General features: G+C 39.9%; 1 protein-coding gene and 1 long non-coding RNA gene across 3 annotated transcripts in view; one reads left to right on the forward strand and one right to left on the reverse strand.

The window, feature by feature from the left end:
- The first annotated feature begins 287 nt into the window (after positions 1 to 287).
- On the forward strand, positions 288 to 60,081 carry GLCCI1 (glucocorticoid induced 1). Of its 2 annotated transcripts, none has more exons than XM_086742390.1 (8): positions 288 to 1,213; positions 22,335 to 22,486; positions 31,284 to 31,370; positions 40,020 to 40,136; positions 42,900 to 43,052; positions 49,895 to 50,105; positions 55,898 to 56,018; positions 57,079 to 60,081. In XM_086742390.1, the coding sequence occupies exons 1-8, from the start codon at positions 760 to 762 to the stop codon at positions 57,425 to 57,427; spliced, it is 1,644 nt and encodes a 547-aa protein (XP_086598516.1). In that variant the 5' UTR covers positions 288 to 759; the 3' UTR covers positions 57,428 to 60,081. The 2 variants fall into 2 exon arrangements, with proteins under 2 accessions (XP_086598516.1, XP_086598517.1); XM_086742391.1 differs by having other exon boundaries at positions 40,023 to 40,136.
- A 10,947-nt stretch (positions 60,082 to 71,028) lies between these two features.
- The window catches only part of LOC147601610 (uncharacterized), a 2,145-nt gene continuing 1,443 nt past the window's right edge, over positions 71,029 to 71,730 (reverse strand). The window contains exon 2 of the long non-coding RNA XR_015257853.1: positions 71,029 to 71,730. This exon is cut by the window's right edge and continues 72 nt beyond it. This is a non-coding gene — a long non-coding RNA (uncharacterized LOC147601610).

Consider the following 71,730-nt stretch of genomic DNA (forward strand, 5'->3'; position numbering starts at 1 on the left):
CCCCGCACCGCCTCCCCGCCCCTCCCGCGGCCGCCACATCCCACTTCCCTCAGCCCGCCTCCCCCCGCCGGCGGACCCGCCCCACCACGCCGCCCCGCCCTCTCGCCGCGTGACACCGCCCTCTCATTGGTGGAGAACCGAGAGCGACACGGCCGACGGGCAATGGAGTCTGAGCTGGCGCGGCGGTGGCGCCCAATAGGCGTGCGTGCCCGCCGCCCCTGCCCGTCGCGGCCGGGCGTCGGGGCTGTGCGTTGCCATTCGGAGGCAGGGCGGCGTGGAGAGCGGATGGTGCTGGCCGCAGCTCCCGAGCACTGGCGGGGGCAGGAGCTGGAGCTGGCTGCGAGTGCCTCCCCCCCTCCCCATCCCATCCCCTCCGGCTGCCTGCGCCCTCGTCGCGCCCCACCGCCCTGAGCCGGCAGCGCCGTACGATGTGAGCGGCCGCGGGGCTCGGCAGCGCCCCCGGTGCCCACGACGCTGGGGCGGGCAGCGATGGCCACAGCCTGGCGTGGGAGAAGCCGCCGTCGCCGATAGGAAGCGCCGGGGGCAGCTGGGCAGGCGGCGAGGAGACTCCCTCGGGCCGTAAAGCGCTTGTCCCGCCCCCTCCCTCCTTCTTCTCCCTCCCTTCCTCCTCCACCCCTCTTCCCATCCCCACCCCCCCTTCCCACACCCCCGCCGGCGGCCGGTGCATGCGGGGGGCCGAGTCCGGACCCCCCGTAGCCGCTGGAGCGAGTGACCCTCCGGGTCCTGCGCATCCCAGCCATGTCCTCCTCGTCCAGCTCCTCGCAGACTCCCCCGTCCCACCACCAGCCCCCGCCTCAGAGGATGAGGCGCGGCGCCGCCGGGTCCCCCACTGCCGGCGGCGGCGCGGCCGGGGGCCCCGGTAACGGCGGCGGGGGAGGCGCGGCGGGGACCAGCCGCCTTCTCCAGCCCATTCGAGCGACCGTCCCCTACCAGCTCCTGCGGGGCAACCAGCACAGCCCGACCCGGTCCCCCTCCGCCTCGGTGGGCAGCAATACCGGGCCGGGTGGCGGCGGGGGTCGCGGCGGAGGCAGCCCGCCGCCGCCCAGCGCGACGCCACCGTTGGCGGCGGGAGGCGGCGCGGCGGAGCCGGGCAGGGCGAAGGGCAGGCAGCGGCGCTCGCCGGAGAGCGGCGGCGGCAGCAGGAGGAGCAGCTCACCTGAGAGACGGAGCCCCAGCTCCCCGGTGTACAGAGGTAACGCACCGGGACAAAGCCAGCGTCCCGCTTCCCTGCCCCCCTCCTCCCCCCTGGGGGTGCTGGCGGGGCCGGGGCCGCCCTGCCTTCGGGTACCTCCCTCCCTAGCCCCCCCGGTGCGAGGGGGTGTGCCTTGCCCGACCCCCCGGGCAGCGCAGGTGGGAGGCCGGGGGCGCTGCCGGCTCGGCCCGGCGAGAGCAGCCCCGCTGGAGTCTTAAAGAGCGGCTGGGGGTCGAGGGTGAGCCCCAACACACCCCCCACCACCACCCCCGAGGGAGCGGGGCAGGTGCCGTACCCGGCTTTGGCCTGCCCGCACAGCAACCGAGTGGCGGAAAGCACCTCGTCCCGCCGAGGGGGGTGAGCCCTTAAATGTCATCATCCTCCTCCTCCGATCTAGCTTGGGAAAAACAGCCCCCTCCTCCCCCCGCCCCGCCGGCCAGCGCCGGTCTCGGGAGGAAGCCGCTTCCCCGGTGGAGCGGAGATGGGGGCGGCCCCCCTGCACCCCTGCGGGTCACAGCCGAGCCCGACCCAGCCCCTCCGCGGAGGGGAGCGGCTCCCGGGGCACCGCTCCCGCCCTCCCGCAGGGGCTGTGGAAGCGGAAGGGTGCGATGGAGGGACGAGCGTAAAGTCAAAGCCTCTCCCCTGCCCACAGGTGTAATTATTTAGTACGGGTTGTTAATGGCTTAGATTTGTATCTGGGGTGTCACAGCCCAGCTCTGAGTGCGAAGAAACTTGCATTTCTGTAACAGGTTAAAATATGTTACGTTTCCAAGAGCAGACTCCAAAACAAAAAGGAAATTCCCATATTGAGACGCTTAAAAACAAACAACGCAGTCTCCTTGTGATATTTAATACTGAATCCTTGAGACTGTAAAAAAAAAAAAAAACCAACAAAACAACCAAAAAACACCACAAGCAAACATAACGTTGCCAAAATAGGCCTGTAAAGTTCAAAATGTAAAATTGATTCCCAGCAAGTCCAACTTAAATTGCGTCAGGTTGTCTGTTAAATTATTGAATGTGTTAAAGTGGCAGTGGCCATCTTACCTCCCCCTTCCCCCGTCACTTTAGCAGTTGAATGAGTCGGACTAAATGCACTTTTTATGCATAGCTATCAGGTGTCACACCTCGTCTCTTTTTCTGGGAACGTTTTGTGTGGTTCAGTACCCCTCGCTTGTTGTGTCCCTTCCTTAAGTCTTCCTGTGTTTCATTTCTATGGCAAATTGTGGTCTGTGTTGGTTGCCAACGTGTTTTGTAGCAGTGGAATCTGTTACCTTCTCCCCACCCCTCTCCTTTCAGTTTTAATGTGTAGTAAAACCTTACAGTCCATAGTATTTGTAACTTTGGCAAATCCCTGTCATCAGAACGGTCCTAGGACACGGGCAGCGTTTTGCAAATGAGCAAGATGTCACTGCCAGTTACGCATGGCGTTAATTTACCCAATACAGTGCTTATGCAGATGACTAAATTGGCTGAGTTATTATCTGAACAGAGATACTTCATAACTTCTTTCTCAAAAAGATCGTCTGTTTATGCAGAAGCTTTTGCATGGTTGAAAATGGAACTGAGCTTCAGTGGTTTTGCTTCATTCAAGCTTTATTTAAAATTTTAAAGATCAGATTTTTCCCACTGCATGAAATAAGAAACATAGGTTTCTTTTTTTTTTTCCTCCTTCTTTAACCTTTGGAAAATGCTAATGGGAAACTAGACAAAACAAACAAAAATCAGTGCATATGAATAGTGATGGTGCTGGTGATGAATACTGTAAATTATTTAATTATGGGAAGCCTGAGGAAAACATTGTAGTGGTGCAGTGTATAAAGGTCTACACTTAAGGTGTATTGAAGAGGGAGGGACGTGGGCGCTTACCTGCAAGCAAGGAAAAATACTGCAAAGCTGTTAAGTATTTCATTGTTACATAGGGATTTTTTTTGTTGGAGGGGAAACTTTAATTTTAGAAAGTGGTTTCAGTCATCTTCATCTGTGGGCTATTTTAGCCTTAATAAATCAGACTATAAATTAGTACTGAATGACTTTTCCATCATTAAACTTGTTTGAGCTTGCCTCATGGTGAACCACATCGGCAGTGTACATGGCTTAAGTCGATTTAATGAGTCCAACGTATAAAATCATAAATGGTTCGTCAAGAAATGCACCCTGTAATCTGTATGCGCTGCGAGGAATTTGTTCCCCCTCCTCCAGGTCAAGCCAGCTGCTGCTGCAGAAGCTGACATCCTCTAGCAAATCCTGAATGAATGAATGAAAACAACGTGATCGCCCTAATAATGACCACAATTGCACACGTCAACAGCTTTATTTTACTGAAATACAGGCACCATTTTCTAGCAGGCAAGGGTAATAAGATACCCTATTCCTTTGGTCTTGCAAATGAAAAAAGGTTATGAAAAAAAAACAACTCTAGAACCTAGATCTGCTTTTACACAATCTGGAATACAGTTGCATGCCATGGGGCACGATTTTGCCTTTGTTTCCTTGCTTGTTCCCAGCATTTTAATATAAGATGTACAGATACTAAAAACGACGTTTGCGAGTCAGTACGGTGGTGGTAGTGTGTAGGAAATTGATTGCTGAACCGGAGGACTGCTGCAGTAATAATGGAGGACTTGGGGGCGGGAGGGGGGGGGAATGTTTTGAAACATGGACCATCTTGCTGCAGCTTGTTAAACAATGTGCTACTCCAGCTATTTATAGTTGTTATCAGTATGCAAGTCTTGAGAAAGCAACTTGATTAAGTTTTTTATTTGTCAGTTTTTAAAAACCATTTCCCACTGCTGTAAAATGTGAGCTTAGGCTCTAGGTATAATCCTGTTGTTTTTCTCACCAGAGCAGGAGATGTGTTTGTCTTTGGCTCTGCAGTCTGACTTAGATTGTTTCACAAATATGCTCCTCCTGGAGACTGCTTGTGATTCTGATGGATAGATGTTTTTTCTTAAGACACTTGGCCTTTCCCCACCTCCTTTCAGCCGTTTCCAGTATAGATTCCTTGAACTGCCTATCCTACTAAGCCATCTTGTTGTGGATATGTTAGTGATTTACCAGAGATTCTTTTTATAAAGGAGATTTCTGTGAAAACAGTCCAGCTTTGAGCCTCCACAGGTCACAGCAACTACCATTGCAGGCATTGACATCACTACTACATGAATGGAAGCAGCATGCTCTGTTTCTTCTCTCATTATCATCTTTTCTTTCTCTTCTTTCTAGGATGCCATAAATGTTTTTGTTCTTCAGCAAAACCCCACGTGTTTAGAATATTAACAATTTGAAGATATCTTCTTTAAGCAAATTTAGGGATTTGTAGTTCTTGGGAAACAATCGCTGCCAGTATTTGCATTTGGTTAGTATTGATGCTGCATGGATGAGAAATTATGAATGCTATGTACTAATTTCAAGGTGCTAAAAAAGGAAGAAAGAGGGGGAGAAAACTTCTGATATTGTAGGATAAACCTGCACTGTGTGAATCTACTCCTTTCCTTTTTTTTCTTAAACATGTTTATTCCTTATGTAAATATGTTTTTATAGCCTGTATTCATGTTTCAGAGAGTTGGCAATGTTAAAAGTGTCTGGCTGAATGTAACAACACATGGTTTTCTTGGAGGGAATAGATCTGATACATCTCTGATCGCATAAATGTAACCTCAACGGAATGTGAAGTGGCGTGGTTTATGACAAAGGACATTTCAATAATAATGCAAAAAGAATGATTTGAACTGGTCAAACAAAACATATTACTTGCTTCTGAACACTTAAGTTTTACAGAAGATAAGCAAGTTGTTTTCTTTCTTGCTTCACCTGGGTAAAATCAGTAGTTTCTGTTATGTAAAGTAGCTTGTATAAATATAAGAGTAGATTTCCTGTTTAGTTTGTTTTTTTCACATGATGTGTAATGTTTTGTATACAAGCAGAGTGTAAATGACTTCTGTATGATTCAAGCTCAATATTGCTTTCATCAAATGCTTAGATTTGTTTAGTGTTAACTCTGGTGGTACTGTAATATTATGCTTTATATTTTTGAAACTTACATAGTTTATAATATAAACCTTTGCCTCTGAAACTTGGGATGGAAAAAGATTAGTTTTAAGGACATCTGAAAAATATTGTTATCAGTTTAGCTCTTCAGGGTTCCAAATATATTTTACTTCCCAAAATAACTCTTGAAGTGTCTCCAACATTAGTAAGAGAAAGGAATTGAAAAAGATGCAAAACAACTGCATAACCCAGTTCTGAGTAATAAGTGTGTATATCTGTTGTTACGCTGGTAGATAAAAGGCTGGTGGAGTCAGACAGACAATATTGCTGATCTCTAGACTTGTAAGGGATATCAGTGTTTAAAAAACCTAAAATCCAGACTTCAAAAGGCAGAACTATTTTAATATCCTGGATTCAAGCCATCCAATATTTTGGCATCATAAGCATTTATACCAGAGATCAAGAAGATCTCTACTTTATTTCTAACAAATGTAGGTAAGGAAGTAATTTTTGTGACACTTCCTATTTCCTGATGCCTGAATAATAGCAGTATTCCCATAATTGTACGGCCAAAACGGTTTTGCTCCAGCTTTGTCCCTCTTTCTTCCCAAAATAGCTTTCATTGGAATATAATATGGTGAAATGAAAGACACTGGCTAAATCTGAACCAGTTGTCTTGAACTCAAAGGCTTTAGTTACATGTTTTAACATTATAACTTTAAATGAGAGTAGTATATTAGATGTACTTAATAAATACATTTCATATGACAAATTAGTTTAGCTTTTTTCAGGTGTTAACTGCAGGAAGGAAAAATAGAAAGGTGTTTTCTCTATTGAACTTGAGTGATACTGTAGCAAGGCATTAGCTATTAAGAAGGCACCTCCCTGCCCCATGGAAAAAAAGTTATAAAGTATATGTATTCATCTATTTTTAAATCACTACTTGACCTTTAATTCTTATTCTTTGGATGTAAGCAAGCATTAGCGTGTTACATATGGCCAAACTGGAGTTACTTGCCAACATCTATGCATAGTAAAACAGTGGCTAATACTGAAATTTGGTTTCTGAAAGTCATGGTTCCTGTTTTTTATTATTTTCTTTCCCATGGTGGTGGGGTAAATGGAGGTTCTTAAAATACATCTTAAAGTGTGGGGAGTGTAGATCAAGGGAATGCATTGCAGAATCTTAGAAAAAGTGTTTGCCAAGTGTAGACTGACACATAATAAGTTGTTGAGCTTTGCTATATTGCTGAAATTCACAGTAGAAAGCTATTACTTTTAAAATGGGGCTTATGCTATTACTCCAGAGATTGTAATAAAAAAAAAAACCCAAAAGATAACTGATGCAGTAATCCTGAAATTTCAGTTCAACCTGGATTGGAAGCAATAGTAACAATGCAAAACCTATTGGAAATAAAGTATATGCTCCTCAATGTTTCAGTTTAAGTGAATGTTTGAAATAATTTTTTAATGGGGCTCATCAGTTGAGTAATTAGTATTAGTATGAGTATTAGTTGGCAATAGTTTTGTGGGTTTTTTCCACAGTGAAAAGTGAGAGTTCTTATTTAAATCAGTTGGCAATATCTTGAGTAGAGAAAAGTGTTGCCAACACTTGACACCAATGGTTGGTTCTCCATGGGCTTAGCATATGTTCAAGCAAAGTTGTTAATATAGTAGGGTTTAAACATCAACTAGCATTTTTTTGAAAAGTATCTTATACTGATGAAAAAAAGTACCCTGTAGTAGCTGGAAAATTTTACTCAAGACTTGAGATAGTTAACTGTGTTAACGATCATCATCTTGCTTTAATGTTAATATTTAAATGCATTGAGTTCTCTCTTTCAACGCTGCCTCTCTTGTAAACTTGTAGTGCTTAAACAACGGCTTAAGGCATTTTCAGGCAAGTAAAATAATACTTGTTATTTCAAACTCATTACTTAAACCTTCTTACTTAAACCTTATTGTTAGAAGGGATACATCCACAGCAACTTGTCCTGAGATTATCCCCTTTTCCTTTGTGCCACCATTTTTATGGTGTGGGCAATTGCAAAGTGAAGAGAATTGGAGATTAGATTGAAGGAAAATGAGTGTTTATACTTAATAATCTAATTCTTAGATTTTGAGTGTGTATTTACTTCTTCCCGAACGTTAGATTGTTCTTCAGTTAAGCTTTAATTTTTCCTCTCCTCCTGATTTGACTCTGAAGTTCACCACCACTAATTTGTATTATTTGTATTGTATTGTATTTTTGAATCAGGAATTAAATCCTAAAGCTTGAAAATAGCTGATGGATACTGAAAGGGATCACAGTTTGAGACTTCTGCAGCATGGATGCCACACAAAGTATCATGATACAGTGTGTGATATCAATCCTTTTGAATGGTGAGTCAGTCTGTTATTTTTCTGAAGCTAGGATCTCGTCCATGGAAGCACTCACCCGTGGCTGAGATTGAAATACATGCTCTCTTGCGAACCCTTTCCTGCTCTCCCAGCTGTGTGAATATGGATTTAGGACCAGAGCTGTACCCTTACACAATCGCCTTGAACTTTCTGGTGATGACTTTGCTAAGACTGTCTTCTGATGTTAGTAAGACTGAAGAGGACATGTAGCTACTGGAAGTCTATCTTGGGGAGGGAAACGCAGATAGGCCACGTCATGCCATGCTGCTGTTCCTGCTGTATCCTACTAAGCTATTGACTATTGACCTGTTAAAAACAGATTAGCTTTCTGTGATGGGGGGGGGGGGGGGGAACCCCAGAAGGTATGGGTGTCTAGACTCAAGCAGTAACTGTTTTCTGCACAATTTGTACATGGAGATTAGCTTCACAAGTTGGTGTTGAGTCAATGGAAGACAATTTTAATAGAAAGTTTTCATTTTTTTGTAGCAGTAGATCTCTTAATTAGCTTCCCATATTAGGTATTGCTGCTTTGGAGACAATATATACTTCCCAGTATGTAATAAATTGTTACGAGCTTGGCTTCCCGCTGGCTGAAAAAGGAGAAACATAACCCCCATTTTTAAAAGGGGAAACAAGGAAGACCTGGGGAACTACAGGCCAGTCAGTCGCACCTCTGTCTGACAACGTCATGGAGTAGATTCTCCTGGAAACCATGCTAACGCACATGGAAAATAAGGAGGTGATTGGTGACAGACAACATGATTTCACTAAGGGCAAATCATGCCTGACCAATTTGATGGCCTTCTGTGATGGAGGTACAGCACTGGTGGACAAGGGATGACCAACTGACATAATCTACCTGGATTTGTGCAAAGCATTTGACACTATTCTCCATGACATCCTTGTTTCTAAACTGCAGAGACATGGATTTGATGGATGAACCACTTGGTGGATAAGGAATTGGCTGGATGACCACACTCAGAGTTGAGGTCAATGGCTTGATGTACAAGTGGGAACTGGCAACAAGTGGCATTCTTTGGGAGTCATTATTGGGAGTGGTGCTGTTCAACATCTTTGTTGGCGATGTGGACAGTGGAATAGAGTGCAGCCTCAGCAAGTTTGCTGACGACACGAAGCTGTGTGTTGCAGTCAACACGCTGGAGGGAAGGGATGCCATCCAGAGTGACCATGACAGGCTGGAGAGGTGGGCCTGTGCAAACCTCATGAAGTTCAACAAAGCCAAGTGCAGGGTCCCGCATATGGGTCAGGGCAATCCAAAGCATAAATACAGGCTGTGTGGAGAATGGATTGAGAGCAGTCCTGAGGAGAAGGACTTGGGGGTACTGGTGTACAAGAAGCTAAGCATGAGCTGGCAGTGTGCGCTTGCAGCCCAGAAAGCCAACCGCATCCTGGGCTGCTTCAAAAGAAGTGTGGCCAGGTTGAGGGAGGTGATTCTGCCCCTCTACTCTGCTCTCGTGAGACCTCACCTGAAGTACTGTGTCCAGCTCCAGAGCCACCAATATAAGAAGTGTGTGGACCTGTTGGATGGAGCCCAGAGGAGGGTCACAAAGATGTTCAGAGGGCTGGAGCACCTCTTCTGATGAAGAGAGAGAGTAGGGGCTGTTCAGCCTGGAGAGAAGGCTCTGGGGAGACCTCATACCAGCCTTACGGTACCTCAACAGGGCCTACAGGAAAGGCGGAGAGAAACTCTTTAGCAGGGCCTGTTGCAATAGGACAAGGGGCAATGGTTTCAAGATAGGAGGTAGATTCAGACTAGACATAAAGAAAAACAAAATATATTGAGAGTGGTAAAGAAGATGGAGCATCTTCTTTACATTGGAACAGGTTGCGCAGAGAGGTGGTGGATGCCCCATCCCTGGAAACATTGAGGGCCAGGTTGGATGGGGCTCTGAGTAACCTGATCTAGTTGAAGATGTCCCTGCCTCTTGCAGGGAGGTTGGACTGGGTGACCTTTAAAGGTCCCTTCCAACACAAACTATTTTATGATTTTTGAAACTTTAATGCAAGATACTATATTGATTAGACCTTTTTATTTAGTGTTTCGTGTGCCCTAACAGTAAGTGATGACACAGATGTTGATGTTATAAGGATTTAACTTTCATTGCTGCTAGTGCTAAATTGAGTAGTAGCTCTTTGCAATGGATGTTACTCTCTGGATCAAATACAAATGAGTGATTAACAACACAGGTTCTTATATGCCATTTATTTTGCACAACCTGAAACTAGTTTTACCCACACTACATATTTTGTTTCCTCTTTAGGAAGAATGTGTCTCATATTTTGCTCATTAGAGTGGTGACTCAGAACAGTATGATAGTTCCATCATGGTTTTGAATAATCTAAAATCCACTGTAGAATATTTTCTTCTCACTCTGCCTTGAGATAGTCTAAACTGGAATTTTAAGGTATGTGTCCCATTCCTTGAACAGTGCAAGTCAGCTGTTTGAAAAAGGTTAGCTTCATCCTCCTTTCCTACACTCTCACTACCAGTCATTAAGCAAAGAGATAAGTTGTAGACAAACTTTGAATTTCAGGGGTTAACACTCATGTCTGACTGGCTTGACTGGTCATTGCAAGATCACTGGCCACAAACTTGAAGCTCCTTTCTGTAGGTATATGAATTTTAATATTGTTTTAGTAGGTATAAGTCTGTCTTTTGGAAATGTTTTCTGTAACAGTAACCACTCTGTTGTGAACCGTTTAAATGTGTGGCAAAATGGGTGTTGTTATCGTGTGTGCCTTTTAATCTCTGGTGGTTTGGTGTATAGTGCCTGTTCTGGAGTCGTGATAGAAATACTTTGTGAAGGCTGGCTAGCTGAATTACCTGTACATCTACATTTTTTAAAATGACTTAATGGTTAGAAAAAACTAAACATTTTAATATATGTGCAGTACTAAAAAAAAGATCACGTCAGCATTTGGAAAACAAACTGTGATTTGGAAATAATGTTTTCTTATCAGAAAATGAATTCTGGTTATTCAATGCTCAATCACTAGCTAATTCTGTTAATCCTAATCTGCAGAAAGTAGCCCATAAATACAAAGCCCAGTTCTTCAAAGTATGACATGCAGTCAGCCATTGGCTTTTTGGGACCAGATCACCTAAGTGCAGATATATATGCCTGGGTTTGTGAACATACGATATCCGAGGATAACAGTGCAGTTGCTTTCATTAGGTAAAGCGCTGTACCCATGCTGGGTCAGAAAAGTTGATGGATAAGCCTTGGAAATTTTGCACCATCTTCCCAGAACTCAGGCCACTGACACAGCGTGGAGGAGCTGGTGAGTGGCTCTACAAGACCTGTGGGTCTCTGTAGGTATTCAGTGTGGTCTCGCTACCGCTCCTTCTGCACAGCACGACAGAGCCCAGTAGGACTGGAAGATGCTGATGATTATAGCAGGTATCAATGTGGTGCAGTCTGTGCTTTGGAAGGGTTTGGTGACTGCGGTTCTCACACACAAAGTCAGCTTAAATTCAGCGCTGTGTGTCAGCTAATCAGTCTTACTGGAGTCTGGAGCGCTGGAAAGTACATTGCAACATCCCAGTGGCTTTGTGGTGTTGACTCTGTGCAGTTAGGTGTTATACTTCCATATTCAGCATGTCATATATAATTCAAAACCTTTCTGTTATACCTGATATCTTAATTTTCTGTTACTCAAAGTAATGGAGAGTCGACTTGCTCACTAAAAATTAAACCGAGATTTATGCTGAGTATCCCAGAACAGACTTTGAACAGTGTGACTCTAAAAATATCAGCTAACTGCTGAAGAATGCAGAACAAGACTTAGGTTTACACAGTAGTTGGGAAGCTGCCAGGTTAAAGGAGAAGCTGTCTTCACAGAAGTAAATTTTGGTTAAGGTCTTTAAATTTTCATTCTTAACTGGTAGCTGTGTTTGCTTAATTGTGGCAATTGACAGTGGAATACCCTTATGCATCCTTTCTTTCATACTCTGAGTTCTCTGCTATTCCACCTTCACTATACCTGATACTCTGCCCTGAGTAATCCATCTTTGCAGTGTTTTCTTCCCCCACGAAGAAACCATAAAATACATTTTAAATACTTCATGTTCTTTTCAAGAGGAGCACAAAAAAGTCGTAATCTGGTAGAGAAAAATCTCTCATGGGCAAAAATGTAATTAAATGGAAGTTGAAAAGTAATGTGTATTTGAGAAATGTCCGTACAAGGAAATGACTGGAGACACATATTCAATTTAGGAGGTTGTGCACACTGAAGATCCGGATAATACTTGGTCATTACTGTAGAAAGAGAGATTTGTGCTTTCAAACCAAGTTGTGTGTTGAAGAGTGCAGTCCATATATTGTTTAAATTTTTGTTTAAAATTTCTCAAATTTTTCTGAAACTGCTGTATACATCTACCTTAATTTCTTCCAAAAAAGGAACTATTGAGAACCTGTTAAGATTATTTGAGTCTTACAGTTTTATTTAGTTGTATGTGTAACCTTTGATACAAAGTTGGAGAATGCAGAGAGATCTTTTGATTGCAAGAGTTATAGTAGAAACTCAGTTTGGCTGCACTGAAGATAGGAATTACCTAGTCTGGCAACTTTAAAATCTGGGAGAAGCAGAAGAAATGGATCTGTTGACATTGTATATACAATAAATGTTAGATGTTTTCTGCAGTTAGGCCTCTTTTAATCATGCAAATTTACATGCATATACAGCAAACAAAAAAATCCTACATAGAGGTATGTTCTAAAATTTATAAATCTGGAGTAAAGTTTCAGATTTCAGAAGGAAATAGTTTGAAAATTTGGCTAAACAGGATTGCTCTGACTTGAATATGGAGAGAATCTGTTTTAATGAAAAATGTTAACATTATTGGGATCTTTCAGACATCAGAAAAACTCAAGCATGTGATCTGATTGCATGGATGCTTATCTCAAAAAGGCTGCTAGGAATAAGCAGAGAGCCCGCAAGAAACAGCGGGAGGAACTGAGAAAAGAATGTCACATTATCAGTCAGAAAGTGAATCTTAGCTGAGAATTGTTAAAACCCAAACAGACTTGGACGTTGTGTGCTTTAAGACAGATGATAGAAATGTGCAAATAGAAAAATCAGGAAAAAGTAGTTGTAGCCATTTGGTACCAAGAAAAAAGAGATTAAGGATGATCTGAGATTGATTTGCTGGAATGTATGGTTTCCAAATCAGCTCCAACGAATTGTAGCAAAAATCTGAGAGGAATTAGCACAGGCATTTGTTCAATGCTTGCTGCTCACCAGGACAAAGTATAAGTAATCAACTTGCAATAAGGACACTTATTTTTAACCCAGGAAGATACCAAAAAAAACCAAAAAAGAAATTTTAAGGGAGAGGGTGATATGGAATTAGGATATACTGAGACTATAATAAATAGAGTTTGCAGACTTTAGTAAAGTCACTTCAGTGATCTCCGTTGCAGGATTCTAGAAAAGCCCACTCAGAAGTTCACGCTTACCTTCAACTTTCTAAGGCAGTCTTCTGACTAGGAGGTGACACCATTTAGAGAATGGATACCCGAGTATAGCAGAGATGATGCTGCTGATGGTTTTACAATATGAAAAATTTCGAGTCCAGTTCTAAAATGTGCAGATCTGTTGGTGTAACTTCAGCTATAGGTGAAACTTCAGAAGAAATTCTAAGAGATGGTGGAAAGCAGCAAGAAATGCTAAAGTGCAAAATGAGCTTTCCAGATTGTGTTGTGCTAACCTGGTGGTTTTGATAAGAGAACTGATTTTCTAGACGGGAAGTAGATCTTATCTGCTTAGGCAAATTTTAAAATGAGGGTGATGAAACTGTTGATGAATTTCAAGAGATTTAATTAGTACACAGGAAGACTATGCAACAAGAGTTGAAGGACCTTGGGACTTGAAATAATAATTTTTGAAAGTGACATTTAAAAGTAAAAATTGGAGATTTATGTATGTGAGGTTGTACTTGAGCAGAATATCTTTTCTTGTAAGTGGGGACATGTAATTTGAAAATGCTGGCAGATGGAGTTGGGTGATGGTGAGATCTCTAAACTGCCAACATGAAGTGACTGAAAAAGTACTGGACACAGATCAGGTCTTGCAGAAATGAGCTGCACAGGGGCTTGCTGAGACATCATCTGGGATACTGCGCACGGTTTTGGTGCTCCGCAATTTAGGAAAGGTAAAATCAAACTGGAGTAGACTCAGAGAAGGACTACTAGGTTAGGAGTTTAACCATGTGATGATAAAAAAAAAAAATGGACTGAATAAAAATACAATTGCTTTATCTGAATCCAAGTGAGCGAGGAAGGGGATGGAGAAGTGGGAAGGAAGAACTCTGTTAGTGCTAGGACACAAATGGGTGGATTGGTTTGACAACATAAGTGTTTGTGTAAACTTATAAGAAGGCCTGAAACAGTCAGGGGGGAAAAAAAAAGTATCTTCATGGAACACTTTTCCAGTAGGAATTGTGGGGGCAAAATATCCAGGTGCTGTAACACTGAGTTTGTAATCTGTTTTTTAGTGATTCTATGTGTTATGTCAGTGGTAGTTGAGAACTGGGCTCCTGATTTAGGAAGTTGTTTCTAGTCCTTTGTTTCTATGACTTAACTGATAATGATGAGATCATTTATTTAATCAGCAAGGTTGGGCAGCCTCATTTAAGCAATCAATTTTAATCTGGTTTTGCGTTTCCATTTTTCAGTATTTTTTTCAGAAAAAAATATTTCTTGTTTAGTATAATTAGCTCTAGCTAGGAGAATTCTTTCTATCTGTAATCATTGGTGATTGTTATGATGGCATTGTATAGCCTACTGTGCATTGATTACAGTTCTTTGTGTATTTTGATTGTGAAAATTGTGAATCAGGCCTTCTGATTTTTAAGGTTTTCTTTTACTCTCAGTTATGTCCAATTGCATTTTGATAGACAGTGGAATTAGATTAAAGGTGTACAAACCCCTCACTTTTCTAAGTTTTGTTAAATTGTAAGTATTATCATTATAACAAAAAGAATCCCTTCAGAATCATCAAGTTTATTCAGCAAAGATGGTGTTATCTTTGGTTACTGAATTAATTGCACATGTTTATAATTTCCTTCAAGATTTTAATTATTAATATACTGGAAGAAAATAAAACAAGCCAGCTTTAGTGCTCTTTTTGGTTCTCAGTTCATTTCTCAATATTGGGGTAAATTTATCATTCAGCAGATCTAAATTAATGAACTAAAATGAAGAAAGTTCTCTGTACCTGCAGAAGTGCAGAGCAGTTAATGGTTCATTGTGTTTCGATGGCCTCTTTTTCCCAAGAACTTAGCTGCTGAGCTGCAATCAATTTTGTTTTAACTTTTAAAAGTAGGAACATTTCAGTAAATAATACTAAATTTAGGTATTTGTTTAGCATTTAAGTTTGAAGTGATAACCTGACAAAGAAAAATATATTCTAAAAATGTGAAATACATAAAAATCTGTAAGGTTTGGAATTAATATTTTACCTGCCTGGTGTCCTGTTAGAGTGCGAATGTGTAGGTTACATCTGTTGAACAAAGCAGGCTTTTGTGATATGAAATGCTTAGTCTTTTGTATACAGGTCCTATACATGCGAGGAGTAATCTTTGTTAGAAGAACAGCTTAGCTTTAGAGGGCTGAAACTTTCTTCCTTATAGTTTATTTACTTTTCTTACTGAGTTGAGAGCATTCTTTCTATGCTTGATCTCTAAGGATAATGTTGATTTTAAACAGGGGAGTTTTCCTGTGAACAAAATCTGACTTCTGAAAGATGTATGTAGTCACATTTTACTGTGTTGAGTAGTTGAGTGGAGTAGAGGAATAGGGACATGAAGCAGAGACCATATTTCAACATATGTGCATAGACAACCAAGATTTTGAGAGTCAACTGGAGATCCGGTGACATTCATATGCCTACAGACTCATCCGTCTGTCCCTCTTCCACTGGGTATCTATAACCTAACTCTGAGCACTGTGCCTTCTTGTGCAGTTAGGTGGGTAGAGCTCTACGTCCTTGAAGGGTCATGCATAAAGCCTCCTTGATGGAAGGAAATGCCTTGGTCTACCTGTTAGATTCAGTGACTAATCAGAAGACCTCTTCCCTTTTGGAGTGGCTTAGTCTTTTTTTTTTTTTTTTTTTTTTTTTTTTTTTTTTTTTCCTCGTTTCTTCTCCTGAAGAGTCTTGGATGTAAAAGCACATTCATGAACCTGGATCTCTGCAAAGATCGCAGATCTTATGGACTGCTCTCTGCTTGTTCAGTTTGGTTGCTGGAGCCTTGGTTAGATTATGGTGCTGTTCTGTGCCTTTTTTTGGTCAGTTCAATATTATGGATGAGAAGAAATTCTGTCAGCCTATTTAGAGTAGTTCCTTCAGAATGTCATCCTCTTTCAGTTTTAGTTGTCCTCTGTCTCAATTTCTAAAACCAGAAACTTGGGAATAATTTCTGAAGTTGATACAACTGAATCAAAATCAATGTGGTGCATTTAGCTTTTTTTGAGCTAAATGTACAGTGTTTTTAGAGATGGATCAGAAGGTAGCTTAAAATGACCACCTCTTATTATATCCTCTTAGAAATATCCCTTAGGTAGCAAAGCACTGTACTGCATTTTAAATGTTTGAAAAAGCTAGTATTTTGTTTTGTTTTAAGTAATTAAATAGATTAAGCTATTTAATTTGAGATTACAGAAGGAAGACTGCAATAACTTCATATTTTTTTCCATTCAATTACATATTAAGGTGTAGTGTTTTTCAAGTTGCTATTTAAAATCCTAGTTTTGGTTATTTTGTATGAACAGTACATGGCAAACAGTGTGCTCTTTGTTGTTCTGCACCACTCTGAACCGTTAATGCAGTCATTCAGCCAGTTCACAGATTGAGTCAGAAACAGGTCTGTCAGTCACTGGCAACTGGGAAATGTCTTTTGAGCCGATAGATCTATCCTGTGGAGTAAAACTTCTAGGGGACCCCAAATCCCTCGTTAATCCTTTTCTTGAGAGATTTTGGCTCCAGTTACAAGAGAAAAGCCTTCTTGAAAATGAAGATTGAATTTTTTTTTTGAGTGGCCTCTAAATCCCCATTATTCAATCTTTTTCCTTGCAATATCATAGAGACAAATTCTGCAAATAAACATGCACCGGTTTGTCCATCCGTCTATGTAATTGGAGCAGAAAAGACCAATCAAATATACATTCAGGAATCTGTACAGTATCACTGTACACTTACTTCAGGAGTAAACAAAAAGGCAAAAAAAAACGCTTGACCAGACTCTTCAGAGAATGTTCCTTCTTTTGTCTTTGAAGGTTTACTTCTGTAGTACTCAAGGAATCATTGTCTGGAGGAAGCAACAGCAGAGGTGTCCCTTTTTGTGCTTGTAGAAGGTGTAACCAAAGAGGGGACTTTTGAGTAGACGTGTGGGGCACTCAACAGCAGCCACTGCTGTGGTAACCACGACCCAAGTGTTGGGCCATCATTCTTTGTAGTCACTGTGGGTCACAATTCCTTAATATTTAGCTTTTCGTTTCTAGTTTATGATTTCCCATGCTGCGTTCCCACATACTTAATTATTTAAATGGCATTCTCGCAGGCACTTCTGAATCATTGAGTTTGTAGATTGTTGTGAATTTGTTGTCATCTCTAGTAGGAATGTCCTGGAAATATCCAACACTCCTTCGTAATGTGATGTCTAGTCTCTACATCTCTTTCAAGCCAGACTATTTGAACTCTTACTTTGGGGTTCTTGAAAGGAGTCCTAAGCAGACTTGAATATCCGTCAAAGTGAGTTCTTCCAAGAGTCTTTAGTATATTTAGACAAAATTCTGCTGAAGTTAGTATTAATTTCCTAGGTAAAATCTGAAATTCTTTAGGATCAGATGAGACCTAAGCTTGGGACTCATTTCACTGGTAGCTCTGAAAGTGAACCAGAGGGTTCTGCAGAGTGTTAGCAACTGAACTGAAGAGAAACAACATCTCATGAAGCTATATTGTGGAATTTAGTACTGATATTTCATGGTCTCCTGACTTGGCTGTCTTGGGTAAATAGTTTAAGTTAGAGAGGAACTTTCAAGAAAAGATAGAGATATTATTGCAAGAATGTTGTCTAGCCTTTTGGCCAGAGAGTGTTACAGTTCGCTGACATCAGTAACGAGATGACCATTCTAATACTCCTAGTTTTAGGGAAGAATTAATTTTATTTTTATTTCATGTTTTTCACTTCAGAGGAATCTGTGTCATATGAGAAGTTCTTAGGATAATTTTAGTCTTTATAAGCTGGATATATCCGTGCAAGGATCTGAGTGGAAAAGTTTTGGCCAAATTGGAACTGCATCTGCTAAGTGCTGAAAGAGAGATGGGAAGAAAAGATGCTGACATGAGCTCTGGTGGATTTAGCTGAAACAGTTTTTATAATGCTGCCGACACTAGCTGTCGATCTTGCTCTTCTGCTGCAGGTGATTTTCCTCATTGCACGCATGGCAGAAAGCATTATTTAAGCTAAAATGAACTGTGAACATGGCTTTGAGATTATGTGCAGGTTAGCTGCCTCTATGTTGGATGGGAAGGCAATCTCTTCATTTTAGAGCTGTAGCAGATGGTTTTATTTGAGCCCTATGTCCTTTTTGAAAGAGCTGTCATGTGCTAGTCTCTTACTAAATTACATTTTGCTGGCAGAGAAATGGAAACCTTTTTCAGTCAGTCTAGGTGGTATAACAAGAATTCTTTTGGCTCTCAAATGCAGCATGCAGAACCATCATTTCATGATTTCATGAAGTTTATTTTAGGTGATTCCTACTGGGAGGTAGGATCACGCCGAATTTTACCAGCTGTAGTATTCAGGTGGACCCTTGTGTCATTTTGTGTAACATCATTTATAACTAGAAATGTGTACCAATAGCTCCGAAGTGCATAATGTTAAAACTTGTGGCACATTTTAAGTAAGACATGAGGTATTTTGCCTTCCTATGAGCATACATCTTGCTTTTATAATTTCTAGTAAACTTTTTCGGGTAACATTATGCTTCTGAAGTGCTGTGTTCCTAACTTTACTTGTTCTGGAGCTAGAGCTGAGCTCCTTGCGAGATATGTGACCCATCACTGAGGAAGACAACAGAATCGTTCTGACTTCAGTAAAATGAATTCATACACTTGGATAACACCAGGTGAACTGTAGTCTGAAACTTGGGTAAAATCAGTCTGTAATTTTAGAAATATCTGAATCCTGACAAAGCCATTCTGAATGCTGAAGTCTGTTGACTAACTTCAGGAACTGATGCAGTGCTTCAGATATCAGATGGTACTTGCTGTATTTTCTGGTTTGTTGGTTTGTTTGGTTTTTTTTTTTTTTTTTTCCTCTGTGAGAAAACTGAAACATGAGGTTTCCATCCGGAGAAAGTGATTTGAACTGGAGAAGGATATTCATGATAGTAGCATCAAAATCCCATTGGTAATGAAAGTTTGGGGAGAAATGAAAGTTCCGTAGTAGCTCACTAGAGTAACAAGAAGTTGGGCTTAATAATGAGGAGATAAAAGCAAAATTAAGAAATAAATCCTGAGAGCAGTTTTGATTTTTAGAAAACAATTTAAGCTGATCTGAGCCACTGCTGTTGTGGTCCAGTTCTGCAGCATCCAGTCATCTTTAAGTACATTACTGTACAAGACAATTTGTCAAATGCTAATTTGTGGGAGTTCCTTCAAATTTAATGCTGACAGCTCCCTTCTCCTTTATTTTTTTTTTATAGTCTAAGGATATGTATTATAAGAGAGCTGAAAATGTTACTGAACAGACCTTCTGCAGCCCTGTTGTTCCTTCTGACTCTTCTGTGGTTGTTTATGCCACTGTATTATGCCAGCTCTGCCTGTAATGGGGAAAACCGTGTATTTTTGACTTTTTGGGAGTACATTTTAGTTTTCTTTGTCTTTAACTCAGTGAATCACTTCACTAGGTGGGTTCACAGATCTGTGCATGTCATCTCAAAGTAGATGGAAGGAGCGCAGACAGCAATGGAATGGAGCTGGCATTAAATTAATTTTAACTTGGATTGCTTTATGCAGTTGAGAAGTGATGCTCTGAGTTTGCTTCCTGAAACTCAAAGAAATGCTGAAGGGTAGTAGGGACTTATGAGACTGCATCTTGAGCTTTCCTTCTCCTGAGTTTAGGGTTTGACAACGTCCTGCAGTCGGCTTCCAAGATTACCATGGACAAATACAAATGTAGTAACTTTTGGTGGTGTTTGTTTCCATTCGATTGTAATGGAATTATGTGAGTTATTAATATTGGGATTGCTGTTGCCTTTCCTCTGAGTGTAGAACAAGACACGAACCTTAGTTCATTCTCTATTTTTTATTTGTGTGTTTTGGGCTTGTATTTTCTTGGTTTTTTTTTTTTTTTCAGTAAGACTTTAAACAGTAAGTTTGCAAAGATATGTTTAGTCCTTATTTCCCAGTCTTCAGACACTGTCTTGCTAGTTTGTCTTTGCGTGGCCTCTAACTTATTTGAAAAGGTTTTTTTTAGAACACACTTAACTGCTTACATATAAAACGAATTCCTGCTAGTTTTATGCACATAATATGTATCTAATGAACAGAGCTTTTGGAGACGTTTTCAAAACTCAGGCTACCTGAGAGAGTAGCGTAGTGCCATAGCATGACAGTGAAGGTGGGAAGAATGCTTTGTAGGTATGCACCCTTTAAGTACACTTGTGTTTCATTGCAAAGGTGAATACTGGTTTCATATTTAAAATTTGTCACCTCTATTTTGGATTTCAGGCTTATTTACTTTTGATAGTTCAGAAATCTTTCTCAAAATGCAAATTTGTCACAACTGGAATCCTGTGAGGATAGATCTGTTTGAAATTTTAGGGATTTGATTTATAGATAAGGCAGTCAAAGCAATTACATTATACAAAGGCAGCACGATACACCATCGCACTTCCAATTCACAGCATTATTTAGAACGCTTCACCTAAAATGAGTTGCTAATGAATTGTTTCAGCAACTCAACATTTCTCTGAAGTGATCTGTTTTAACATTATCATGTTCATATCTCAAACTATGAGCATGCTGTATTAGTGCAAGCTGTAGCCTAATTATTGTGCTTAATGCTATATAAAACATTGATGATGGAGTCTGCCTTTTGAGATCCAGGAATTCTAGATGATACATGAAGAGAAAATGCATGGGGAGGTCAGTGGCCACGTTTGGGCTCAGAAGTGTGGTAGCAGGCTTGCTCTCAAGTTTTGAGTGGTGAGTAGGATTTTGGTGGGTTGGATCAGTGTGTAGTGTGTGACCAGCAGGTCGAGGGAGGTGATTCTGCCCCTCCACTCTACTCTGGTGTGACCCCACCTGGAGTACTGTGTCCAGCTCTGGACACCTCAACATAAGAAGGACATGGACCTGTTGGAGTGAGTCCATAGAAGGCCACAGAGATGACCAGAGGGCTGGAGCACTTCTTCTAATGAAGAGAGGCTGAGAGAGTTGGGGCTGTTCAGCCTGGAGCAGAGAAGGCTCCGGGGAGACCTTATTGCAGCCTTCCAGTACTTAAAGGGGGTCTACAAGAAAGACGGGGACAAACTTTTTAGCAGGACCTCTAGCAATAGGACATGGAGTAATGGTTTTAAACTAAAAGAGGGTAGATTTAGAGTAGATGTAAGGGAGATTCTTTTTTTTTACAATGAGAGTTGTGGAACATGAACAGGTTGCCCAGAGAGGTGTGGTAGATCCCCTGTCTCTGGAAACATTCAGGGCCAGGTTGGATGGGGCTCTGAGCACCCTGATCTGGTTGGAGATGTCCCTGCTTCTTGCAGGGGGGTTGGACTGGATGACCTTTAAAGGTCCCTTCCAATGCAAACTATTCTATGATAGCATGTGACTGCCTTGAAATTAATCTCACTTGCAAACTTCTGTTAGCAGAGGTGAGCAAGACAGTCTAGAAAACGAGTATATGAAGTAATTTTGCCTAGAGGACAAAGTGAGATGATCCAGAGAGCATGTTGTAAAACTCTGATGTGGGAAAGAATAATCTAATGAATCACCCTACTCTCTGCTTTCCAAATGAAATGCACGAAAAAAGCATACCATGATCTGGGTGTATGGGGAGAGAAGTACAGGGAGGAGTCAAAGATTGCAGGCGCTATGATAAGTGAAGACAAACATGGTAGCTGCCTTGACCTGAGCTGTGTCAAAGGGAAATACCCAGTCACACGCTTGCAGCTTGCTAAGGCCTGTATTTGGATCTTGTGAATAATATGAAATGACGTACACGAAAGAAAGAAATGGGACATTTATCTCCTGAGGAAACGTAATATTTAGAAAGCTAAGCAAGATGATTTAAAAAAAACCAAAAGAAACAAACGAAAAAAACAAACCAACAAACAAAAGTAACCCAATCCTGATACTATGTTATATTTTCTGTTTCTATATGTCTGGCTTTCCTGAGTTGCATCATCACTGAATTTAAATTTGCTTGATGTTTTTTGTTGATGAAAATGTCTCGCATAAGTAGCCTGGTTCTTTGCAGATATGAACCTTTAAGCATTGTTTTTTGTACCTGTTAAGTTTTCTCTTTTGTATTTTTTTTCTTCATTGTCTGGTGTTATTTGTTTTGATGTGATGGCATTCTTTTCAGCTTGGCATCTAGACAAAGGTTTCTGATGTGTTCTTGCCATTGTGTGTCATAGCTAGCTTTTAACATTTCATATCAAATTTAGCCTGACTTTTTTGTTGATTTTGTTCTGGTTTTCTACAGTGGACAGGCCAAAATCCCAGCAAATCAGAACTTCTGGTACCATAAGGCGAACTTCTTCTTTGGACACAATAACAGGACCTTACCTCACAGGACAGTGGCCACGTGATCCCCACGTACACTACCCTTCATGTATGAAAGATAAATCTACTCAGGTAAAAGCTGTAAAACAAGACAACAGAGATGTTTTCATATAATGGATGTCTTCCTGCTAATACTTTTATCACCTAATCTGGAATCTTAGCTCAACCTAAATCTGAAGAAATGTGGATTCACTTAACTTTGTTATAAATACAAAGCCCTAAAAATAGGGCACGGTAGTGTTTTTTAACCAGTGTTAATTCAGTAATATGGTATGCGACAGTTAATATTTTTAAGCTTTTAGAAAACAGTTGTTAAAAATAATTTTCTGTATGTGGGCAGATCTGTTGAGGCTAAATAAGCAGATTTTAATCTCAGCCTTATATCTGGTTTGTTTTGAAGCTACTATATGCAAAATTGTGCTGAGTGTTATTTAAAAAAAAAAAGATTCCATAATAGGGTTGGCTGACAAACTAAAGATTGTACTAAATTGTGGTAATAAATCTGTGGGTCTCAAAAAGTATATTTGTGTGTGTGCGGGGGAGGAGAAAGAGAGAGATTACTGTTAAGAAGAATTGATTAATTTGTCGCTAGAGGGGAGATCAACAAGAGGAAGCTGAGAGTGACCATGTAATGTGGTCTCGAGATGTTCCCTCTGCTGCTTACTAGCAAGAAAGACGAACAAAAATGCTCTGTAGAAGAGCTGCCTCTTGAAGTGAGACATCAGCATGAGAGCCTTACCACCAGCTCCAAAAGGAAGGCTACTGAGATTATTTATGGCCCGATACCCTTGGATCCTCCTTAGGGCTCTCTCCTTACCAGGAACCTCTGGCAGGTAGGCTGCTGTGGCATTCATACTGCTCCAGTCCTGTTTGGCTAGAAAGCTGAACATTGTTTCTTGCATGATTCCTCCTCATGCTGGAGCTTGTTCCCCATAAAGATGATCACCCATTGAACAGGTTAAAAATATGTAATTTAAAAAAAACCCAAAGGAGTTGCATTATTGGTTTTTTGGTAGTGTTACTAGGGTATGGAGTAAGTCATCTGAGTTTGTGTTCTAAACTAAATTGGAAACTAGATAAAGCAATCTGGTTATATTTTCAGGCCATATAGGGTTGATTGTTAAATCAATTTTCTATCTCTTGTGCCATGATTTCTGGCCCATTGTATCAAGGGTGTCCTGCAAAGAAAAATACTGTTATCCTACCTTTTGCTTATAACTCCGTTAAGAATTGTTTTAAATGGAAGCTCACAATTCCTATGATACCTTTAAAATATCAAGGATCTGACATAACTTCACTTGTAGGTGTGTAGGTTTTGGTTAGTTTCCACTGGCATGCAACATACTTGTCACCCATTCTGCCACCATCACTTAGAGCAAATGCACCAGCTCTTCGGATTGATTCTAGGTTTTAGTCTTTTGTGTGATACTAAATTTCTCAGGACAATTTAGAATATATAAATGATTTTCTGTATCTCTTTAAAATCTGCTGTAACACAATGCAGGAAGTCCTCTGATGGGGGAAGGATAAGCGTGGAATGCTTAGAAAAGAAGAAAGATCTGTGTGTATGATCCAGAAGCCCTATTTAATGAATTTAGGAATTTGATTATTAAAGTTGTTCAAGGAAACTTCTAGAAACTGTGGTGGTACCCTTTAAGAAAATGCTGTCTTTGTGTCCTACTCATTCATTTTGAAACCAGCCAGCCAATTTTAGCAAAAAAGAAGAACAAGCAGTTGTCTTTACTATCACGAAAGATCTACCTAAAAAGTTCTTAATCCTGGATTTACTTCCAAGGTACCTTCCTTCCACAGTACTGTCCCTTGAAAGTTCTTTCTGTTCAGAAACAGAACAGAAATTGAAATTTCCATCAATGAGATTTTCAGTGGCATGCTTTGTAGTTATTGTATTTCTTAACCGCTCTCTCATAAAACATATGTCCATATCAAACTTCGCAAATATCCTTATGAAAAGAAAATTTAGGATATTTAAACATTCACAAACAAACCTTTTCACAAGTTACAGAAAAGAGAAACAAACTTTTTTTATAAATATTTGAGCTCCAAACATTTGGCAGTAAACTTGCTTTCCTAGTGAGCTCAAGTAAGTGTTTAGGTTATTTGACCTGCTGGCTGCCACCCTTTACCTCATTCAGAAACAAACCTCGGGGCGGGGGGGGGGGGGGGGAAGTTTTGCCTTTTCAGCACAGTCAAATGTGACAGAGAGGAAAGGCAGTACTGTTGTCGTTACAAAGTGAAGTATTATTTCAAAGGGATGAGGGCAGGGAAGTTTCATGGTTTTGATCTGTGTGGATATCTGCTAACAAGGAATTGTATGAGCTGTCTTTTTATTCAAATTACACAAAAATCAAGCAATTAGGAGTGTTTAAGTTGAGCTGAAAAACATGTGTTTTGATTACTCAGGCCTATATGAATATGTAAAATGTAACAAGCATAGTGATTGGCACAGGAAATTCCAGATTTTTTAAAACAAAATGCTCACTAGGGAGACTTGTAGATAAACTTGATAATAAAATATTGACTTGAGTTATGCTTTGGTTGTGTGGGGTTTTTTGTTGTTTGACCTCTGTGTAGTTTGAAGTATATCTAATTTCAAGAACTAAGAATGAGTTCCAAGTTGTTGATAGGATGCGTGCATGGCAAATTAAGTTAAATTAAATTTAAACCTTGCTCTTTGCCTGACCAGCAGCACAAATACTTCCACTACTTCCTCTTTATGGCTAAGTAACAGTTTAGCTCTTGGGAGTTCATATAATTTACAGTAGGGAAAAATAATAATGCTTTGTAGTTTAGTGGAGTGGAAGATGGTAATAAACAAAAATAAATAAAAACAAGATAATGAAAATTAATTAACGATTTTTTTTATGAGTGTGTTTCATTGGAGAATCAATTATCTCTTGTTTTACTTCTGAACTCATGAGCAATACTGTTAGTGTAACTTATGTTGTAGGTGGAATAATTATGTCTCTTTCAAGGGTACTTTTTGTCCCTAATTAAACATTAATTTAAAATCCAAATTTTGTGCAGTTTCATGAAGGTGATTATTATAGCTGTTCCAAGAATTTCTTAGAATTCTTGTATTTAAAAAAACAAAACAAAACAAAACAAAAAAGAGTCAGATTCTAGTCTTCACCACGATCAGATGAACCATTAATGCGTTTTTTTTCCAAGTGCTTGTTTGCAGCTTAAGTTCTTTGAACCTATATAGTGCTCATGAAGAAAATGTTTCTTCTTTCTGTAAAATTAAAGCAGAATTTAAAAATAAGAATTCAATAATATTATTTAAATGGAGGAAACAATTTTGTTTGTTTGTTTTAGTTTCTGTTGCATCTTGGAGAATAGTAAGTGTAGTTCATATTTCTGTGTTTCTCCAAGTGTTTTGACTGAAAACACTGAAGAGAAGTGAGGTGGTGATGTTTGCTTTTGGAAAAATATACTATGACACTATGCACTGTGACACACAATTCCACATTTCTAAGAATTCTCCATGCGTTTATGCTCATATATGTATGTGTGCATATGCATACAACTAGCTGATCTTTAAGGAGGAGCAAGTTTTGGATAATCAGAGGTACACTGCTTTATTTAGTAGTGTTTTAATTATTTCAGAAGTGAGGAGATACTTACTATTATAGGAGGTTATTATACGTGGTGATGTACATTGTGATCCTCTTCCCAAGTTCCTCCGCTGTCCTGCTTCCCTCCTCTTTTCAGTAAAATTGGGACTTTTCATTAAGGTCATTTAAAACCCAGTATAATTTCCTTCCCTGTTTTTTTCCATCTCTTTTGGGAGCACTGATGGAGCAATTTTGCATATGTCTCTGTCAGCTGTACGTGTAAGTATTTCCCCCTTCCTAGTGAAAGGAATAATTCAATGTTGAAATGATTATGCCTAACTTCAGAATCCTCAGAAACATTTGGATAATCGTCATAATTTGTTAACATAATTATTTAGCAGTAGCTAATTAAAAGACTTCTAGAAAATTAAGGAGAGATTAGGGTTAAACATAAGATGTTGATGTCATAACAAAGATATTCCCGCTTAAAGTTCATCTATGTAATCTTGCTTGATCTAAAGAATAGAAAGAAAACAACAAATGACCAAGTGGAGTATAATTCAGTGATTTCCTGCACCTCCTCCCCAGCTGACTTCTTAAACTGGATTCCAGTATGCCTGGATATGCCTTTTTCGTTAGATATGTCAATTACATATTGCACAAATGGAAATGAAGAAAGTTTGCAAAATGCCTTTCAGAATTTTTACTTCTCTCTAATCTAAAGAATAACGCAGAGTTAATAAACTGGAATGCTTGGCTAAAATATGTTTTTGTTCTTCTTGTGTGTGGGTTAAGGCTTTAATGTTGTTGCTTCTCATTAGTTACCTGAGTAATGTTTTGTTTTCTTTTGGGTAGAAATTTTGTTGCTTAAAAATTAACATCATAAACTAGGGAGCCCAATTACATCAAGGTTTTTTATTGGTGTATTAGTTATCAAGGCTTTAATGCGATATCTTAATGATGTATTTGGGGGGAAGGGACAAGGAGGGAGATATATGTATCATATAACTGTGAATTTATTGTTTTAACTTTTCTTAACCTGTCTGGTGTTTAAGAGGAGTCGTTGCCTTATAGTCAAATTAACTTCTAACTTCAGGCTGTTTCTTTCTGTAAAATTCCTAGAGGGCCTTTGAATGCTTCAGAAACATCTGAAGACTTACCAGACTTTATCTTCTAGTGCTGTTGTTGTTGTTTCTTTTGAATGTGGAAGTTCTTCAAAAACATTATAGCTTCCCCTAGAAAACCTAGACTTGTGTTCTTAATCTTTGCACCCACCTCCCAGTGTAGTTATTCTGGAATGCAGGCTAGATATAGTAATTAGAGCTGGCAATAATGCGAGATATTTAGAGTAATTCAGTCTTATTTTAGATTTAGGTAGGTTGGTACTCCATGCAGTCATTCTGATCTAAGTGAAGTGGAAAGAATGTAGGTGTATATCCCTGACACGGGTGGAAAAACAAGGCAGAATTACCAAACGTTTTGGAAGAAATGCTGATCTCTACAAGGTTGGGTGAGTTAGAACAATGGTAATTGTGATTTACATTAAGACTGAAGAGAGCAACCAGATGTGGTGTTCTCAGCATGTCCTATCCCATGTGCGTGCTTTAAGCATTGTGTCAAGTGAAACTGGGACCACGAACCTTCACATTTTGAAATATCAGTGATCCTCCTCTTGACGCAGCATGCGTTATTTAATGCTTTCAAGGTTCTCCTCCTAAAATATTTTAAATCTTAGTTTCTGAAGATAGACTTGCAGAAATAATGCTTCAGATTCATGAAGTTCAGTTCATACTTAAATGATGCTATAAATTTGTTTCAGCTCTGAAATATTACCAGTTTCACAGATAGTGCCTATGATCTCTCTTAGTGTGTTTCTGACTTGAGGTGCAGCAACTTTGGTTTTGTTTGTTGTGATTTAGAAATTTTTCCTCAAATACAGTTTTGGGATACTTTTTAATCTTTCATTGTTTTTTTTTAATGTTTAACACGTGGGAAGTACACTTGCAGCTTCAAATGAAGGCTTCTGTGAATAAGCCTGCTTTGTAGAAGTTTAAATAAAGATGAGAAAACAGTTTTCATGAAATGTGGCATATCAAGGGTGCTATACACCCCCATCTTATTTGTGCTCTAAATTACAACATTCAAATGAGATATGAGGTGCTTATACGTGAGCTAGACTTACAAAAGCAGAAATTCCGTTTGTATGTAACAAGTGTGGGGTTCTTTGATTTTTGGTCTCTTTTAAAAAGCTTTTGCTTGAATATAAGGATTTTGGGTTACAAACCTAAAACTTGCCTTCCTGTAATGTGGGTTACAATATATTATGTTGTGGTATTTTTTTAACCTTTTTTCCATTAATATAACATTGCCTGACTTCAGTACTGTGCTAGGAACACTGTATAGTATTTGTAATCTAACACTGCAAATAAAACTGAGGGACAAAAACATTCTGTGCCCTGTATACTGGTACTTGTATGTATATTTTGAAAGGTTGTGACTTAACTCAATATACCAGAGACTGAAACCAACTATAATCCTTGTCTAAAGGGAGATAGTATTTGAGTGGAAGAGAGTGTACAAGCACATTTGAGAAAGTACAAAATTTAGTATTGAGTGAATGAATGCTTTATATTTGTTATTTTTCATTTCTGATTAAATCAACTGCAATATAAGGATTCCCACCTCTCTCTACTAACAATCACCAGTGTTGTTTGAGTTCTTCAGGGTGTTGCTATTAGTTTGTTTTTGTTCTTGCTATCTGGATCAATATCTGTGCTTATTAAAAAATACAGGTGAGCTCTTGCTTTCTATGTAACTTTGTTTTGTTTTGTTTTTTAGCAGTTTACTTCTCTTTGTTGAGAAATTCACTTTGGCTTTTTAGATACTCGATGTCTTTTCTGTTCTGTTTGTTAAGCTGTAGTTGAAAGGCTGTGAGCTTGTAGTGATCCCTGGTACACCCTCCTGCACTACAGAACAGTATTTAAGCACCTGAAATGCCTGTTTCTACTTCGGCCTGGAGTTGTTCTCCAAACTGTGGAGCAGTGTTGTATTCAGAATACACCCTTTGGAAGATACATTTTCCAAATAATTCCCTTTGCGTTGATGTTTCTCTGGTTTTGTATGAGAGTATAGTTCCAGCTGTACTTGGGATATAGTAAAATACTTGAAGAAAAGAGTAATTTAAATTGGAAAGTAAATTGTAATATATTGTGAAAGCCCATGATTTTGAAAAAGGAGCAAATTTCCCTCCCTTCTCCCCTCCCCATTTTCTCTAGTTATTTAGAAATCTAAAAGCCACTTCTGTGTTTAAAAAGAAATTAAAAGCAATACAATGTCTTTCACACAAATTTCGGGGAGGTGGTAAGCACCCAGTCTGCAAGAACAAGTAGTTATTTGGAGGATAGCTCCACTAAAATTCAGAGGGGCTGACTGCACACACAGGTAGCACGTGTGTGGCAGAGAGTGGTGATGAGAGTAATGGGTTGCCTGGCTGAGGGACTCCCATGTTTCCCTCATAGTTTTAAATAGGTGCTTTAACTCTTCACTCTTTTCTTTTTTTTTTTCCTCATAACCACATTATCTTCTGGCTTCTTCCCCAGACCTGCACAAAGAAAGTCGTATAATAAATACACAGAACCCTAACTTTTTATAAATACTTGTTTTTTCTTTCCAGTGAACATGCAGCAAAAAATTTCTTACTGACTTCTTTTATTTTGCTTTCTAATCACCCACGCAGCTTGCTGGGCCTTTGGTAGAAGTATTCATGGTGGTGTAAAAATAATGGAGGAAAAAACCCACCAAAACCATGGAAAGTGCAGGGCTGGCAGAAAACATAAGTGGGATACGTAGGCCTGTGCACACAAAGGGACTTAGCACACTAAATACTAGCACTTAGGAGTTTGGAGCTGGGATGTAGGCCACATAATACTGTAGCTATAAAGGTATAGCCTCTGCTCTGAAACTACAGTTTGGTGCATAATGGTACCAGGCTTGCCCTGTCATGCTTGGCTTGAGTGGCCTGGGCCCGGAGGGCTCCTTCCACCTCCCTTTGCAGGGCAGCAAGGATGATGAGCCATAGACATAGTTTTTGTATGTTCTCGTAGGTGATGCCCAGCCTCCTTCCTGAGCAGAACAGTGTCTGCTACATGTGTGGGTACTACAGAAGTTTCTAGGCCCCAGAGAGGAAGCAAGAGTAAGGAAAGCTGTGAAGGAACTGGGTTTCCGTGCACTCAAAGGAAGTTGTGCAGGGAGGTGGATCCCAGTCCTGCTGGGCTGAGGTCCTCTCTCCCTTGGAGAAGTACTAGCAGTGGTCCCCTCCCTGAAGAACCTCACAGCCAAATTCTCATAATTTTCAGTGGTATAGTTTTATTTCTTGCATTCTTATTTTGAAAGATTCAGCTCGTACTGGTAGGAATTGCCCTTCCCTCTCTTTTTTTTTTTTTTTTTTTTCTTCTTTTCACGAATTCATGTGTGTGCCTGTGCCTGTAGGGTTTTATATAGTTCATATCCCAAACTTGCCCTGGATTTTAGATGTCCCCATTGCTCCTCTGGCAGCCAGTGACTCTCTTGTTCAGAAATGGGTGGATACTCCCAATTTTCATAATAGTCTTGTGCTGAATAAGCATGGGAGTTAGGAGATCTGGCTTCCAGACCCTTCTCAGTCTTTGGGGTTTAACTTTATAGCTCCTACTTCCACTGCTGGTGCAAGCCCAGAAGTTTGGGGAGACAAGGCTGGAAAAGGCTTGCCCTTCACTGTTCTGCTCATGTAGGTTGGTGTCAAAAGCAATAAAAGGTGTATCAAACTCTGTATCAAGTCAGAATTAGCAAGAAGGAATTGAATATCTGGCCCAGTGGTTAAGGAAGACAGATGGGAGAACTGAATCCTGGCTTTTGGTGGCTGAGTTTGTTTGTATGTATTTTTAATCCTGTGGTTTTCTAAACTGTCCACTGAGCAAAAGCTAGAAATGGATGCCAAAGCACAGATGGGAATAGCCAGGTAAGGTTTTTTTTTGTGATTGTCAGGCCTCTGATACCTTCTTCAGTAATATGCGTTGTCCTCATCCTTTGTAAATGTGAGTTTACAAAGCCTTAACTTTCTATATTGTTTTTTTTTATGTATTGAGACTATTACTGCTCCATATCAGATTCTGAAATTTATTCTTCATGTGTAATGCCTGAACTCTGACACTGCGGAAGGAGTAAAGCAATAATTTGTGCCAAAAGGTTTTTCCTACCTGGACAATTCAATAAAGTATATTTTCTTTTATTTTTTTTTTTCTTCTTCTTCCCTTTAGACACCTAGCTGTTGGGCTGAAGAAGGAGCAGAAAAGAGATCACATCAGCGCTCGGCATCGTGGGGAAGTGCTGATCAACTAAAAGAGGTGAGAAGTTTTGCACAGTGAAACCTTTCAAGTCTTGATGTGCCCAAGACGTTTTTAATCTGTATCTGGAGTCCAGGAAACTGCACCCTTTCCCTCCCCTCTGTTGCTTTTGAAACAGGTTTTAACTTCAACGTAAGAGTTGTTTCAAGAGCGGTTGTTATTTTATGCCTGTTGGATTTCCTCCCTTCCTATGACAGTGTTGCCTGTGAAGGAGTGGCCAGAGTGAGTGCTGAGGAATCAGCCTGTTGTTGCTTACTACTTTTTCTGTTCAGAGTTACCTTAGCTAGCTTTTTGTTCTTTAGTGCTGCTCTTCTGAAAGAGGCAAAGTGTAAGTCGTTATATTAGCATATTCTCATTTAGAAATTTTGTTCAAGTTTAAGGGGCGAGATAAAGAAGACATCACTTTCACAAAAGAAAATGGAGGATGAGTGTTGATACAGTAATGGTATGATTACTTGAAATGCTCTTTAATCATATGTGTTTTGCTATAGACTGCGATTGCCACTAGAAGGAACCCACTAAAAGTGGATTTGCATAATGAGAGTAGGTGCAGTGAAATGATCTCCAGCTCAGCTGAAATGACAGTATTTCAGTTTTTGTCCCAGTAAACTACATTCTTCCCTGTTCATGTAATGCTAGCTCTGTGCAGCACTTAATAACTGGACTGCATTCAGCCTTATGCCTCTTTTGGGGAGGGTGCAGCCTCTCTTCAAGAGCTACACCTTTCTTTTTAAAAAGTTAATCTTGCGGTATGTTCTCGTGGGGTGGGACTTCCCGCTGATACTTGGGGCTTTTTACATCGTCTCTCCTGGCTCCCTATTTAATAGGACATTCAAAACTGAGAAGAAATGTATAAGTTGTCTGAGGAGATTATGTTACTGGCAATATATAGTCCTCTTCTAGACAGCCGTTTATAGGAAGAATAGTTGTCAAAAGCAGTGATGTAAGCTTAATTACTTGAATTTTAAAATCAGATTTGTCAAATATGGAATAATCTTGCATTCCAGTGGTGGTGGTAGCCTCATTTTTAAAGATGAGGACCTAGGTCAAAGAGGGTTGTCTATTCCTCTGAAAGCCATCATAGCTGATTTATTAGTACATGAGCCTTCAGTTGCCTGAGTGACTTCATCTGCAGCTGTGAGCAAGCGCTCAGAACCACAAATTAAGTGTGCAGAAATTAGTGCAGAGGAGTTTTGTGTCTGAAAAGTTTTGGCTTAAATGTTACTTAACAGCACAAAGTAATTGTAGGAGGGGCAGGAATAGGATCTGTATTTCCAAGGGTAATGCTTGCTTGCTTTTACTGAGAGACCAGCCTTCATCTCTGGCAGTTCCCTATCAAGTTCTGCAACAAGCAGCTTTTCTTCACCACAAGGCTGTGACTGTCAGTGATAGTGAAACCTTCGGCACATAAGCAAGTCTCTGCCATTTGATAACAGTGATCCATTGTGCTAGGTTGCCTTGCTCTTTATGGACTAAGCACAAGAGAAAGATGAGAAATATGTGGCTGATGGGTTTAATGGTTCCTTTCTGATAGAACACAGTAGTGGAAAAAATGGGGTGTGGAAGGGAATTGTTTCTATCAAAATTCTGCAATGGTGGTTCACCCCAAAACCTGCCCTTGTCTTCTCCAGCTTAGCTCTTTCCCTTTCTCTGTTTTCTTTCTCCAGCTTCTTAGAACACTTTTATTTCCTTTTCTAGTTCCTGGGGTTCAGAGTCCCTGTGTCATTATGTGTGCATTATCCAGCCAATTCTTGTCTATCTTCCCTTCCTTGAGCTCTTGCTCAGTTACCTTCCAGCTCCTTGTCTGTTCTGTCTCTCTGTCATTTGGCTTCTATTTTATCCCTTTCTTTTTCCTGTCTCTCACCTGTAAGTCCTGATTCCAGCTTCTCTGTCCGGCTACTTAATGCCTGTGTGGTGGGTGTTAAGAGTGTGTTCAGTACGCACAGTACCTGTGCATTCAGTTTCTTTGTGCCACAGTAATCAGCAGTTTCTGGAAGGAGAAATTCTCTGGGGCAGCTGTGTTCAAACTGTAAAGCCCAGCAGAGACAGAATTACTAGCAAAGGTAGCTGCCCGTTCAAAACATCTTTCTTGAACATGTACAAACTGAAATTTTTGCTAAAGCTTTGCCAAATGTGAAGGTTTTTCCAAGGGAATAAAGGGGCACTTTGCCAGCATAAAGGACCCCTAGATGTATGCTTGGCTTTTTCTTCCAACAGCTGAGCTTCCCAGGTAAAAAGCTATGATAATCTGTTTTAGCACATAAAATGGTAGAATTATGTCCACCTCCTCTTTCATTTTAATCTCATTCTTAAAACAACTCTAATACTTGTACTGAAATCTCTAATGGGAGGGGAATAAGGCAGCTGAATGTTGCATGGTAGAGGTCAGAGAAAATTTGACAAAACTGTAGGCAGCTGAAGACAAGAGCTTAAATAATGGAAATATGAGTATCACCTCTCCTGGGCAACTGCATTTGTTGAGAGTAACACAGGGAACAGTAGTTCTGCTCAGCATTTTGAATTGTTTCCCATAGCATTTGACAGTAAACAAGTAGATAGCTGTTTACAGTTTCCTTAGCTTGTCTTAGCAGTTTGGATTCATGTTTTCTTGTTCCAGCAATTAATGGAATGATTTCTAGCATGGGTTTATTATGTTGATACTGTAAAGTAACCAAATACTTGTATGCATAGTTTTAATTGATTTTGATAAAAGACGATTGAATGTGCTTTTAAGTTTAAAAAAATTATTTTTTTTCCTTGGTTGATTTGAGAACTACAACAATTAAATGCATTTATTTAACACAACTGGGAGCTCTTTTTAAAAGGTTTAGATTTTAAAAAACCCAAAATGACTATACAGATTTAAGATCCCAAGCAAAAAAATTAATTCTGTATTACCACATTAAAAAAAAAAAATCACTTTGGATAGTTGAAAATTATTTTGCCCTTGAATTGAAGTAGGTGGGTATCAGGATTGAATCTGTCTAGCAGTGAAATAGGCAATGCTTGCTTTCTTGTAGTGAGTCTATTAAAAAATATACAATTCCCCAGCTGTCAATATGAACTTTGTAATGATAGTGTGTTCCTTTTTTATCACCTCCTAGCAAGATTTACCTTATTTATTTATTTATTTATTTATATTCTGAAGGGATCTACTACTTGTTTTTATGAAGTCTTGAATATGAATTGTTGTAAGATAATGTCAGACTACTTTAACATTATTTTAATAGATACATGTCTTGACTGGGAGATAAAGATTACTAGTAGAGTCTTTGTACTGGACACAAACCAAGCAGTGGTTTGAACTGCTGGTATTTTTTCCTCTTTCAATCTGAATAGTTAGTTTGAAATTCTGTTGAAATTGAATAGGGACAATTTTAGTTATACCTTAGCCTGAACTGGAATTTACCCAGGACTGGAAAAACCCAAGGTTTAAAACAAATAGTTTTCAGTTTGTGTAGGATTTTAAAGATGTGATTATTTCAGCTGATTTTTAACTTCCCTTAAGCACTAATATGTGCTGTATCTGTTACACTGACACCAGCAACCTCCTGTTGGAAGGTCCCTTTTGCTCTCACACAATACTTGAAAAGGACTTTGGAATAAAAGAGAATTGAATATGAGAGCTTGCACATTTTATGTGCTTTCATATACCAATCGAAAGATTGCATTCAAAGGTTTAGGGTGAATTTCTGCTGCTTGTTTTATTCTTTGACCTACTGGTTAACTTCTTTATTACCAGATGGTTCATGAATGAGTTAGAGCTTGCTCTCATTAATAAGGAGTCTGTGGCTTGTTCAGCAATAGGAAGTTACTATGTTGTGTAGCCCGATTTGTAGAAATACAACAAATATTAATGAGCATTTGGGCAGGAAACCTGAGACGTGACATGTTCCTTCGTATTAGTAGTCTGCATCTAGATCTCTTAAAATGAAAAATTATCAGGATACTTAGATTATTCCAGTGTTGTAAAGAACTGGCCTAGTTTGCTTATTTCTCAGGTTTGTGCCATTAGATTGCATGCATATTTCAAGGGGTACAGACAAGATTCGTGTTTGTTTCAAGTACACTTAACAGATGTAAAAATATTCAGCAAGCAAAAAATATATTTGTAGAGTTTTTTCATAACTTCTTATTTGTTTAATAATCTTTGGTCATCTTATAGTTGCTGTATGACGGTAAACTGTTAAGGCCAAACTGGAAGTTTGTGTCCTGAATGACCTGATGTAGGTTTATTACTGTTACGATGCACTGATCTTTGTGTTTTATTGGGGTTTTTATGGTGTATGCCCCAGTCACCTTCATGCTCAATACTTGGGCATGTGAGGGAAATGGTGTCCCAAACCCTTTCTGTTCTTCTTAGCTGCCCTGTTAAAATGGTGTGTTTTATTACTGTATTGGTGTGTCGTCCCTGTGCCCCCCCAGCATAGCACATTATTTCTTTTCTGGCTCATCTTCCGAACTGAAATATCTGTATTATTGTCTGGAATGGAGTTCAGTGTCAGAGTGTATATACACCAGTGTAATGACTGGATCTTCAAGTATGGTTTGTTTTGGGGTTTTTTTTTTTTTTTCCTTCTTTTTCCTGATACCAGTCACTTGGCACCATTTTCTTTGCCCAGCAAAGTCCCTAGCCCATCTTAGTTGTGTTGGTTGAGTGCCCAAGAGACAGAATCTACTTCCTCTTTAAGACACTTGGTAAAATGGATGCTATTAAAGCATATATTACAGACTCCTTCCTCACTACACAAATTACAGTAAAAAGATAGTGTTGTAGAAGAAAAAAGTTATTGGGATTTCAGGATTAGCTTTAGCAAGTGGTCAGTTCACCGTGGACTCCCCTGGGTGAAGAGATGGAGCATCATTTAGTTTGGAAGATTCTTCTGTCCATCTACTCGGTGCCACTGGCTGCTTAGCGTGGCTACTCTGAAGCTGGGTTGTCTGTGCTGGCAAGCCTCTGTCTCTTGTGTCTGGAAGATGAGTGAGAAATAGCAGATTACTTTTTATACGCCCATCCTTGCTTTCTCTATTTTTTTTGTCTGATGGTAACTACCACATTATGGAAAGCTAGGGCCCTTCAAATTCAGGGCTAAGGACAGATGATCTGAGAAGACATATCTATTTCTTCACTGCATTGCATATTTGGCTTAAGTTATTCCATCAGCTCCAGATGCACAATCCGATTCTTCAGCAAGTTTTCATCTTTCCCTTTCCTCCCCAGTGACCCAAGAAGCCTTTTTTTTCTGTTGTTGTCAAGAACTTACTGACTGTGAAATTATAAATACTCTCAAGGTAGCTGAGAGAACCTCAGATTCCAGGGTTCCGTGATTCCTTTCAGGTTATCTGGGCTTCAAGCCTAGAGACTTACCAGCCTGTCAGGGCTCTCCCATTTTATACTTTCACTGTCTAAATTTTAGAGTGAGAGGCTGTGTTCTCAAAGACTTGCAAGCTGTTTGTGACAAATCAGTCAGCCTGATCTCTGAGGTGGAATTGCATAGATATTTTTTTTATGAGGAAAGCTCAGAAAGACAGATTTCATTTAAATAAAAAAAGAGGATATTTAACTTTCTAAGTAGGAGGACACACACAGCATCAAGGAGAGGCGGCAAAAATGAAAGATTTATGTACAGCACTTTTCCTGCTTTCTGATTATTCTTGTACCCTGCTATCTCAGTCCACAACTGTCTTCTGGTTTGGGCATCATTTTTTCTTCTGTTTTTAAGTTTTTAGAGGGTAAGATGAAGATTATTTCCCTGTTCTCCAGCATTCTCATGTAAGACACAAGTCTTTTTAGATGTATCTATACTTACCAGGCTGGTTACCTACCTGCTCTTTCATCTCTGGACCTAGGTGTCCTAATTGTCATTGCTCCTACAGAGAGAATAGGGAAGTTCTGGAAACTTTTGTAGAGAGGAAGTATCTCTTCAGACTCCTTCGAAGTTTCTTCCAACATAATGTCTGAGTTGGACCTTTCATCAAGAGATTAGTCTCCCAGTTCTCTGAATTTAGCTCATCTGTGTTAGAAACTCACTTGTATTAGGGCTCTGTCTTACTGATATATTCTACACACAGACCCTTTTGGAAATCTGAAGTGTTTGTCTGTTGTTGGAAGATGAAATTATCCAGCCATTTCTGAGTAGCAGCTCTCTGTATATGGGTAACAACCTGTGGCAAGACTTCATATGAAGCCTTAAAGGTGAATCCTTCTTTTGTGAGTGGTACCAGAAGCATCACAAAGAACAGTCTGCAGCCTGCAGCAAAGCTCCATCGAAACCTCTTCACCAAACGCTGTCATCTCTGACACTGTGAAGAGTGATGTGAAGTGCTTCTCTACCACAGAGTTGCTTTGCAAGAGCACTAGTGATATATTTAACTACTTGGAGTTAACCACAGAGTGTGTGTACTTGTAAGCTGTCACTCAGAAAGAGAGGTTTCTTTCCAGCTGATTAAGTTCTTTGAAATATGGATTCCATGCGCATTCAGTTCTCCTTACTTGCCCTTCAGGTTTTAACAAGTTGTGCCTCTAGCTGAGTTAAAAATGAAATGGGGCAATGCATGCTTAGCCTTATATGCCGGTGTGCTGAGCATGAAGGAAAGTGGAACTTGAGCAGAAAGGAAAAAATTATCCAGTCTTAAGGAAGTGTCTGTATCTGTTGTGTGAATTTGCACGTAGTCTAAACTTCTCAAACAATGCTTATAGAGGTAAATACTCTCTTCCATGTAGAAATTATCCAGAGGGATTAAATAAGTGGAGGAGTTGCCAGATGAAATTTGTTGGTTTCTGTTAAGGAACAGGTCAAATGAGTAATGGCTTTAGTTGCATTTGACCTTTAAAATATGTAACTTTTGATTACACATCATCCCTGACCAATTTGGTGGCCTTCTATGACGGGGTGACAGCATCGGTGGACAAGGGACGAGCAACGGATATCATCTACCTGGACTTGTGCAAAGCTTTTGACACTGTCCCGCACGACATCCTTCTCTCTAAACTAGAGAGACGTGGGTTTGATGGATGGACCACTTGGTGGATAAGGAGTTGGCTGGATGACCGCACTCAGAGAGTGGTGGTCAATGGCTCGATGTCCAAGTGGAGACCAGTCATGAGTGGCGTCCCTCAGGGGGTCCGTGTTGGGCCTGGCCCTGTTCAACATCTTTGTTGGCGACACGGACAGTGGGATAGAGTGCACCCTCAGCAAGTTCACCGATGACACCAAGTTGTGTGGTGCTGTCGACACGCTGGAAGGGAGGGATGCCATCCAGAGGGATCTTGACAGGCTGGAGAGGTGGGCCCGTGCCAGCCTCATGAAGTTCAACCAGGCCAAGTGCAAGGTCCTGCACCTGAGTCATGGCAATCCCAGACACAAATACAGGCTGAGAACAGATTGAGAGCAGCCCTGAGGAGAAGGACTTGGGAGTACCGGTGGACGAGAAGCTCAGCATGAGCAGGCAATGCGCCCTTGCAGCCCAGAAGGCCAACCGCATCCTGGGCTGCATCAAGAGAAGCGTGGCCAGCAGGTCGAGGGAGGTGATTCTGCCCCTCTACTCTGCCCTGGTGAGACCCCACCTGGAGTACTATGTCCAGTTCTGGAGCCCCCAACACAAGAAGGACATGGACCAGTTGGAGAAGGTCCAGAGGAGGGCCACAAAGGTGATAAAAGGGCTGGAGCACCTCTCCTATGAGGACAGGCTGAGAGAGTTGGAGCTGTTCAGCCTGGAGGAGACTCTGGGGAGACCTGATAGTGGTCTTCCAGTACCTCAAGGGGGCCTACAAGAAAGATGGGGAGAAGCTGTTCAGTAGGGCCTGTTGTGATAGGATGAGGGATAATGGTTTTAAAATAGAGGGAGGTAGATTTAGATTAGATATTAGGAAAAAATTTTTTTACGATGCGAGTTGTAGAACACTGGAACAGGTTGTCTAGAGAGGTGATGGATGCCCCATCCCTGGAAATGTTCAAGGCCAGGCTGGATGAGGCTCTGAGTAACCTGATCTAGTCGGGGATGTCCCTGCTCCTTGCAGGGGGGTTGGACTAGATGACCTTTGAAGATCACTTCCAACTCTAACCATTCTGTGATTCTATGATTCTATCTTTTCAGCAGACAGCAAAAAAGATAATTCCATCTGCCTGAAGGAATCTGTGATAATTTAGCCTGCAGGGAAATGCTGTTAAATGTATTAAATGAGTTCTCCAAGATGAGCAATGCATATTGATTGCCAGTTGTTTGTGAAAGCTCTCTGCTTTTATGATGAAGTATAAGTGGAAAACTTTGGTTTGGTTTAAGGTCAAATAAATTTAACTGTAGGCTTCACAGTTTAAACCAATTATAGGCCAGAAATTGTTACAAATTGTCATTATGACTACTTTTGTTTGCATCAGTTATTACAGTGCTTGTTTGTAATGAGGAGGTTTAGTAATTAAACTAAGCTCGCTGTTGTGTTCAGGTTGGCAAATAGGGCAGATACTATGGACAAAGTATCTAATAAGCAGAAAGAAGCTTAAATACTCATGCCTTAAGGGAAGATGATCCCATATGCTTGTAAAATCCTCTAAAGAGGACTTAAAATGTCTGTGATTCACTTTATATGGGAACACTTGAGCATTTCCCCGTTCAGTAACTTATTATCACTTCACCTGAACTTCTTTCCAGCAGATTGCCAAACTGAGGCAGCAGCTTCAGCGCAGTAAGCAGAGCAGTCGTCACAGTAAAGAGAAAGAACGTCAGTCACCTCTCCATGGCAACCATATAGCAATCAGTCAGACTCAGGTAAGTAGAAGGTTGCTTATAATAACAGCCTCCTACCTTGTCTGTTTTGTTTTTTTTTCCTATATGGTACGCTGAAATGCTTAACAACCTGATACCATTGCATCTTCACTGAAATTTATCTAATAGTCATCATACAGTAAAAGAAAGAAGGATTGCAGCAGGATAGCAACTAAAATATATAAAGATGCTGTAAAAATTCTGAGCATGGCCAGATAAGACTGCATTTCCAGGAATACACACTGACTTCCAGGACTAATTTTTGTGGTACACTTTCAAAAGTCTCTGCTCCCCTGGAAGGTACTTGCTTGTCAGTTTCGCAACCCAATTTCATCTGAGTGGGTTAAAAAAAATTAAAATAGAAAATAAAGAAAAAGAAAGTACTCAAGGATAAGCAGCCTGGATTAGCAAGCCCAAAAATTGATCAGTCTTTGAGCAGCAACACTGACTGACTTGTTATGAACAAACTTGTAATTCACCTTACTGTGTATTCATCAGTAAAAGGCAGCAATGCTGTATCACCAGAGATTCGAGGGAAAATCTCATTTCCTTGTCCCATTTCAGGAATCTTTTCCTGAAAATCATTCCACATGACATCAAGGAAAACAATATTGTGGTGTTTGCTTTCTTGAAAAATTCACCCTGAATTTAAGTTCAACTGAAATCAAGAGTATACTTGCCTCAGTACCCCGTCCCTGGGGACTGGTGACTAAAGGATCTGTAACACTGCTGGATAAAAGTCTTTTTCTTCATAGTTTTGTCTAGGACATACCTGTTGGTTGTTACGGTAGTCCAGAATAATTGTCAATACAGAATCCTGTCTACATGAGAGTTTGTGGTTGCCGTGGCTATGTTACTGTACATTTGTTACAATGTATTTTGAGAGGTTTCCATCATATTAAATGGAAAAATTGCTCTCATCACCAGCCTGTTCTTGTTTCAGATGTTATGACTTACTGTAAAACCTCAATCAGACATAATCTTTGGATTGCAAATTCTTACGTCTAGATTATGTTGATGACCATTCCCATGTTCTATACCAATGAGCATTGTGATGACAGGACTTCTCTCCAGCCATCAGTCTATGGATTTAGAATCATAGAATAGTTTGGATTGGAAGGGACTGTTAAAGGTCATCTAGTCCAGCCACCCTGCAAGAAGCAGGGACATCTCCAACCAGATCAGGTTGCTCAGAGCCCTGTCGTCCAACCTGGCCCTGAATGTTTCCAGGGATGGGGCATCCACCACCTGTCTGGGCAAACTGTTCCAGTGTTCTACCACCCTCACTGTAAAAAAATGTTTTCCTTATTTCCGTCTGAATTGGCTTCCTTCTATTTTAAAACCATTACCCCTTGTCCTATCACAACAGGCCCTGCTAAAGAATTCTTACCTGTCTTTCTCACAAGTCCCCTTTAAGTACTGAAAGGCCACTATAAGGTCTCCCTGGAGCCTCCTCTTCTCCAGACTCTGCAGAAACAGCCACAGCTCTCTCAGCCCATCTTCATAGGAGAGATTCTCCAGCACATCTTTGAAATCCTCTTCTCTGAGAGGTTAAGCTCGGGCTCCTAGTCTGATGTCTTCTGTTTCCTGTTGTCTTATTACCTACCTATTTTTCAAAGTGATTTCTGAGTTTAGGCAAATGTTAATGTAGTTGATTGCTTTAACAGAAGCCTGGGTAAGACAATATTTGTTTTCAGGTCATTTTCATGTTTGACAGAGTTATAAAAATTTGCCTGTGCTCTGAGTATATCTATATTTCTCCTATTATAAAGATGCTGACACATACGAAGAATAGCTTTGGACAAATTCCTGGCCAAATTACCTGACCATGAACCAGGTTCTTAGCAAAACTGAAATGCAGTTATGGGTTCTAAAGCTCAGGCAAGGTTCAGTCAATGATTTCTTGAACCTCAAGCCACTTGTAGAAAGCAGTTAATCTTGTCTCATTTGACAGTGCAGACATTTGAGTCCTGATTAAATTTCACGTACAGTGGATCCTTATCTTGGACCTCATGTTACTAACAGGCCACTGTTTGAACTCCTGAAATGTTTGTTCTGTTATTGTATTTCCTGACTGCCTTTTTAAATAGCTAGTGTTTTAGAAAGAAGAGGTTGAGCTGTGATGGCTGATTCTTTATGTTCCTCCTTCTGTTTGGATAAAATCTTGTGGTTAAAGTCTAATCTTGTGATTAAGACATACAGGAAATTGATACTCTTCCTGAAACTTTTATGACTCTATAACAAACTTTCCCACTACATTTTGCATAGAAAAGGGTTTTGCTTTCCATCTTAAAGTAAGCTGTTGCAAGTACCTGTGCCACTATTTATATTCACAATAAAAACAGTTTTTGACACAGACTGAAGTCCACTTAGGACATTTGCTTTAAAGGAACGTTCTTGAGTACTTGGAACTCACTTTGTCATGGCTCATGTAACGTTTTGGTTTCTCAAGAACATCTTCTCTGACAAGGTCAGTGAAGTTTTCAGTTCTGGCACCATTGCGGGAAGGCATCCTGCAGGCTTCACTGATAAGTGAAGTAGTAGAATGCTTTTATTACAGAACACTTCTTTGAGTTAAGTACAGGTGATTTTAGTGGCTTTTGATTTGTGGAGGCATTTCTTTTTATTTAAATTTGCCAGGTAAAGATGGTCTTTGAGATGGCAAAATTAATACACAGCTTCTAACTTTTTAGGTTTTTTTAGTACTCAGACTTCTGTCTGTATTCCATTTTCCAATTTCACATCATGTTGCTCTCTACCTTCTAGGCTTCTATTACCAGATCAGTCCCTATGCCACTGTCAAACATTTCAGTGCCAAAATCAAATGTTTCACGTGTGCCGTGTAATGTAGAAGGAATAAGCCCCGAACTGGAAAAAGTATTCATTAAGGAAAACAGTGGAAAAGAAGAAGTATCCAAGGTAAGCTTATATTAACATGTTTATTGTTGTTTTTTCTTCATAATCTATAAACACATGGGAAGCCTTCCTCATGAGAAACCTTCCTCATGACTGAAATTATGAATATTTTTCTTCAAAGAACTGTTTGTTTGAAAACTTCGTTTCAGTGTTTTAGGGTGGTTTTTTTTGTTTTGTTTAAAAAAGTGCTTCTGGCCAAATGTTTAGAATGCTCTTTCTGTAGAGAACTTGAAAGTTTTTGCGCAAAGTGCAAGTGCTTGAAAATTTAGATATTTCAGGCTACAGTAGTCAGTAATTAGAGAACAGAAGGTTAATTTATTTGCTTCATTTTGTGTTCTTTTTCTTAGGCAAGACTTAAGTTTTCTGTTTCTGCTCTGCTTTTTGGTTTTAATGCTTTTCTTCCGTAAGCAGAATGTGAACCACTGCAGTCTGTCATGGGAGATCTCTGTATGGGAAATACTGACAAATGTGGCAGCTTTGCTTATGTAAGAGAACTGGAGCGTTGGAATTGTTATTGAGGAGCACTGGAGTGCTTAGATGACACTTAAAATGTGAAATCCTTGGTTTACAGCCACTGTTTCCTAAACAGCCAATGAAAATTTTCTGCTGTGGGACAAACTACTCCACCGTTTTTTCTAATCTTCTCTAAGATGTAGATTATTTTATGTGAATGGTCATGTAATAGCAATTCAGTGTACAAGTCAAGCTATAAAACTTTGATCAGAGGCTTAAAATTCCAAAACCTGCTATTTGTAGTTCTTCATTTCAGCAGTAAACTTAAGAAGCTTTGGGAATGGTCTTGGCTTCTTCAGAAACTTAGTTGTGTGGACAAAGCAGTCTTAAGAATGAAATACTGTAGTAGTAAAGTTTTATGCTAAGTTTGCTTTCCTAAGGCTATCTCTTCCTTTTAGAAGGGGTGTGTGTGTTGTAACAGGGGAATAAATAAAAAAAACAAACACACAAACCAAAACAGAAAGCCCAAATCAATAAACCTTGTTGCGCCATCTCCAGAGAGCGTATAAAAGGTATGTATCACAGTGCCACCATTGATGTTGCTATGGCTAGGGTTGTAATCTCCTAGGGTTAGAGGACATTTCATTTATTTATCAGACAAATCATCTTCATAAATGTTGTCCTTGGGCTTTAACAGCCTATTATTTGGGATGCAGAACTCAGTCTCCGAAGTTACTGAATGTACTGGCTCTGATCCAGCAAAACAGTTAAGCACATACTTAAGTGCATTGTTGGACTGGGGCCAGAGGTGCTCAGCAGTTTGTGCAGCCAAGGCAATAGTGAACCATTCCTCCAAACATCTAGCTGGGGAGAGTCTTCAGACAAAAAAGAAAGTGATAAATTAGACATTGCCCTTGAAGTCAAGTCCATCTTTGTTGGCAGAGGGTTGTTTCCTGCTATGTAGCTCTTAACTTCTGTGGTCTGGTCTAGTGGGACCTAAAGTGGGACTCCTAGCACTGTCTTTGAGCTTACTGGATCTCATGGCTTACTTATGGAAGGTCAAAATAAGACTAGTTTACTTAATCTTGCTGCTGGTGAACTTTCTCCTAATACAACAATTTAGCTTCTTTTTAGCCTGAGGGAGTTGGGGCAGCTGGGTTAAAGGTTAGGAATTACTGAACAAAAGATAAACTGTAGGAAACTAAACCTCATTAGTTTCACTGCTGGTGAAACAATTTATTTTTCTTTCAATTTTCCGCCATTCCTTCTTGTTGTAACATTCTGTATTAAATTATTTCAAAATAGTAATCAAAGGTAGTTGATGGCTTTGGGTGATGTGTGAAGGATAACTTATTCTGTAGACTCGCTTGTAAGATCGGTGTGCATCTGGATTTTCAGCTCTTTTCTTTTAACCTGTTTCTATGTTTACCTCACAGTTTTATCAGTGCATGTTCAAACCTTAATTTTCATATTAATTGATTTATCCAGCTGCATAAAACACTTTGTGCCCTATTGTGAATCTGTAATCATTTGCCAGGAAAGATCTGGGGAATAACATGCAACCTGCTAAAAATACTGAGAAGGAATATTGCCTTTATTTTAGGTGCAGCTTACTACCTAATTTTTTTTTTTTTTTTTTAATTTAGGTACTACATTAGTACCTTTCTAATTTCTTCAATTTTATTTCAATAACTACATATAGGCTGTCCCAAGTAAAATAAAATTCACTTAAGTTCTGTTAATACGAAAAATTTAGTGTAGTGTTCTTGAATTTTTTTCTGTTAGTTTCTTATCTCTTCATTGTAAACTTATGGGTTTTTTTTTTGTTTGTTTGTTTGTTTTTTTACAATTTCTTATTTCATATATTGAAATCAGACTAGGTGATATATAGGACAAAAATAAGCTTAAAGTTAAAGCCGTTTTATGGATATTACTTTTATTGCTTTTTAAATTTAGCTCCTGGTTAAAATGAGTAACTAGTGAAACTTTCCTCCCAGTTTCATACTTCCTTGCTTAGTCTTCATATACACAAATCAATTTAATTTATTTTTTACAATTTTTTTTGTTTGTTTTCTAAGGTGTAATTCTACATACTTTGTTTTTCCTGACTTGAATTTTTGTAATCCTGCTTCTTAAAAATGTATAAATTGATTTGGAATATATCTTCTGTCTTATCGTGTGCTGACTTAGTTCTGTTAGTTCTTTGGAATGCTCTTCTTTAATTTAAAATTTTTTATTACAATATTTTAATGATAATAAAATTGTACTTACAAAATTACTATTACTTATAAAAGTAAAAATTATTGTAGACATTAGTTTTGTTATTTTTATGTTTCACAAAGATAGGTGATGATGCAGTAATGTCATTACGTCATTAACTTACTCCTCTAGTAATCTAATTGACCATAAAATTTAGAGTAATTGCGTTGTAAGTGGTCAAAACAGTCCAAATATTTCTTCCTTTTCAGTTTCAGCATGTATGTGTTTATTTGTTGAGATCATTGCTCTTGTTTCCTTAGCTGAAGATGTTCTCTTTTTTTCCTCCATAAAACCAGGGTTAAAGGTAGAACTTTTTTTTGTGGGGTGGGGTTTTTTTTGGGGTGTTTTTTTTTTTTTTTTTGGTCACTTAGTAGTCTAATTCTCCTCAGATTTATTAATAAACTTTAATTGATCTTCTAATGTATGTATTTGAAGATCTTGGATATATTTTCCTTCCTGTTTTATAACTTGTTGACTAGCTTTCCAGGAAATTGTGGTAGTGTCTCTCTGTTCCCACTATAACTTGTGAGAGGGAATCGGGTTTTTTGTGAAGTTGTGACAGGCTTTTGTTATTTGTGCCATTGTGACTCCATAACACAAACATTGGAGACTTAGGTACAAAAAAATTGTGAAATTACTGTACCAAGTTGGGGGTAAGAGCTTCCCTCTTACGGAGTACAGTGTGAAAATAATGCGAAGTGCCCTGGAGCAGGACAAAGACATGTTCATAGGTCTCCTATTAAGAAAAAAAATATTACTGGAACTGTCTTTCAAGGATACAGAAGTGATTGGAAATGAAGCTATTTTGATGGACTATCACACGATATAAATAAAATGATTAATATGTTTCTTGTTTGATTTCTAATGCTTCTGGAAATAGATAGATGTTTTCATATATCTATCAGAAAGCTTAATCCTGTAATAAAAGGACTGTTTTTTTAATTTGCACAGGTGCAGAGGATTTTTACTTAAATCTTCATCTCCTTCTTCTGAAAAATCTGTTTTTTTCCAAGTGCTCCTTCCCAGGAGAAGTTGTGGGGTTTTTTGCACTTGCACCTTATCTAGTGCATTGATGACTTCAATGATGTTGTGAAGGAAGAAGCACTCTCCTGTCTCTGCCTTGGTGTTTCAGGCTAGAGAACAGGCTTTAAATCAAAAACATTGAAAGCTTTGCTTTCAAGAAGTTGCCTCCCAAATAGATGTAAGGCTTGTGAAGAACAGATTATTTTTAAGCCTCCCATTGCTATCAGAGTAGCGTTCCTGATGCTACTAAATAGGATGTTGGGTTTTTTCCAGTGAAATACTGAAAACAACGTGGTGAATTTTAACAGCATAGTGAGAAATGCATGTTGTTGTCAAATTCAACACTTCTGTACCTTTGCAGGGAGATGAGGGTAGTATGTAACAAGCGTCCAAGAACACGCTGTCCCATAGGGATTGACATGTGTCCTGTCAGAATGCATTTGACATAAGGTTAGTACATGACTGGACATTCTTGGAAAAAAAACCAAAACAAAACCCAGTATGTAGTATATAGAATGCAGTGATTTCTAGTTGTTTTCCATGCATTGAGCAATACTAATGACAGCTGTACCAGATCAGTTACCCTCTTTCTTGTGTTGTAAGGTTGTAAGGACTTCCGTTTCTAGAACAGTTGAGGCATGACTCATAGAAACTAACTTCTAAAGTATTTTTTAAAAGTTGAATACTTATAGTTGGTATTTTCATGAAGTTTGTTGCACTCGTCGAAACTTTGATTCAATATTAAAGGAAAGATAAATACAGAAGCATAGTAATCTGAAATATTTACTGGCATTTTCTATACTTTAGAAGTTATTTTACTTGGAAACAGTGATAAGTATGTAGCTTTTTCTACTTGTATGTGTGTTTAGAGACATCTCTAAAAATTTGGGTAACTTTTCGTGTCTCAAATTTTAATTCAGTGGAGGCTGAAATATGTGATTTGGGATATAGTTCCTGTCTACATACGACTATGTTGTTCCTCCAGGTGTGGAAGAACATCTGTATTATCCTGAAGTCTTTAATTATGTGATCACTTACAGATTTTTTTTTCCCCCTCCCTGGAATCCTTACTTTACCTGTTAGATAGAGCATAGTATATGCACTTAATGAGCAGTTGTTCGGTGTTTTTGTTTTCTCCTCGTTAGATATGAGTCCGCATGCTCACTGTTAAACCTCACTTTGAAATCAGAAATCTAGATTTCTTCCTGGGTTTTTGCTTCTGTGTAATAGAGTGTCTGAAATTTTGTTCTCTTCTTATCACACCTGTGTGAGAAGAAATACTGTATTATCTGCACTTTATGGATGGAGAAACACAAATCCATCAGGCTTCTATAATGTGATTCTTCAGGTAGCTCAGGACATTGCATGCCATTTTAGGAGTTTGAAGTGCAGCTCCCATAGTCTCCTTCTGCATCTGTAGCATTGAAGATTTTTGCAAATCAGTCCTGTATAGAGTGGGCATCCAGAAAAGATACCATAAAAGAGAGAGGTTGGTTCAGATGACTTCCTGCCATCTCATAGAATTTTTTTTTGGCAGAGATGGAAATAAAAACGAGACTTTGCAGAGCAGTAATTTTTTTTGTTACGTTAATTATGAGACTGTTTTCTTTCTAGACCTTCAGTCTTGTTTTCTACCTCTCTTCTGTCTGCGTAGCAAATGATAAAATGCTTCAGGTCTATCTTGTGCATGGAATGAGTCATGGCCTGTTGGGGGTGATGGGAATAACAACCTGTAATCATGTTGTAACGCATATGCAATGTGAACTGAGTTCTTGGAACAGACCACACAGCTGTGTCCAAACTTTTCAGCATTTGATGTAGCAACTGTAAAGTTCTCTTTATAGTGTGTTTCTTTGTGCTGAATTGAAATGTGAAATGGTATTAACTGGAAGGCTCGTAAGAAGCAAAGGATCTTCCTGCTCTGCTACGTCTGCCTCCTTGTGTAATGTGTGGTGGTTTTCTGGACAGACTGTTGCTGAAAAGGGGAGAATGTGATACTTGGTCAATAGGTTTTGTGTCCTCATTAGCAAAAGCGTTTGGTTCAATTTTAGACTTTGAAACAAGCTGTTACAGTTTTGCAGTATTTAGGGGAAGAGGAAAGCAATAAGATAAAAATGGTCACTTGAAGTGAGAAAAGACATTCATTTTTTTTTTGTAGCTAGAACATCTAAGCTGTTCTCTATGCTTGAATACAAGCCTTACTGAACTGAGGATAAAAACTATATTTAAATCTTGCAGGCATTTTTTTCCCCATCACTTTTGAGAAAACCTGTGATTCTCATTTGATTTCTTACATTTAAAGCAGTGCTGTCTTTATGGTAAAACTAATTCTGCACTGGGAAGGACAAATAAGTAGAGCGTGCCAATCTACTACTGTGAACATGTCTATGCAGTATATTGCAGAATGGGATGCAAGATCACCCTGGCCAGTGCCAACTAGGCTGGTATGAGTAGGCAGTGCTTACTAGCTTCAGTTCAAGCTTGTGAACCTAGTATAAGCCTGTGCATCGTCTGCCTGGTTGCCGTTTTGTCAGGCATCACCTATAGAAGTGAAGGATGGAATGTAGAGGTGTACTTGAGAATTACTAGCAAAACTTGGGTGGTTTCATTTGTGATTTTAATGCAGTTGGTTGTTATGGCAATAGCATGCCATTGTATTTGATGTTTTCTACTTTCCCTTTTATCCAAATGGGATCTCTGTCAGGGTACTTGTGTTTGCTTCATAATAACAGTGACCTTTACTGAAAATTGTACTACTAAGTAAAACTAAAGATCTATTTGTTGCAGAGGTTTACTTTTTGAAAACTATCATAAAAATATAAAAACATAATACTAGCATATGTTGAAGTGCATTCTGTGCTGACTTTGCATTAAGAGGATACAGTTGGTTTGGAACATCTGCGCATTGTCCCACCATTCAGCATAATTAACGTATGTTCTGTCCATTGAACATCACATGATTTTCTTCTGTAAAAGTTGTTATTTCAAAAATGGCTTATTTCCTGTTCTTAAGGCCTTGCCTTATTACTTCAGTTATGAGTGCTACAGGCAGACATTGCTTAGGAGTTTGATCTTTTCTCTGTAACCTGAATTCCTTCTTTCTCTTGCAGCCCTTGGATATCCCTGATGGTCGGAGGGCCCCATTACCTGCTCACTATCGTAGTAGTAGTACACGAAGCATTGACACTCAGACACCATCTGTCCAGGAACGCAGCAGCAGCTGCAGCAGTCATTCACCATGTGTTTCTCCCTTTTGCCCTCCTGAATCTCAGGATGGGAGTCCTTGCTCAACAGAAGATTTACTCTATGACCGTGACAAAGGTGAGAGTAGAATGGCCCACCTTTACCTATGGGAGGCATGTGATGTCCTGCTTTTACAACTACCTTCATTTTACTCATTACATCAGTTTTTGTTCTTGTTTGTTGTGGAGGGATTGAGGATTTATCTTAAAATTGGTTTTGTTTGTTTACATATATTTTTCCCTCTTGTTTGTGAAACTTCACAAACATCTTCCATAAATATGTCAGAGGAGCACAGCAAACAGTCTTTACTATTTATGAAGATTCTAATGTGAAGAATTCAGACTGTAATGTGTTTATATTTAAAAAAAGGTTTCAAGAAGGTTTGTGATAGACTACATATTCTTCATGGGTGAGTTACTTGCTGATCAAAATGATGCTGATGAAGTTTTGGACTCTTAAAAGTACTCTGCTTCTGAGCTCTTTCATTCCACTTGAAGCTATTTGGTGAGGAGCTCAGATATGAGTTTGAACAATCTGTTGGAGAGCAATTCTTTGTCTGTGTATGTTGCATTACAACCCAAAATTTCTGAATAATTTATGTGTTTGTATGTCAATATCTTGCATTTTTTTTCAAAGTCTGTAAAACGTCATTTGGTTTTGTGGAGGGAGTGAACTGGAGTTTCAGGAATTAAGAGTTAAAATAGAGGCACCAGTGTAAAAATACTAACTTTTTTGTTTGTTTGTTTGTTTTACTACTGTATACTAATGGAATTATTCTTGAGCTTCTGCGCAGCTAGACTTAAGTCTTTTTTCATCTGGAAACATGGACTTCAGTTTGGAGGGATACAGGGTTTGGGTAAAACATGCAAGCTAAGAGTAGCAAGTTTCATAGAGGAAATGAAAACTTAGCATAGATTTATTAATAAGCTAAAGACAGCAGTATTTTGAGGTTATAAGTAAGGTTAAGCTTTTCTGTAAATACTCTCTGTTCAATAATTCTTAAAGTAATTTCGGAATAAGATTGGGGAAGGCAGCAGGACAAAGAATAGCTTTTTTTGATTCCTGAAAAGTATTGCTTTCCCATCTCTGATTTAAAAGGAAGTCGTTGAAAACAAATCCACCTGTTCAAATCTTGAATTGGGAGTAGGTGTGGGCACATAAGTTAACCACATCGAAGTAAAAGTCTTACATCAACATGATAGTTGACTGTGCTCCAGAAAACAACAGAGATATTAGCCCCACACCTTCTTTTTCTTATAGTATGCGTGTGAATTGTAATGTTTTGTGAAGACTGAATCACTGTAGAGATGTCCACTAAAGTACTAGCACACAGGGAAACATCTTAGCAGGTAAATTTTTTCATATATGTCCTGATAACCAATATAAGTTAAAAAGGAAATAAATGAAAATAATAATTCATTTTGCAGTTAGGACTCGGTTATCACCGTGATTAGAATTTTCAGTGGTATTTTATTGGCAGTAGTGAGTGAAGACAGTTTGAAATAGTGCATCTAACCTTCTTAATGCTTTTCAAAGGTTTTTATCTCCTGTTTTGGATTTTTTGAACAGCTAATTGGAGTAAAATTTATTGCTGAACTTTACTTATTTGTGGATTTTGGTTTTAAGACTGGCTTTAATGCTAGGTTTGTATCAAAAGTCTGCTTTAGTACTAGTGTATAGGTGATGGTGATAAACAGCCAGCTTTGTAAAATTAATATAATTGCATTTTTAAATTAGTTTAAGTAAGGTACTTAGTACTGTACTTATGAAAGATAAAAACTTGAACTGCTCATCACAACTTCATTCTTTAAGAACAAGATAGAAACTATAAAAATGCTTAACAATTTTCCAACCGAAAGTTAATTTGTTCAGAGGTTGTAAAAGTAGAGTCAGAATAATAGTCATTAAGATGTCACAGGCCAGTTGTTCTGAATGTTACCTTCAGAATAGTTAAATTATAGATAAATGAGAGATACAGGTAGAAAGTATACGGGAATAGCAAATTTTGAGAGACAGTTTATTAACATCTGTTGTGGATGTTAACTGCTTTATAAAACAAAACTCACAAAGTTTTTTGCACCTTCATTTCAAAGGTTTTTGTGATGCTAGAATAAAACTTTTGTGAGTTTGCTGTGAGGCCTGTTAAGTTTTGAAAAATGCATTGCATAACCAAATGTAGACATTTTAAACCCGAGATATTTTTTGTTACTTTTCTCAAGTTGAGATTTTATTTTCCTCTCTATGTGAATACCTTGGCTTTACTATTAAAAAAAAAATTATTATCAGCTTTATGAATGCTTCCGAGTGTGTTCCTGAGTAGGAGAGGAAGGTTAGTAGTTTGAGAGACATGAGCAGTGAGAGGAGCCAGAGCTCTGTACAGACACAGTGCTGCTTTACATTTCTAAAGCATCTTTTATTTCTTGTGCAAAGCTGTGCTTTGGCCTGAGGCCCTCACAGCTGCTCTTTGGACTGTATCAGATGTTTGGTTTACTTTTCTGCAAGAAACTGCTAAATCTATTGAATTTTTCCAAAGAAAGTGAAAGCTATGTTTCAGAAAAAGCCCGCAATACTGCTCTGAATGGAGCAGTGATACTAAATGGTGTTGATTGGAACGGAGGCAGAGGGGTGGAGAGAAGGTATTTTAATGGCACCTTGCTTTATGATTTTGTTTTCAAAATACCAGCCCATTGCAAGCTAGGTTACTGCCTTGCTGCCGGTTTCACTAGATGTGTTTTATGATACTCTAGTCCATGAGACTGTAATTCAGAGTGCTCTGTAGCATACTTAGCAGCTTAGAGGTAAAGGTTCAAAGGCATCCCAAAGTATAAGCAAGTGGAATTTGGGGGTTTTTTTTATACAAAAATAGATAGCATAACTTGTTTTTCAGGGATTTTGATGTAGCATTGTGTATTCCCACTGTTGTTAGCAGGTTGTTAGGAGCAACATGTTCGTGAAGATGAACTGAAGATACTTTTTAACTTCTGGACATATGAATCATAGCTTTCAAAATGAAAATTGCATGTGAAGTCTTTGGATAGTCTTAAGAAACGAAGGTGTTTTTGAACCTATCAAAAGAAATCCCAAGGCTCGCTGGAAAGTTTCTTGTTTCCTTTAAATTTTGTAACTCAAAAAAATTGTTTTACAGGTTCTTTTTTAGTTTTCCTCTTTCATTGCTGTAATATATGCAAGCTAAAACCTGTGGTATTAAGTCTTCTGGTTAAAATAGTATTTTTAGTGTTCAATTACAATCTTAAACATTTTCTAGATAACAGGAGACGTCCATTTTGAATATTTGTGTTTAGAAATGCTGTGTAATGAGGCTCCATCTTGTCTGCTGTGTGCTTATGGTAACCAAACTCCCTTGAAAGGTTACATCTGTTAATCTTCAATCATTGTCCCCCTGACGAAGTCTGATGGGTTGGTCGAAACACGCCCGCAGAGCACACCCTACTGGTGTCAGCCTGGAAGATGCAGACATGTCCTCTGACATGAGGGCTTATGCCTTGCAGCCTCTGATAAAGCGTTAAAAAAAAAAAAAAAAAAAAAAGTGTAAATAGCTCAGTTTGAGAAGACACACTTGCGGTGTCATTAAGGATTAATAATGTGACAGTGTAGCACTTAGGAGCTTACAGGATACTCAGGTAGAGACTGGCTTAAGCTTTAAATTCCACCTCTTGCCACCTTAACTCATGGCCTGTTTTCCCCATACCCTTCCGTTCTTGCTCTGCTGCTGTACGTGTAGGACCAACACCAAGCCTGTACATGTGAGCCTCCTAATAACCACGTGTATTTTTCAAATAGTGGTGGGGGAGGGTGTTTGGTTAAAATGAAAAGCTGACAACTTAGTAAGCTTTAAAAGCAGGGAGAGTACAGAGAGAAACAGAATGGTTAAATTATATTGGTTTGGTTTGGTTTTTTGTTTTTTTTTTTTTTTTTTTAACTTGTTTAACAGATGTCTTGTATAGAAAGTTTCAGCCAGACAGGGCTAAATAAACCAAAAACTTGATTGAAAACTGAACTGGCTAGACAAGACTCTATATCTTCCAAGAACTGACTTAACTTTGAATTCAGTTTGATTCTTTCCTTGGATGTACTTCCACAGTTTTCCACTATTTGGTGGAATGAACAGTAGCATATTTTATTTTTCAGAGTTTTTAAATAGAAACTTGGATCTTAAATTTTAAATATTAGAAGGAGGAAACAAACTGTCTGGGTTCTGTTAATGATTTCTGTGTTTGGAATGAGCTGTGTGGGCCAACAGTGGAAAGATGCCAACAGGACCATCATGCTCCCAGCTTGGCACATATCTGTATTGTCTCTAAGCTTTTTCTGCCTTCATACAGTTAACTAAATTTCTGTAAATAGAAGTTCTGTGCTCACTCTACAGCAGGAAAGAGCTGAATGATCAATACACTGCTGAGGTTCACTTCAGCTGTCTTTTCCTCATGTCTTTCAGAGTAAATCTCCAAAGGCAAGTGTGATATTTGAGTTGATTTGTGTCTTGTAGGAGGAAACAGAGATGTTTCAGAACCTCTAATGATTAGCCTTTGTATGTGAGTCGTGGTTATACAAATGTTTATGTAGTTACTATTTGCAAGCTGTTAAAGACAAACTTATATGCCTCAGTGAATCTAGATCATAGTGCTTGAAGCGTTGGCTGGTTTTCCACTGTTGCTGAGAAGGCACACATGAACAACAGCAGAATAAACAAAGGTATCTGAGGTTAAGAATGGTAAGGAACTCCACAAGTTCTCAAAAGGAGCTATAGCAAGAGCAGTTATTTCTCTCCAAATAATGTGTGTTTATAAAATAGGGGGTCCTCTTTAACACTGCCATTTCATTTAATTTTTTTAATTGTAAGCCCAAGGAGAGAATAGGGAGCCACTAATACTAGCCTGAGATAAGCGTTACTATTTGAAAAGGTAGAAGTCACTGCAGAAAGCTTATTTTCTGTGAGTAATTATTTTTGTACCTACTTTATTTCCTTGGTGTATTGGATATCATGCTGTCAAGATGAGTGTTTAAAATGAACCCTTTCTTAGTCTTAATTTTTCAAACTGTTGTGCTTCTGTCATTACCACAATGGAGTCTTGTCTCTTACACTTTCCAAGAAGTACAAGGAAATCTGCCTTTTGCCTTGTATCCTCAAACTTCAGCACCTTTATTCTAATTGTGTCTAGTAGTCACCTGTAAAATATACACAGACAGCTGGAGTTATGCAGGATACTTACATCATTAGTAGTGATGAGATAATTGAGTTGTGGAAGTTCTATTTTGGGTACTAAAAAACTTCCCAATTGTGAAGCAAGTAAGATGGGGCATTGTAATGATGAGGTATCAGTACCTGTATTACAAATGTGCTTTGTTTCTTTACAACTTCTGAACTGTTCGTGAGACTAATGAGGTCAGTATTGCAGTGAAAACTTATGTTTTAAAATAAGATACATGCTGTATACGCACGTTTTCAAAAATTGTGTTTATACAGTGAGAAAGAGTGTTATCATTACCACTCATAATTCTTCTGCATGTGTTGTGCATACTACCTTGTGCATTTGTTTTTTGAAATACGTAATAAAGAACATATTTGTTTCCAGGATCACAGCTCTGCTTTGTTCTGATTGCAGTGTTCTGGATAAAAATATCCTCCTGTTATGTGTTGTTGTGTGATAGATTACTGCTTCACTGAAGCTTTTATTCAGAAGAAATGTGCTATAGAAGGGTGTTAGAAATAGCCTGCAATAAAGGAAATGTTGTGGTAGAAGCAAGCCGGCATGGTGGCTGAATTGTGAAAAAAGGCATCTTGTTTGGAAATCAAATTTAATTAAAAAGCACTCTCAATCTCTAGTAATATAACTGCTTTAAATTTTCAGACAGTGGGAGTAGCTCACCGTTGCCCAAGTATGCCTCATCTCCCAAACCAAACAACAGCTACATGTTCAAACGAGAGCCCCCAGAGGGATGTGAGCGAGTGAAGGTCTTTGAGGAAATGTCGTAAGTAATGCCTTTTATATCAGCTGGTATCTGCAAAGCAGTAAACCTGTTTACTGAGCCTGTTCAACTGCAGATGATTAAACTATTCCAGCTGATGAGATTTTCAGGAGCAAACTATTTCTTAGAGTTTGTACACAGAGAAGTTGAAGTGTTCATGTTGGTTTGAAGAAGAAATGGTCTTTTATGCTTGAACTTTTTTTGTGCATTTATAAAAGGCAATAAAAATCCAAGTAGAAAAGATAAGGTACATTTGATTTCCTAAGCATTTAAAAACCTCTCTTCATATATTTTTTTCAATTAACTTTTTAAATGTTCGTGGCTTAAAACAAAACTCTCCTTGTCATAATTCTTTATCAGTTCCAAGCATAGGTTACATTTTGATATGTATAAAATAAAAAATTGAATGAAATCTATGTAAAGTGTTTGTAGATGGTAGTATACTTATGGCATAGACTTTGCTCAATATTTTTGCTGAGCAAGAAATCAGAAATTAAATTCTTGGACGTCATGTCTTTTTCCTTTAGACTCAGCAGTATTTGAGCACACGCTGTCGAGGTTGCATGCTTAGCTCCTGCGGATGAAAAAATTAAGGAGGGGACATTTCTTGCTCTAACAGCATTCATTACCTGCTGGATGGTGAAGGAGCAATGTTGGGTTGTGGAGGAAGCCTCCAGACAAGTTACGGAATATGGGAAAGGAGAGGTCTATTTCATGGAGGTTCTCCAAGGGATTTAATATGTTGTTGCTGCATTGTTTTTATTACAGAAGAATTCGTGCCATTCTAAATTACCGTGGCATTTTTTTCATGTGCATATGTACTGCAGATTTTTCTTGCTGGAAGTTGCATGTTTATCCAGTAATTATCAAGTCATTTTTGTGACGGTACTGTTTTTAATGCTGTGGATCAGTTAGCTGACTACCAATATGGAAGATGTTTGCCCCTCTGTCCAATTAATCCCATTCCTTGTCATTCACATTTTAGCAACATGTAGAACCACAAAGTTCATGACATATAAAACATCTTGATGGGCCAGGTATATAATCTTTTTTCTTGTTGTAGGTCTCGTCAGCCTGTCTCAGCCCCTCTCTTTTCATGTCCTGACAAAAACAAGGTTAATTTCATCCCAACCGGATCAGCTTTCTGTCCTGTAAAACTTCTGGGCCCCCTCCTTCCCGCTTCAGACCTGACGCTGAAGAACTCTCCAAACTCTGGTCAAAGCACAGCTTTGAGCACCCTGACAGTTGAGCAGCTTTCGTCTCGGGTCTCTTTCTCATCTCTGTCGGATGACACCAGCACAATGGACTCTACAGAGGTCCCAGTACAGCAACCGTCCCAACAACAGCAGCCGCTTTTGCAAGAAATTCAGACTGAAGATCATTCCTCTCCTCAGACCTACGTGTTAATTTAGACCAAGGTGGAGCAGGCCTCTGCCCTGAAGCAAGGATTGAGGAGATAATAGTTCAGATACATCTGCATGAGGTGGCAACCTTTCAGAACAACACAGAATACTTAGCAGCATCCAGAAAAATATCTCAACGCTGTTCTTGGCAGGGACAGAATTCATATTCAGCGTTTTTTGTGAGAAAGCAGTAATGCCTGCAGAATCCATATATCATTAAGCGTTTTAAGTGGAGACTATGCATTTCATAGTATGTTTGACCAGATTAGTACTGTCCTGTGTTCTGTTTCAAATTCTACAGTATAAATAAGCTCTATATATATATAAAAAAAAGTTGCCTGTCTGAATAGAAAATGTCTTGCTGTGTTGTGTCCTATGGAAAATACTGTACTTCAGGATTATGTTTACAATTGATCCAGGTGTTTATGTTTCTAACTTCTGTAATACACACAATGCAAAAAAAAAAAAAAAAAAAGTATGGCCACAACAGTTGCACAGTGCCCACCCTATGGCCTAGCTTCAGGTACTTCTCTCGAAGTGTAAACTCAGGTAACTTGGAATGTATATCATATTGGGATATAAAATATTTTACAGCTACAAAGCTAAAGAGGGAACATCACTCTTTTGCCTTTCCTTATTTTATGCATTAATATTTCCTCATTACATTCCACTTTCTTGGAATAAGTGCATTCAGATCCAGGTGAACACGACCCTGGACGTGGGTGAACATGAGGAGAACCAGCAAATATGTGATGTATATCACTTTGTCATGTGCTTACAAGTAAAACAACTGTTGCATTTACTGTCATTTCAATATATATGTAAAATGTGGCATTTAAAGGTTTCAGGTGTTGCTCAGTTAATGACTGTTAAACTGTTGCAAATAAAGTGTTCAGTACTAGGCTGTACATGAGAAACATTCCACGTTGTGTGTGAGAGGATTTTGAAAGACAAGAATGTTTTTGTTCAAGGACAGAGATTCTTTCAGGTTTCACAAGGGGTGATGGGGATTTCCTCTCATGTTCTTGTTGGCAGTTAGGGATGTGAAATGCTACTGTTACCGTCTGAAAGTCAAATTAATGTTTAGTTTCTCTTTTGGAAATATTCATTCATTTGCTGGTTGGAAGTAGGTTTTCAGATTTTGTCAAGCAGTGTTAGATGAGCAGCATTTTATTTATGTAGTGAGTAATTGTGTTTGGATTAAAGTCCGGAAGTAGCAAGTGGGTGTTCTAAGAGGGGTGGGGGAAATAATAGTTTTAAGTTCATGTTACTTAATCAAAGCTTCTCCCATAAGTTTCAGTTACTTAAGTTGTATGTGTAAAAGTGTGTTTTCCCCCCTCCTTAAGTGTGAATAAAAAAAAAAAATCCTTGTAAAATAATCCTGGTTTTGCAGGCTGGACACTTTCTCAAAATAGTACATGGCAAGAACGGGTTAGTGTTGCTCTTCTGTTGTATTGGAACAAGAGGAGCATTGCTTTCAGAGATAATTTCCTGTGATACAAAAAGGACCCCAAAGGCAAAATAAACTCGATGTTCTTGCTCCATTGCTTTCAGCTCAGTGGAACTACATTTATGCTGTCTGCTCCTAAGAGAATAAGGTTCACCTTTTCCAGGAATTGAAGAGATTAGTAGCCTGCAGCTACTGAGCATTTAAATTTGCTCCATTATTATTTTTTTTTTCCTCTTTTGAAGATGAGATTGGAGGGGGGTGAGAGTCAGCCACCAATAACTACTCACTAAATATGTACTTTCTTTGGAGATAAAGCATCATTTCCTTTTTTTTTACTGATGTTTTGTTAGTAGTATCTTACAAGGTGGAATTTGCAGCCTATAAAACAGTCACTATTTTTTGACTCCTCTTGAAGAAAACATAGAGGGAGAGAGGTCTGTCTCTAACCATTTTCATGTGAAAAACCTTCTTGAAACACAGCAGCCATCTTTAACCCTACTAATCTCAGGCCTAGGTGAAAACACTATATATTTTATAGACTGAAGATAAAGGGGAGAAAATACTCGTGATGTAAGTATCGATTCCTTTTAATATTTTTCTTTCTAGATTAACATTGCAGTATGATGACCTTTCTATGCTCTGGTTATATCCAGATAAGAAATCGTAGTCTGTTATTGGTGTTAGGTTACCAGGGGATATGATGAGTGGTTTTTAGATCAGTGATGAACTCTGTACAATATTTGCAATGCCATTATGTGTTCTTTTTATTTTTTTCCACGAGAAACTAAATATTAATTAAATTGCACGTTTGTTCTTAGCAGATTTGAAGGTTTTGAACCAAATGTGTTAAAGCTAATGCTTTGCCATGTAAATTTCCCAGCAGTTGTTTATCTCAATTGTATTCTACATCCAGCTGTAGAAATTTGTCAAATATTGTTTAAAGTTTTGTACATAGTTGTACTGTTATTTCTAGCCACTGTGCTGAACAGTATTCAAGTTATCACACAATATTGCTTTACACAAGGAAATGTGTGGCTTTTGTTTTGTATTTTTTTGGTATAGAAGTTCCTGTGTCTTATTTAAATAAAAATTATAGTTAAAAAAAAAAAAAGTGGTGGGGGACACACACAAAAGCAGTGGTTCATTTATTTGTTTTGGAAACTGTATGAAACACCATAGAATGAGATTAAAGTTTAATATTGTTCAAAATTTACATCTAGAATAATGTCAACCATGTATCCTTGACTATTGTGCTATGTCTTCTAGAACAACATAATCTCTTGATTTTTGCATAACGCTGTTCTAGGATGGGGGAAAAAACCCTAAAAATAGCTGAATGCCTAAATATGCTTTAAAATAGCATATTTTATTTCTGCATATAATGAGGTTTTTCTTTCTTCAGAGCTGAGAAGAAAAAGAAATTCAGTTAAGTGTTCTTGGAAACTGTGTATCCACTGCTGTGTTTGTGGTATGGCTAATTTCAAGTTATCTGTTGAAAATTATGAAAGCCATTAGATGTTTCACTATGTGAAACTAAACTAAACCCCTAAAGGATGTGGTATAAATCTACTGACAAGCTTGGTTTCATGTTGTTTTGTATGAGTCAAATGATTGTCATTTGACTTGCAGAATAATTCTTTCCAGATGGGTGGTGAGGGGGAGGGAGGAAGAAAGAAGAATAATATTTAAATACATGTAAATCCTCCAAAGTCAGTGTTTACTGAAGAGCACTATGGCAATAACCAGCAAGAATGATTTAATGCTTGTGATCAGTAAGTGGAAATGTAAGTTTTCAGCATCCCAAAGATTATAAGGTTTCGATGTGACTATGTTAAAAACATTAACTGAAAGCTAACTGCAAGTGCTGAAAGTCTGGAGCCTCCCTCCAAGGGTGTAGTATCCCACCCTGCTATGAAAATGCTTGATGTCCTTCAGTCACAAACGGCTTGGCTTCAGCCATTTCATCATCGGCTTGTAGGGCTTGCTAGGAAAAGTTTTGTGACCGCCTTGTTCTCTTAAGTGGATTTGACTGCAGCAGTTTTGGGCTGTTCTTGTGTGGGAGGGCGTTCTCTTCTCAAGAATTATTTTGACAAAAGTGTGTAGGTTGCTCTGAAAAGATGTGATGCAACTTAGACCATGGGTAACTTTTTCACCATCCCCATGAACCTAGGCATCACCTAGTTAGTTATGGTTGTGGTAATGTGCCACTTCCACATAAGCCACACTTCAAAGTTGTGTGCTTTATGTAACTCAGTGCCTGTGTCCTCCTCAAAGCCAAGACAAGCAGTCCAAAAAGTGCTGAGAGTAGAGAGCGAATGAAATAGTTTTGCCTTGTGTCCCTGCTTTGTGACTGAAAGGTCGTCTTCAACTTGGATGTTACATTTTCTAGCAATTCATGGCTCTAGAAATGGACTCTAAAGAGGCTAGAGGACTGTGTAAGAGGAGCCCTTGGCTACATCTGCTGGGGGGAGAGAGCAACAGATAGTGACCTGCTTGGTTTGGGAAGCAAGGTGCTGTCAGGGAAATGATTTATGGCTTCCTGAGAAATCAGCTCTTGGGAAGGGCCAGATACTGGCCCAAGGGTAGAGCCTTGATATCTTCACAGTATTTAAACATAACCCTGGAGTGATACAAAATAAACACAAGAAATTGAATGGATTAGAGATGTTGGCCGACATTGCCATTGCCAACGAAGACCACCGAGGCTTAGCAAACTAGCTCCTGGCCTTACTGCATGACAATGGACCGATACCTCAGCTGTTGAGGTAAAATCCCAGCAGCTTGGAGATGACAGATGACTAGTAGCAGTATAAATCAATTACTGTTGTAAAACAGCCTGGCTTGTTATGTAAAATATAGCAAACAAACAGAAATTTGAAGCTACACAATTGGGAAGAAGTAACAATAGTTCCTGCAATGTGTTTCCACAACCTAAATGCAAGGGAAACCTGAGTGAAAGCCAGGAAAGTATATCCATAACTGGGATGTGCACGTACACCATTCATAGCTGGCGCTTGGCTAAAGGAAGTTGTTTGATCAAAGATTGTCATGCAGTTAAAATATGTATGTCTTGTCTCTGTTTGCATTACTGTAACTGGTCCTGGAAAGCTGTCCAATGCAGGAGAGACTGTAAAAGGCTGGAGAAGGCTCAGGGAAGAGCTATAGGAATGAGTGAGGTACTGGAAAAAACACCCACCAAGCTTTTGTAGGAGCTCAGCATGTTTAACTTAACAGTTGAGGAGTGACTTAATTCCAGTTAGTAAATACCTATGTGGGAAATACTTAGTAATGAGCTGCTAAAATTTAACAGACATGGAATGCTAAACTCCAGCACTAAGAAAATGAAGTTGGATAAATTAACACTAAAAATGCAGATTTGTTTTAGCACTAAGGATAATTGGGTACTGGGCCAGCTTGCAAAGGTGGGTTTTTTCAAGTATTGGTACATTTAAAGTGAGATTTTATAAAAGATGTGATCAGAGAAGGTACTTTTATAAGTGTTACTAGCTCATAATTATTTTGGGTGTTTTACATTTCAGTTCTCTTTAAAGAGGCAGAGTTTTTAAAGTACCTTAAGCATTCTTGCCTCACTAAAAAAAAAATTAGCATGCTGCAATATTTTTAACTAGAGAATTAACACTTAAAAAAACTACAACTGTCTGGAATAGCTCTTTGAAGATAATTTCTGGCTTCTGAAAATTTTAGGTTTGTGGCACCCAGGAATGAAGTCTCTAGTAAAGCAGAGGTGCTTGAGTAGCTTTATAGTTGTTTTGATTTCTGTCACCTCCTTGATAACACACTAATTTTGGAGAGGTGGCAAGAAACTGTAGAGTAGGTGGTGTCTTTTTGTAGAGCGATAGGTCACAGAAATAGTGTGTCACTCAAATGGGGCTGGTAGGAAAACGCTGATGGAGAAGGTAGAGCATTTCCTCGGTGAAGACTGCACTGAAGTGAGTGAACATGCAAATTAAACTGCTAATTCAATTGACAACCAGAAAGAATAGTAATCAGATGAAACCTAATAGAGAGGTGACCCCTTTTTAAAGAAGAACTTGAAATTTTATCTCAGGTTGTAACAAGTTCTGATGTTAAACTGGCTGCCTTGAGCTGTAGCCTGGAAGCCCAGATGCAGAGGAGCTGGAAACCTGGGAGAAGAGGAAGTTCTGTAATACTTTTTTTTTTTTTTCCTTCTTTCCCCCTTGAATTAGAGACTGAGCTTGTTATCAAAGCACAATTAGAGTAATAACCGTGCCTGTAGAAAAATAAGTTCTGGTTTTTTTTAATTTTTTGGTGTATGTGCACAGTGAAGTGTGTGGTTGAGCTTCGCAGTGATTTATACAGCTGTTGGTTAAGAAACAGGGTTTGCTCAGGGCAATGTATGTTTAGTAATACCCACGGTAATCTATTTCTGCTGCCCTTGTTTTTACTTCTACTTCTCCAAATAAGCTGTAAGTAAATAGCATTATCTAAATCCAGACTGCTAGGCATAACAGTCATGTTAACTAATTCTGGGTGTCTAACTGCTCACTGCAGGAGGAGATGAGATCTGAGAGCTCTTGAGATTTTTGTGGAAGGAGATTCTTTCTCCAAGGAGAAGAAAGCTAAAAGAAACCAGACTCCTTGTTAAGGTTTGGTGCCCAAAGGCTGGGTGATGCAGTTACTCCTTTCTCATTTCTGTTTGGGTAAGAATTTATAGTCCTGGCCTATCTCTACGATACAGAGTTTTCTTGGGCAGTAACACCCTCCCTTTCCAGAAGATTGATGGTACTTTTGGGCTTGTTACATGGGGAAGGAAGAACTCATTCTTGGTGGGGGGGAAGTAGACATGTTTGTTGCCTTTGGAAACTAAACCTTGTTTTTAGGAAGCAGGAAAAAAAAAATGCTGGACTGCTTTTGTGATTCCTGTGGACTGTAGTTCCTTGTACCTCCTGAAAACACTGAAAAACATTCAACATTTCAGTGGCAGTTGCTGAAAGAAAATAAGTTTTAGGTGTAGCCTTACATCTCTATGACAATGTGGAGATGGTGCCATACTGTAGGCTTTTACTGCATGGTTTTATTTTGAATGGGGTATATGTTTGTGTGTTAAGGACTGAAGGACTGCCACCTCATTCAGGGGCTCATGTTCATGAAGTTGGGTTCAATGGTGGACAGAATTGTTGTCTGTTCTAGTGAAGAATGCCAGGGAGAGAGTTTAGACACTTTCTGAGTCCACTACCTAAGAAACCTGCTTCTGTTTTGACTCTCTTCTGGACAGAAATACCTAAACCCTTGGTGGGGCTGGGGTGAGGTTGAGGGGAAACATGGTGGTAGTAGGTCTTTTACCTTCTAAGCAGTAGGAAAGCAAGGACAGCCTAGGCCCCACCTGTACCTGATTTGGAGGATAATCTTGTATGTGCTGTATGCTTTTGGGTTGGGAAGATAGTGAATGCCTGAATAATCCAAAAGAGCGTAAGCCCGGATAAGTGGTATTTGTTCTCCAAATCAGGCCATCTATAGATTGAAATCTGTCTCTGGCGGCATCCTAACTGCAAGGCTGTTGAATGCAGCACTGTAGCATGATTTGGTTTTGTATCCAGCAAGTAAGAAAATGTATTTACTAGACTGGACATCAAACTAGACAGGAAAAAAAAACCCAAAAACTTGTTTGGGAATCCTGTGAGTACTTCAGTGTGGAGCATCCCAGCAGCCTGGGGTCTGTGGTACTTGTGTAGCTGCCCTGTGGTGCCTGTGCAAATGCACTGAAGGAAACTAAATCTCTAAAGATTTATGTGCCTTCAGGATTAGGGACTCTTGCACAGCATTGTAAGAATTATTCTGGATGTGGAAAGTCAATTTGTGGATATAACCCTTTTGATTAAAAATGTTATAATTGTCATAAATATTAGCTGGAGCAGGTTGCACGGGCAGTGTCCAGTTGAGTTGGGAGTATCTCCAGGGGTATAGACTCCATGACCTCCCTGGGCAACCTGTTCCAGTGTTTGACCACACTCACAGTAAAAAAAAAAAAGTAATTTGGTACATTTAAGTGGAATTTCTTGTATTTCAGTTTGTGCCTGTTGTCTCTGGGCACCTCTGAGAAAAGTCTGGCTCCATCTTTTTTGACATAATCCACCTCCTCCCAGTTCAGATATTGATCCCCAAGGATAAAATTCCTCCTTGAGCCTTCTACAGTGTTGAGTAGAGAGGAAGGACTGAGCTTGGAGCACGTGATCCTTGAAGATCAACTAGGTCTCCTGGACGCCTTTCCAGGGCTGTATCCCATGGGATTCTTCCAAGCAGGTCCCTGAAGGGCCCAAAATCCGCTTTCCTGAAGTCCATGGTTGTGATCCTGGTTTTTGCTTTTCCCCTTCCTCTCAGGATCCTAAACTTTACTGTCTTGCGGTAACTTCAACCAAGGCTGCCCCCAGCCTTCATGTTCCTGACCAGTTCTTTGTAGGTATGAGATCTAGCTGAGCATCTCCCCTCACCAGCTCCTTGACTGACTGCATCAGGAAGTTATCAGGGTACTACAGAAAACTCCTGTATTGCTTGTCTCCTGCTGTGTTGTCTGTCCAGCAGATCTCAGAGTGGTTCAAGGCCCTAAGGGAACAGGGCCTGTGAATGTAAGGCTTCTTCCAGTTGTCTGAAGAAGGCTGTATCTACTCCCTTGTAATCAGGTGGTCCTGTAGCAGACACTCACCATGCTTTGCCCATGTTGGTCTACCCTCTAATCCTGATCCATGAGCTCTCAGCTGGGTCACTGCTCATCTCACGGCACCCACACCTTCTCACATGAAGGGCAGCTTCCCCTCCTCACCATCCTGTCTAGTCGTCTGTACAGGGCCCATATCCAGCCATGGCAGTGCTCCAGTTGTTTAAGCTGTTCCACCACAACTCTGATCCTAGTGAGATGGTAGCCCTGCAGCTGCATGCAGGCCTCTCATTCCTCCTGTTTGCTCCCCAGGGAGCCACCTTGATCTCCAGAAGTGCAAGCAGAGCTCCCCACAGAGCTATTGTCTCAGGACTTCGATTATTTGTTCTGTCTTGACCACATCACCCTACACCCTTTTTTTGCCAAACCTGGACCACCACTTTGTCACTTGACCTGACAGGCCTCAGCAGTGTCTCTGTAACATCCTGGATCCAAGGCCTCGGCAAGTTGCAAGCCTCCCTAGATAACAGGTTGGGTTGGCAGCAGAATTGCCTGCTGCTGTCAGTTGCTGCTGCCCACCAGTACTGCTGCACAGCCCGGGCTCTGCAGGTGCAGGAGCTCCATGGGACATGGCTGCCAGGAGACTGGCCCTGTTCTGTAGGTGCAGATCTGTAGGTGGAGCAGGAGCCATCCTTCTGGTTCCAGAAAGTCACCAGCTCCCAGCCTTCACCATCATGGGAGTCTCTATTTTCCAATCTGATAAGTACAGGCTCTGCCTGCCCCTCCTGCCTGGGAGTCTCCTTTCCACCATCTCTGATGACTGGGAGAGGTTTCCTCCTTCTCGTTGCAAACCAAGAACATGTGACCTGGTCTCCTGCAGCCTTCAGGACAGAAGGCAGGCACCATCATGGTGGTGTTTTGGGCTATAGCAGTAACCTGGGGACAGGAGCCATCATGAGCCCATGAGTCATGGTAAGACTGTCCCCAAGTTACTTGATGCTGCTGTGGGTTAGGCTTTTTTTTTTTTCCTTTCTTCCTTTTTCATATGCCTTGGGGCAGAAACTTAAGCACCTTGACAGAGATGTTGATGCTGACGGTGTGTATATTGGATTAAGCCTTCTCTGTGGAAAGGCACTTGCTTCACCTTGGCAGTCCTCCCTGTGGGAAGGAACTTGTTTTGTTTTGGCGATGCTGCGCAACAGTAGGATTTATTTTGGGGCCATAAAAGCATTTTCCTGTATCTTAAAACACTTTCCTTTTTTCACTTGGATAACAGCCATCAAAGAAAACAACATTACATACCTCAGCCTCAATTAAGGCCGCCATTAGATGCTTCACATGTTTATGGAGAACAGAGAGGGAACCCAAACCACTTACAGGCAAGCTGTACTGTGCATTAAAAACCACCCCAGGACAGCCAGTCCAATCTGCTCCTGCAAATCTCAAGCAGGAAAATGACCCATTATGGATTTTTAGTGTTTTCTGATTGCGTTTAATGTTTGCTAACAAGATGGGCTGTTAAAAGGGGTGGGGGCAGGGGAGGAGGCCTTGAAGCAGTGTCAGTGCAGCCTGTCTTCCTCAATGCCTCTGTTTGTTTGCTTTTTAATCTTGTTTCCCTTTATACTTTGTTTTGGCAACATTCCCACGGCTTAAAACTGCGAGGGGTGAGATGGAGCTGCGCTCTCTGGGGTCTCTCCAGCCTTTGAAGCACAGCAGCAATAACTGATGAACACGGCAAAGGCCGGTGAAGCCAAGAGCTCACCTGCCCCCAAGGAGACCTGGATCACTTACCTTAAAAATGAAAGCAAAAGCTGCAAAGTGTTCAGTGTGAGAGGGAGGGTTAAAGTTGACAGAAGGAATATTTTTGTTTGATTAAGGCTTTTTGTAATTATTTCCCTACATGAAGAGCAGTAATGGCTGTGTGTATCTCACATCTATGTGGAGGTGACCTCAGGCCCTGCCCAAAGGCTCTGGTAGCGCTGCTGCTGCTGCGCAGGCTTGCTCACGTGCCTGTGACCTGTCCTACTTCAAAATGGTTTTGGTTTTGTTTGGTTTTTTTTCTTTGTTTTTTTTTGGTTTTTTTTCTTTTTCTTTTTTTTTTTTTTTGGCCAAGTTTTCACCCAGATCAGTACCATTACAGGCTGCTCTTTCAGTTGAAACAGGCCTGCTAGGACACGGTGGGGCTAATGGTGGGAGGGCGGTGGCACACACTTAGGCAGGTTTGGGATACATGGAGCCTAGCTGTGGGCAGGCTTCTGTGACTTACCAGCACAGGCTGGCGTTCTGGGGAAAAAGCCTTGGATTGCTCATGTGCTGGTGATTTCCTTGCAGCTCTGGCTGATATCAGATCTGTAACAACCTCACAAAAGGTCAGATTGGCCCAAAACTCCGCTGAACCATAGATCAGAAAAATCCCTCCAGGGCTTGTCTCATTCTTCAGAATCTCTGCCATCTTCTAAAAATCAAATCAAACTATTGCCCTGCCATGGTGAGGGTTGCTCTCTGTTGTCAGACTTTGGTCTTCTGAAGCTCTGGTACTCAAGTTCAAGGCAGAGATGCTCATGGAAGACCACACAGACTGTGTTAACAGTCCAGGAAAATATGCAGCTGTAACAGCAAAGCAGTTACTTCAGTGTCCCATGATTTTAATGGCTGTATTTTCTGTGTCAAGGGTTTATTCTGAAGATGATTGCACTTGAAATAATAGTAGGAGTTTGTTGGTTTTTTTTCCTTGTCTGATCCTGCTCCTGTTACATTCAGCATGCTTGTTTCCTGCAGCCAGCTGTTATCCACCCACCTAGATGGAGACAGGGTGGATGATTTAATTGTAGCACTTTAGAATTTTTTTATTTTTTTTTTCCTTCTCTCCAGCCTGTTGATGAAGCAAGCATATGGCTTCCAGCACCTGTCCTGGGGCCTTTCCTACTGCAATAATAGCTGCGGAAGTCCAAAATAAAAGAAACACCCTACAGAGTAGGTTTCTGGGGTAGATGAAGAAAGACTTTTGTTTAAAGAGAAGACTGACTGTAACTTCTTGAACAGCTTAGGTAGGTCTGCAATCACTTCTAAAATCCCTTATCTACTTTTCCCCGTCCCTCCTTTTTTTTTTTTTGTTATTCATCACCCTGTACGGATTCCAAGAGCAATCAGTGTAAATAGCTGGCAGGTGAAGGTCTCGCTCATTTGACTTCCAAGCTACAGCATGCTACTCTCTTTTTAATTTAAATTTTGTAATTTTTTCAAAGCAGCCAAAACATCACTCCCTTCCACTATGGATTAATTACAAGGCTGGGCACATCAAGCTTTCACTATGGTAGAACAGAGTTAAAAGTTGATGCGATTCGGGGGAGTTGTACACTGTTCCCTGGCGAACAGCAGCCTCCTCACTTCGTCATAGACTCACAGAATGCTTTGGCTTGGAAGGGACCTTTAAAGTTTTTCTAATCCAACTCCTTCCAGCCCCCTCACCCCACCCCAATCAGGTTGTTCAAAGCCGCAGCCAACCTGGCTTTGAACAATTTCAATGATGGGACATTCACAACTCCTCTGGACAATCAGATCGTGTCTCACCACCCTCACGGTAAAAATTTTCTTCCTCATATCTAGTCTAAACCCTACCCTCTTCCATTTCAAAACTGTTGGCCCCTTGTCCTCAGGCCCTGCTAAAAAGTCATCTTCTCTCAGTCTTTTTTATACACCCCCCCCCCATATATTGAAAGGCTGCAATAAGGTCTCCCCAGAGCCTTCTCTTCTCCAGGCGTAACAACCCCGGTGATCTCAGCCTTTCTTCATAGCAGAGGTGCTCCAGCCCTCTGACCAGTTTCGCAGCCCTCCTCTGGACCTGCTCCAGCAAGTCTAACACAGTGGGCTCCCACACAGACAAACAACACCTTGTGTTACTTAAAGGGAAGATTATACTGGTTTCTAATTGGTCAGTGAGGGGAAAAGTTGATTTTATGCCCAGGAGAGCACTGTTAATGAACACCTGAGTAATGGTCTGAGTGACTACAAAGCCTTGGAGATGGAGGCTGGATGGTTACCCAAGGCCAAACTTGCTGAACTTGCAGGGCCTGTTTGTCCATGGTCCCCTTGCTTTCTGTCACGGGACAGGGAACAGTCTCTGTGTGTGTGTCTGGTACCGGGCTCACTCGCTATGCGGCATGGCAGCTGGGCTCTGTGCGCTAAGCACATGCCGAGTGAGGATGGCAGACCCAACAGTGGGAAGCAGCTCGCTTGTACCTCGTTTGCCAACGCGGCGCTAGACTGTCTCAGCATTCCTCCTTCTCAGCTGAGGCAAACCCTCTGCTGCTTCGTTGTTGGCAAGCCTAGCTGTTGCTCTGCTTCCTGCCTTCCCATATGGTGGCTTGTTTAAAAATAAGATATTTGCAAGGAGCAGAAATTGTAAAAGTAGGCTACCCAGAGTGGGGTTTACAGCAGATGCTAGATGAGAACCTAGAGTGCCTAGGCTGCCATGAGGGCTCAGCTTCAGGTTACTTACACACCCATCATGGTAAAAAAACCAAACCAAACCAAAACAAAAAAACAACCTAGAAATATGCTGGGTCCTTGGCTGGCCATGGCCTACTGAGGCAGAAGTCCAACGCCTGCAACTATTTCTCACTGATGAGATGTGCAAGAGTGGCTGCAAGCTGCCCAGCCCACAGCATGGCAGGGCCTCCCTACGCTGCCCAGCTTGTCCTTGCTGGTCTGCTCTGGTGGTTCCTTGCCAGGGAGAAAACAGATGGGTGCTGGACCAAGTTGGTGAAAGCAACAACTGCGTGCTGGGCAGAGAAAGGGAGCTTGAAAATGTGAGGAGGGACCCAGCACTGGCAGCTGCACCTTTACCACACCAATGTCTTGCCTGCTGCTCTTGAGTAATTGTCTTTGGGCACAGCACTGAGAGAAGACAGGACCTTTCAGCTCTTCTTCCTATTTCACCGCCACATGCTTTCAACAGCAAGCACGGCCAGTACAACCCCCATTCATTCCTCAGTGGGGCTCATTCAGTATCTCCTGGCCCCTGCAGTGGCAGGTGATGCTGGATGGCAAATGGTAGCGGCAGCCACTCCAGGAAGACACAGCATGATGCTGTTCCCTCATGTCAACCTCCTGCTCTCCTGAGCCTTTCTAGGCTCAGATCCTGCAGCAGTCAGCGCTTGGGAGGCCTGCTGCTGTTACCCCTGGGAGCAAAGCTGCTGCCGGTGCTGCTTCTCTGCTCCCACTCACCTTGTTGCTTAGGTGGTCCCGTTTTGTCTAGCATGTGCAGCTCCTAACGTTTGAAGCTTGTGGCCAAGGGGTCCTACTTCAACGTACATCAAGGTCATGCCCATGCAATGTTGGTTATGGAAACAGCAGCGGGGAACACGGTAAGTCACATTCTACTACGTTGAAAGTAAATTCTGATCGCCTAAGGCCAAAAAAGTTACTTGTTAGTTTTCTCCATGAGTTGGTCAATTCCCAAGGCGCACACTCCAGCTCCCCTGAGGCAGCTGCCCTTAAATTTGTAGAAACTTCGACTCAACAAAATCAATTACATCAACTTTAATAAACTTCCTGATAAAGACAGTTCATCAATTACCATTGTTTTCATCTACCATAGCGGTTATTCAGCTGTTTTTATTTTAACACAATCCACTACTAACCCAGAATACGCAACTGGAATGAAGCATATTAAATCAAAATATGAACGTTCTGTGTGTAGAACAATCAATCTGTAATTTTACCAGGATGATGCACTGCCCTGTTGTACCAGCTACTGCTGAGCCTGTACACACATCACAGAAAATCCTCTCACAATGGAACTGGGGCTTGGAGTTACTCTGCATCCCAGCCTGCCGAGAAGCGCACTTCATTAGTCGTAGGGCAGCATTGTTTGTAACTCTGTAATTAGGATTTTTGCCTGAAAAATGCCTATTTGCAGTGTGTTAGCTTTCTTGCTCTAGTTTTCAACTTCAGTAAATGTTCATGATAATAACGCGTTGTACATAGGGATTTCAATTGCTTTTCTTTAAGCGAAATTAATTATATTTTAAATACCTCTGGCTCATTTTTTTTTTTATTTGAAAGTGTGAAAAAATGCATAGGCTTAACACTGAGAATTCAAAGGTAATGTTAATTTCACAAATTACATATTACAATAAATTAATGCATAATAAGAGCTAAGCCTATTGCAGTTTAGGAGTGGGAGGAAGGAAAAAAAACCCTGCAGTCATGGTTTCTCTTGTGTAA

Source organism: Chlamydotis macqueenii, chromosome 2, assembly GCF_036417535.1.
Source record: "Chlamydotis macqueenii isolate bChlMac1 chromosome 2, bChlMac1.mat, whole genome shotgun sequence".
NCBI lineage: Eukaryota > Metazoa > Chordata > Aves > Otidiformes > Otididae > Chlamydotis > Chlamydotis macqueenii.

What these genes read in the sequence shown, in the direction of transcription:
- GLCCI1 (XM_086742390.1), top strand. Translation starts at nt 760, where the DNA reads ATGTCCTCCTCGTCCAGCTCCTCGCAGACTCCCCCGTCCCACCACCAG. An exon ending in CAGCTCCCCGGTGTACAGAG is followed by an intron (nt 1,214 to 22,334) that starts GTAACGCACCGG and finishes GGTTTTCTACAG; the next exon opens with TGGACAGGCCAAAATCCCAG. An exon ending in ACTCTATGACCGTGACAAAG is followed by an intron (nt 50,106 to 55,897) that starts GTGAGAGTAGAA and finishes TTAAATTTTCAG; the next exon opens with ACAGTGGGAGTAGCTCACCG.